This window comes from Eublepharis macularius, chromosome 2 (genome assembly GCF_028583425.1).
Source record: "Eublepharis macularius isolate TG4126 chromosome 2, MPM_Emac_v1.0, whole genome shotgun sequence".
Lineage (NCBI taxonomy): Eukaryota > Metazoa > Chordata > Lepidosauria > Squamata > Eublepharidae > Eublepharis > Eublepharis macularius.
Genome location: NC_072791.1, coordinates 199145510 through 199206457, shown reverse-complemented (window position 1 = coordinate 199206457; position 60948 = coordinate 199145510). Strand labels below are relative to the sequence as shown.

Below are 60948 nucleotides of genomic sequence, written 5' to 3'. Positions count from 1 at the left end.
GATCTGCATCTGTCAGCACTTTCTGTTGATAGATTACTGGCTCCAACACACAGCCTGCAGGAGTCTATGGGCAATTATATATTTGGGATACATTAGAATCAACCAAATTATGAAAGCACCAAATAGAAAATTCTAAATCACATGCTGTTAATGCAATATGCTAATCCAAGAAATAAATCCGTGTTTGGGAATATAAATGACAAGTGGGGGTTCTGCAAAAATTGTCAGGTTTCCAGGCTCCCCTCCCTTCACAGAGATCTCCCTAAGCCCATTCACTTTTGCACCTCTCTCCAAAGGGAAAGGGTCTTTGAAGGGAATAAAGGGGAAAGGTGTTTGGAAGAAGGGTGGAAAAGGGGAGTGAAAAAAGTGCCCCCTTCCACCCTCCCAACTTTCCCTGTAACTCTTCCCCCCCCTTGCCTGTAACTCCCCCACACATACACCAACCCACCCACTCTCCTCCATTCCCTTCCTCCTTGTAAGTTTGAGCTTCCCTTTTCTCTTCTGCTACTGCCCTGATGCCATTTTACAGGTGATTTTAGAAGTTTAAAAATTGCCATGAACCGCACACCCCCCATCCACATCAGCCATGTAGATCAGGCCTTGCAGAAATTTTTAAGGATCAAAAATTGCCTGTAATAGATTCCTGTGTTGAAGGGAGAAGGGGGGTGGAGTCCAGAGAACCGTCTTCCCCACCCTATTGCCTCCTCTGGGACTTTTGAGCTGCTGCAGAAAGAAGAGGTGTTATCCCAGTGCTGTCTCCTTTTCTGTCTACCAACCTGCTTCATGTGTCCCAGAGAAGTGTATGGGGGTGGGGGTCACAATGGGGCCTGCCATTCTGGAGGTATCTGGACATGCCGATGTCACCTGGACTTCATGGGGCTGCTCTGATACACATTGTAATAGCAGGTGGGTAAATAGCACCTGTGCACAGTGTTTGCTGTTGTTTTGGGGAGGGTTGGGGGGTTAAGCCCCCAATGCATATTTTTTTATTTTTTTATTTTTCTGCAACCTCCAGGTTGCCCCAAGTAGCAGAAACTTCTATTGTGTTTCTAAGAGGCCCTGATCTACAGGCTTAAGTATCTGCAGATTCAGGCCACTTGGCTAAACATATAAGATGATGGAAGTGTTACATCTATATAAAATGAATACAACAAAAAAGGAAGGAAGCCCAAAGAAACTACAGACTTGCATGATATAGGTAAATTAACTAAACAACTTTCAGTTATTGTCAAAAATATAAAGGGCCAAACTACATGTGACAATCAATTCTTCCATTGATTGGATTGATTTGCATTGTGTAATCTGCCTTGAGTCTCAGTGAGAAAGACTGACTATAAACATAAATAAGTAAATTACTGGATCCCCCAAAGTGTAATTTAGGTGCTGGCCTGGTGTATTTGTTAGAGTGAGATCTGGGAGACCCAGCTCAACCCTCACTCCACCACGGGTAGCCTTGGATCAAGATGGGTAGTGGTGTTAGTCTGTCAGTAGCAGAGCAAGATTCCAGTGTCACCTAGAAGACTAACAAAATTTGTGGTAGGATATGAGCTTTCGTGAGTCACTGCTCACTTCTTTAGACTGGCCTTGGGTCATTTACTCTCAGCCTACCCTACCTCCAGGGCTCATTTCGAGGGGGAACGTGCAGGAACGCAGTTCCAGCAGTTCCCCAAAGAGGTCACGTCAGGTGGCCCCGCCCACCTGACTCTCGGCCATTTTGGGCCCGTTTCAGCCTGGATTGGGGCCTAAACAGCCTGGATCAGGCCTCTGACGGGTGGTGGATCACTCTCCCGCTCAGCAGCGGCCTGAACTTGACCATTTTGGGCCCCTTTTCGGTCGTTTTCAGCCCCCTTTCACCATTTTGGGCCCAATTTCGGCCCTGAATGGTCAAGATTGGGTCCAAAACAGCCAGGATGTGTGGCACATGCAAATCAGTTATGCTAATGACACACTTCTGGTGGTGTCAAGGGGTGTGGCATATGCTAATGAGTTATGCGAATGAGTTATGCGAATAAGTTCCTCCCGCTCTTTTTCTACGAAATGACCCCTGCCTACCTCAGAGGACTAATGCTATGAGGATGAAACAAGAGGGGAGACCCATGTACAGCATTCTGACTTCCCTGGAGGAAAGACAGGATAAAAATGTATTAGATAGAGCAACAACAGTGTGGGGTAGGAAATACGGATTGGGCCTGCAACACTGAATGGAATCATTAAATTGTGGAATCTGCTGCCAGTGGATGTAGTGACAGCCATGAAAATAGACAGCTTTAAAAGAGGGTTAGACAGATTAGTGCAGGATAGGTCCAGTCAATGGTTACTAACCGTGGTGAGTGAAGGGAACCTCTATACTCAAAAGCAGGAACCCTCTGAAACCCAGTGCTAGGAGGCATCGGGCGAGAGGGGCTCGGCCTTTATGCCGTGTCTGTTGGCCCTCCGTACCCTCCAGATGCTTTAAGCCTTAGTAAGGACAAATGCAGGCAAACTACTGGCATTTGCCACATTTCCCTACCAGATCTTAAAAGTGAAGTGGGGGCATTTTCAGTGGGGCCAGAGCATGAGGCAATGATCTCCCCCTTCCCCAGCACTGTGGTCCTAATTCATATTATCTCCTGGTAACTGCTTCCTGCAGCTATATTATCATCCTGGGCAATTATTAGCTTGAGTAGATTGGCTTGTGCACACATTATTCTCACTAAAATTACTTGATTTTACAAGCTGCTGTAGTACAGTGGTTAAGTGGCTGGGCTGCGAATGAACAATCTGTTGGTTTGAATCCCACTACTGCCATGAGCTCAGCAACCCCAGGTCCATTGTTAGGATAATAATAACACTCATTTTGTTCACTGCTCTGAGCGGGGCACTAATCTGTCTAGAAGAGCAGTGTAGAACTGCAGTTATTACTACTAATATAAACTAAAGGCAGCAGATAGTTCAGGTCCTATATATCTCACAACACGGTTCCTCACCTGTATAAATAACTGGCAACAACAGCTCTTAGACAAAAACAAGATTTTAGACCAGAGCTCATGAGAAAAAGATCATGTAATGTTTATTTATAAAGAATTCTTGCCTATACTGCACAGGTTTAACAAAAAAATCCAAAGTACTTAATAGTTGTTGTAGAACGTTTCTATTGCTAAATTATTTTTTTAAAGTTGTACATATTTTTATTCACATACATGACCTACCACTGTAGCCTGGAGCCTATTGTGTAATAATTAGGATAAAGGTTACTGTGAACAGATGCATGCATTACTTAAGCAGTTAGATACGATTAACTGTAACATACTTTCAGAGATTGATGCTCATTGCACAGCCAGTCAGTTTAACTGAGGACGGCTCTTGTTTAGAAGCTTACATAAATTAATTTTTCAGAAAAAGTTGTATGTCACTGAAAATTAGGACACCCTAAATAACTTTAAATATACAATGTTGTTAGTGTTTCTGTAGAACAAGTTCCTTGCCAAGTTAAGATTAAGTAATAAGTTACACCAGGCAGATTAAGGCTGAGTGATTTAGCTAGTAAAAAGCAACTTGGCAAGATCTGTTTCAGTGATCTTTAAACACACTTGTCAATCTACGGTTTATTCAATGTTTTCACCACTTTCTGCTGCAGGCTAATGCATGCTACTACTCTGATGCCCTCTCTAACCCACTCCCTCAGTTCACTACTAGATCCTATCTGAAAGCTTTAGGAAGGAATTCGAGTAGCTGCCTCCTCTTCTGCATCAGCTCTGTTGGCGTTAATTTCTGCTAATGTTCTGCCAAAACGGGTCCATTCATCATTTCGAGGAACAGCAATTTGCTGCAGAGAAACAAAGTAACAGAAGATCATTAGCAAGCATAAACCTATTAAGCCAGAACCGCATTTAGCCAAAACACGTAGTAACAGAACCGACATGATGGGACTGGGTGTAGGAAACCCAGAATCAGACTCGCAACGTGTCTCATAGACCTCAGGCAAGTCATTCCTGCTAATCCCAACATACCCCCGGCTCTGAAATAACAGAGGGAGACAAGCAAATCTCCCTGGGGAGGGAGTTTTGAAGTTTGTTATAATTGGAAATAGTTCACATCTCCTTGTAAGGTGACATCTGTGTCATCTCATGGGGAGATGTAAAGAGAAGGTGGTATAGTGAGGAGATCCAACATGGACACATGCTCTTCCAAGGCCACTATACACTCAATGATTTATTGCATCATGTGTATACTAATGGGGCAGTCTCCTCAGCCTATTTTCAAGATCTCCTGCTACTTGGATCTCAGCATAAGCTGATAACACAAGGAAGGCCTCCAACCCTAAAAAATAAAGTTTTGCAATAGTAAGGAACAAAAACAGAAGACAAACTGGTGGTCCTCGGACAAATCTGGCCGCCTGATTACTGCCATTTGTCCCTCACCAATTGCCGACCACAGAAAGAACAGCAGTGTATGGATGATCAACATTTGAGTAAGAGCCATTGGGATTTATACATTTCTTTGCTGAACTGATCCTCTAGTAAAACTAGTTGCTGACTAGGGTGCTCGCCACGACACTGAAAGCTGCATCCATGTTAATAAATGGCTCTCTTAAAATGCCAAATGCACTGTAGCTGGATGGTAGTCAGGAATTCCTAAGCCACAAAAAGTGCATCCAAAATGTGCCTTTTATCTGAATGAAGTAAAATAATTGCACGCGGCTGGAATTTCAAAAGGAAGTTACCTACCTCTCCCACATCATAAATCACTATTTGTCCATCTGAATCTCCAACAGCAATTTCACGCCCTGAATTGGTCCATCTTACACGATTAAGAGCAGGATTCCCTTCCACGGTGATGCTTGCTGTCGGCACCTGTATCAGTTTGAAAGCAAACGTTACGGCTCCGTCAGGACTGCTATCCCCTCCAACTTACCTAGATTATAAAACATCCCATGGACAACACTGGCCAACTGTTTCTTATGCTAAAATAATATACTGGGGTGGGGGAGGAATATTCTACCTTTTACGATTTTGGAATTTCTGTGCCGCCCCCAACACAAGATGTAGGCTGATAGAAGATAGGAATTAGAGCTTCAAGCCTTCAAAGACGGAACGCCCCAGTTACAGTTTTTCTTCCTTTAGACAAAATCTTGCCTGTGTACATTTAACTTGAAATACACTGGCAAAGACAGCCCACATCCTCACACGTACACCATATATCATACACTGAGAGTGACTGATGTTCTGCATGGAAGGAGTACTAAATGTATTAAAAGTGTGGTGCTGTAAAGAACGTGGTGACAGCGCTCTTTCTAGGTTTTGGTCAATGCCCAGTGCACTGCGGGTCATCTACTGCTGTGTGGTAGGAGCACATTCCAGTGCAGATTCATGAAGTGGTAGTCTGCTATTGCAACGGTGTCTGTTTTTGATGGTGCGATGAGCTATCTGGTTGTCAAGAGACATAGAAGGGGCGGGTGGGTAACAAATACAGGAAGCTGAACGTGTTCAATTCTGGGGCCAGGGTAAAGGAACTCAAGCATGAAGGAGGAAGGAAGTGGCACACCAATTTAAGTGAGGAGGGTATATACTGCCATTCCTTATTCTTGCCCTTTAGAAGCACCTTTGACCTCCCCACAGGAACAGGGGCCAGCTGCTCTCTGGGCTTAATGTGAGAGGAAAACACTTTGCAAACACAGATTTTAGATTTGCTCTTTTCCATAAATTGAGTAGTGATGAAGAGAACATATACTAAATCTGCACTGCTTTAGCACATCAAGCACAAAATCTTTAATTATTTTGGTGTTAAGAGATGGCTATTTTATTCATTTATTTATTTAAAACATCTCTATGCCACCTTTCAACCCAATTCAGGGACTCCAAGGGTAAGCCTCTCTTGCTAGCTTTGGAACCTTGAACTTAACCTGGCCTTACCTCTGTATCGTTGTTGAGATTCCATAGGTCCAACCTGCCCATTCCATCTACACAAGCAAAGAGGGCAGGGTGAGTGGGTGACCACATCACATCATAAACATAGTCTGAGTTGTCTTCGAAGGAGTACAGGGGCTTGTTATTCTGAAAGCCAAAAGGAGGAGGGGAATGCTTTTTAGATTCATATCTTTCATGATCCTCAAATCAAAGGTTTAAGGTAAGCAGATAAATTTAGTATAAACATCATTGTTCTGTACGTTAGTATCAACCACTGACACACACTACATAATTTTGAACAGAGCAACACAAAAGGTGTTGCAATGTTTGCTCCTAATATTATGCAAGATTTCCCGTTCTAGTGAAAAAAAGACTTTCCCCAACTGAGATATCCTGATGGTAATTAAAGGAACTTCTTTTGAAGATGTTCTTGTTTTCACTGTTGTAGATAAAATCTTGGAGGCAATATGGCCCAAAAACTAAAACAGCTTTTAAAAAATCCTTGAAAGGCTTACCGTGAGGAAGGAGGGCAACATTCAAACACTCCAAGTGTTGGAAATGATGGAACAGTAAATTTTAGTTATGCACTTTGCGATAAACTAAGCTACATGTATTAAAACTTTCAAGCCTTATTTCTAACAAAACAACTAATTAATAACGTCTGGTTTTCCTCAATAGCTCTCCTTACAAAACTTGACAATGTTTCTTTAATTTTATTTGGCAAAAAGGAGAAACATGCAGCAGACAAAAGTTAGAAACACAGTATAAATTTTTTTTAAAAAATCACAGAGGATCCAAAAGTACTCTTCCATGAATATAAAGAGTATTTCAGTGGATCAACCCAATGTATTTGATGTGGATAAAAATGACAGTGTGTCAAAATGCTTCTGAGCTCTGTAGAACATGAACAGGTGGTTTTAAGAAATGGTGAGGAGGAGATTCACGGTCACACAAAAGTCTCACCCCACTTGGCAAAAGGCTGAACTGCTTAATGTCCCCTGGTTACACTCAGATCCGACTGCACTGCTACATTTCAAAGATGTGTTACAGAACTGATGCTGAAAAGTACGTTATTGACAAAACTTTGCATGGTGGAGATGGATTTAATATTTAAACAAGAGGGCTTTCATGAAGCATATTTTCAGACAAACTGACATAGTCGCTGCTCCAGTCCGTTCAGAAAACAAACAGACACCTGACATTTAAGTACCTTAGTCGTCCACAGCTTTACAGTCCAGTCAAAAGAAGAAGTGACAAAAAGATGAGAGAAATCTACAGGTCCAACCGCAGCATGGCAATGGATGCCTGTAATTGGTCCCTGATGACCTTCAAACATCTCACTGATACCCGCTTTACTGTTTTAAAGACAGACACAATGGGATTTAGTTCCTTCAAACAAACAAAAATATTCACAGAGATACCAGAGGTATGTTTTTATAATTAAGTAGGAAAAAGGAATTTACTAAGCCCATCCCCCCTTTCTCACTCACAAAACACACAGTTACGGGTCTCTGCAGAAGTCCAAGCAAGACTGCAGAACCCCTGAAAAGCCTCTGAGTTGGGACAGCCTCAGAAATCACATAGGATGCAGCATGGCGGGGGAGGGGGGAGCTTTCAGAAGGGGAAACTGATGGAAATTATCCCTTTTTTGCCCAAGCATGAGTGCCCTTTTACTTATATGCATGTGTAGGGTTTTGGGGGACTAGTTATAGTTCCATATATTAAACAGAGAGAGACTGCCACAATAAAAAGCGATACCATCTGATTAATTGGGTAATTTCTCAAACTAAATATCTGGATCATTAAAAGTAAGATGTTGTTGTCTTTTGATGGTCATGAAGCTTCCAGAGATATATTTCCTGGGGCAATTTTCAAGTCTGAAACCAGGGACAAGATATCCCCAATAGTATCACAACTGATTAAATGGAAGAACTACCAATTTGGGTTAGTTTTAAACCAAAGTGCTATAGAACAAGGGCTGGTGTCTGTTTGAGCTGAAACCTGGGCCTCAATTTCATTTAAGAAAGCAATTGATAAGATTCAGCCAGACAATTTCAAAACAGATTGAACAGCAGGAGAGATGCTGCCCAATTGAAGATTGGTGCGTGATGCTACTGTACAATTATCTATAGAACTGAGAAAGACTTTGGGATGGTTCTGCCACAATTCAAATGACCAAAACCATGGTTAATCTTCATCCTCCATTTTAATACTCAACATTCATTCTTACCCAAAAGAAAGGAAACTTGAAATACTCTTAATAGTTCATACAACACCTTTTAAAAGAAGTACAGTTCCCCATAATGTCATCTTCAAGCAGTTAAGAGAACCAAACTTCCTGAACTCATGCTATGCTACAGAACAAGTTGGAGACTGGGGGGAACTTTCTGCTTTAAAAATGGAATTCTATTCACCTGCCATGGCGACAAGCTGTGTACACAGAGCCTTCCTCACTTCCAACAACAAAGTTGTTGACGTCTCCAACAGGGAAAGACATACAAGTAACAGCTACAGCTTTGGACTGCTTATGGACTAGCTCCATGCTATCCTGGGGAGAAAGATACAGAAATGCATTTTTCCAGACGGTTTTTGCCAATAGTCAAGTACAATTTGTGGAACATTCTGCAGTTAAAAATATTAAAGCATGCATTAAAAGTCCATGGCCATCATAGGTTTGTTTCCCCAGAATATCCTGGAGAAAAACCACATGAAATGATAAATCTCACTTGAATTTTACAGACCATGCTCTTTCCTCAAGGTTACCTCACAAAAAGAGTATTTTAACACATTTGTATCCCGTTCTTTGTCTAAGGGGTTCAGAGGGACATATGTTGTATTTATTACTCATCCACTTTGTGAAGTTAGGCTGATAACTGGGTACTCGCCAAGAGCAACTCAGTCTGGCTGGAAGTGTCCCTAGTTCAAGTTCCGCACTTTCCATTATACCATGTTGCGTCTGATTCTGTCTAGTCACCCCTTTTAATTCCACCCGTCTTCCAAGGAGGCTCAGGGCAACAAACAGAGTCCTTTTCCTCTCATTCTGTCCGCATAGCAACCCTGTGACATGACTGAGGGGGAGTGAGCTTCAGGGCTGAGTGGGAATTTGATCAAACTCTCCCAGATTCTAATCCAACCCTTTAACCACTGTGAGATAGTGGTACTCGGTCAAATTCAGAGAACTGCTGGACACTAGAGAGGTGAACACTAGAATTCCTAAACCTCAGGAACAAACATTTAGCTAATAACGTATCACTTGGACAATTCTACTGTGAAATTATTATTACAATTAAGTATTCAAGCTTTCATATGATAGTTAAAACAGATTTATTTGTCATTTATAGTCCACCTTTCTCATTGAGAGTCAAGAGACACGCTCTGAAACACTGCAGTCAAGTTCAAAGACATTTCAATAAACAATGTAAGACACATTTGCACAGATATAAGGCCACCAGAAATGCAATAGGGAGTTGAAGAAGTGCTGAAATACAGCACAAGCCATTCTAAATACTGACATACTAAACAAAACAGAAACTACTCGGTAGGCTCATATGAACAGCAGCAGACAGTATGTAGTAGTGAAAGCTATAATCCTCTTTTTATTGATGCCCCTCTCTGAAACCAGTTCCTTACAGTACAGCCTTCCTATTTGAATAAAAAGCCCCCTTAAATAATTCAGTTCTACATAGCTTGCAGAAAGCCAGGACAGTAAGAGCTTTCCTGACTTTTCAGGCAGGTCATTCCATAAGGCGGGGGCCACCACAGAGAAGGCCTGTGTATGGGAAGCTGTTGAGTCTGCTCACGTGCATTACAGTGCCTGGTACTAACTTTCACTTATTTTACCTGAGGCTGTGAAAGCATGTCCAGGCTCCATGAACAGATCTTTCCATCAGTTGAGATGCTGATGAGGTTATGCGCATTCTGTGTCCCAACCACATTCACGCAGTACACAGGATGCTAAAACAAAAACGTGAACAACATGGCGTGAAAAGGTTTCTCAGAATAATTTATACATGATTTATTCACGCTTCATGCAAGTGAAAAAATTAAGTATGCTGATTTTTAAAACTGCCGTTCAAGTTAAGGTGAAAGAAAGGAGAGTATCTGGATACTTTAACCCACTGCTCTCTAATGTAGAATGCCTAATCTGTGATTGGGAGGCATAAGGAATCCTGACATGGGATATGAAATCTAAATGCAAGTTGCCTCTGCTAGGGAATCATCCATGAAATATGCCATAAATGGGGAGGAGAGGAACATTGTGACGGAGGAGGGATTGGGCATTAGTTAACATGGTGCAATAAGGGTGCATGATTAAATACATGACACTTTATCAATAGTCCCTAAAGCCTGGTTGAAAGAGCTGCTTGGCCAGGCAGGCTTCATGTTAAAAGCTGAATTTGTAACTTCTGTTCTGACATTAACCAAACAGAATGTTGATCTTTACAGGGATGCTGGTGCAGATGCATGATTAAAGGCACAAGGCCCTATCAAGTGTAGATCATGCACAGCACTAGATGCCTGGAGGAACACTCATGGGCGTGAGTGGGAATACTGAAAAATTAAGAAGTGGTGATCTATATACAAGGGAAGAAGGATGGCTAGATCAGGACAAATCTCTGAAGAAGAGCTTAATACAAATAAACTTGTTGGTCCTTTGCATAAACAAAGCATGCATGTTATACAGTGGTTGCAATAAAAGATTTTTAAAACAGAACATTTTAAAAAGCAGTCCCAAATGAGCTAACTCCAAAGATAGCAATAGATTATCACTCCTCGCTCCAAGCTAACAATGACCTACATTAATGGGTTAATTTGTGAATAAGCAAGTGCTTTTTGTGGAAGATATTCTACCCCCTACCGTGTGAGCAGCAGCTGAAAGGGGAGTTCTCTGAACAGGAGTTCGCTTATTGCTGCGGTTATCCCACAGCACGATTTGCCCTGAATATGTGCCACCGACCACCAAATTGGGATGAAATTTTGCAAATGTAGCAGACATCACAGCTGACTATAAGGGGGGAAAAGAGAACATGTTATTTTTAATGTGACTATCTACTATTTTCCAAGTGACATTTAGAACTGAATCAAGCAAAAGATAACTTAGATTGACAAGTAATTAAAATGGTAACTGATTTTTTTAAAATGCTATACAACAGTACAATACATGAAGTTCAGTGTAATGTCCCATTGTAGGTTAGATCCAGTCTAAATTTTTTGTCAGCAGAAGACAATCTTCCTCCTCCCACTGAAGCCCGCTGGTCTCCACAAAATGCTACTCTTATGGGATAGGGAGCCCTGAGAAACAATATGGGGAAGGGATCGACAGCAGGAAGAGGGAATCAGTGGCAATTACCGGTTTAGTCTGGATCCTGTCCTACAGGTAGTAGTGAGATTTCAGAATTATGACATTTTGCAAATCTGCACCTATTTCAGGCATCAGATTAAAAAAACCAGACATGTACATTTTTACTTCCCATCAGTACTTCCCATAATTTCATCTATTTCTGCTTGAAACATGTGTTTCAACTTTCCTTGTTTTATATCCTCAGGCCATACACATTTCAGTCACAGGTCTAAGGTCTAGTTATACATCTTTAATCATAATTTCTGGGGAAATCTCCACATACTTAATACATGCAAAGCTTCATTTTTATATTATCAGAATAAGAAATCCAGAATTGTACCCGTTTCAACAATCAAAAGCATATTTAAAAAGGCTGCTACAGATGAACCTTTAAAAAAAAAAAGATGAATGGGTTTTTCAGACATCAACCCATGTTTGCAAACACGTGCAGTTCAAAGTTCATGCCTGCCCAATGAAATCATTATGTCGACAAGAAGAAGGCGGCTCTTGTCCACATTTATCAACGTAAAACCCTGAGCCTGGAAAGACAGGAACTCGCATCATACCTGGCAGTGAAAAACATACTCCGGCGTTGTTTTCTTGTATTTCATATTCCATACAAGGGCCACCCCGTCAGGCTCATGAGGAGCATCTTCATTGTTGTTATAGGAGGCGACCAGCAATTCTGGGTACTACACACAAAAAGAAACTGAGTAGTAAGTGGTAAAAACGGTTTCTTATTTCAGGCGACTTACAGTTACTCATGCAGACTATGCTACCACCAGCCTTATAACCACTGCTTTAATATTAAAGCAACATTTGTATATGACAACACATGTCCAAAAGATTTCTGTTTTATACTTCAGTACGTTTGGGACTGCACCAAGTTTTTTGCAATTCATATTATTCTAAGACAGTATTACTTGACTTTGCCCGCTGCAGAGTCTTTTATTTTCACACACAGAATCAGGCTCTGTGCATTCAACACGCACAACACCACTGACACCAAAGCAGGTAAGGGGTGGGGGTGGGGTATCTGCTAAATGGCTTTTACTAGGAAAACATTCAACAAGGTGTTTCCGTTACCTGAGATGACCAGTCCAAGCAACTCACAACACGATGCTTTGACCAGCGTTCATCAAAAAATTGCCTGTTTAAGGACAGCTTAGCACCTGCCTGAATTTCCCTGCAAAGGACAAGCAATGGAAGAGGGCGGGTTTAGGATCACTTGCAGAGAGATCAAAACAAAACCCAGCGACACATTTCAAGACTTCCATATTACCCCTCTTTGTCTTCCAAGTCTCGCCCACTGTAGTCAAAGAAAATGTTAATTTGCTCAGAGAGAGCTCTTTCTACAATCCTTGTAGATTGGTCGAAGAAGCTCAAAAATTCTTCAGAATGCAAAATTTGTTGTTTTTCTTCTTCTGTCAGTTCATGAGGGGCAGCTGGGGAGGAAAAAATAAATTTAGGATTTATTTTCAACTGCCAGACTAAACCGAAGTCAATTATTTTAGCGATTACAATGGTTTTAACGAGTAGGTGTGGATTTGGGGCATTTTAGACAGGGACTGGAGTTCAGATTTAACAGACTATAGTCATTCATTCCTTTTAAATCTGTAAGATAAGGATTCTGTACATTTTCAGTGGGGACACACAAAGTAAGGTTGCATTTTAAAAAAGAGTTCTGTGTTCTGTTTTGTACCTTCCTCCTCCTCCTCTTTTTTCAAGATTTTTTCTTCTTCAGGCTCAACTGGTGGTTTTTGCACCACTGCATCCTCCTCATCTTCCTCATCTGAAGAAAACAAAGTTGTTAGCAACTTTCTGACCACTATGCTGTGATGTTCCAAGCAAAATAAATATAGTTTCAAATGTGCAGAAGACTTAACTGAATACATATATCACATATCATGTATCATTTACTCCATCTAACAATGTTCTTTTTCTAAAATAGCAAAGCACTGATCAAATGGAAAAGTAAGCCAGGAAATTTCAGCTGTATTTTCACAACAGACCCCCCCCCAATGAATTCCTGAAAAATCGAAAGCAAAGCCCCCAAGCAGCGAATGTTCAGAGCTTTCCATTTGAATTCCTAACCTCCTCCCAGCATTTGTCATTCCAGACAGACCATGAAACAGCCACACAGTTTTGTGTAACATGCTGACATACTAATGCTGTCGAATAAAGAGAATCAACTATCTTAAATAGCCTACAGAGCTGCTACTTCCTTGTGATATGAAACCATCAGTGTCTAATGGTTTTCTTTTTTTTTGCGCAAGAAAGATAGCTTGCATTAGTTTTCAGGATGTTAGCTGGAAAGGCAAAATTTGTGAAAGACAATAGCGGGCAGATTACATTTTCTTGTTCCGTCATTCTAAATGCAAGTCTCATTATCAGGATCATGTTTGCCAATGAACATTTTAAAAGTGGAATGGGCTTTCCTTAATTGCAACAAATATCGTGAAGCGCTAATGCAGCAGAATACTGAGAAGGCGCATGACTTTGTTTTTTGGCATTACTAGGCTTTTGCCTCTGAACACTGCAGCCCAGAACACAACTTCCAATTACTTGTGTTCTAGAATATGCATTTCCTCTGCCTTTCCATCCTAGGGTAAGTTTCTCAAAAGCCTTTAAAAAAAACTGTTCAGCAGCTCTGTCATCTGCCTGTGAGAGAATGGCAGCAGGAGCCTGCGGCACGCCTCGTCATCACAAGTAATGAGGCCGGATTCAACAGGGACTTGTTTGTTGCCGTCATCCCTGTGACCCACGTTCAAAGTCACCTATGGGAAAAAAAGAGACATCCGAGTGGTCAGGAGATGGGAACCAGCTGCCAAGCCATGGTCCCAGCAGCCAGGCCAGCTGACTAGACAGCAGCAACCAGATGGTACTGCTGGGATTCTCTCCCGCTCTGGGGTGGCAATGGGATGGCACAGCATTTTTCTGCCTGACTGCTTCCAATCATGTTTTTTTTCTCCAATGGCAAGCCTGTGCAATTACTAGCTCTCCAGGAGGTCTTCAGACAAGCCTTTACCCTGCAAACAAAAATACAGCTTGTAGGGCCTGCCAGCTGCCAAACCACACACACAGTGATAGGCTGAAGCGGTGAGCTGGGGGGGAAATCTAACTCCGTAGTGTGGGCAATAAAAATATAACTGTACCTGAAGGAACAAATGCTTTAAATGACACTATATAATGCACACAATAATACAAACTCCAACTTAATCAAAATGATAATGACGTATGCCAATCCTGCATTACATGGAATTGAGCGATTTTTACGTTCTGACAAGTTTACAGAACTAGGATAAATGGCATGAATGATTTCAATATATGCTCATACTTCTGAACCAAATGGTGAAGGTTAAAATCTTTCCTTTCAAGGGCCTCAATCAGCCACAAAGGAAAACAGTAATCACTGTCTTTTCAGCCAGCCCAACCGCATTTGTCAGCCCTTTCTCCGTCAATGCAGCCAGAGCAATCAACCTGCCAAACATTCAGAATGGAAAAACAATCTGAAAATACAGGGTATAATGCACCTGCCAGTGAAAATGGCCATTTCAAGAAAAGCTAGTGATCTCAGTGACCCTGCTGAGGAGGCGGTGGTGCAAAGGGGAAAGAACGCGTAAAAGAATTCTTAGTGATCTCCACTCTCTTGCACATTGACATTTCCTTACAAAGCATGCCAATTACAGCTTTTGTGCTACTTAAAAAAAAAAAGAAAGAAAGCTTTTGGGGGGGGGGGCCAAAATAATCACACAGAGAAACAGAAAGACACTGCTCCTTTTTAGATGAATTTGTACATACAATGGACTATTAATCAGAAAAACTGGATAACGGAGCGACTCTATGCCGTGTGCCTCAAACAAAACTGGATTTCCCCCTCAAGCCCTGGGGTGGGGAAAATTGATAAATGCTTAATTTTCATTTAATAGATGCAACATTGTAAATAGCAAATTACAAGGCAATGACTAGATTAAAGAATTTAGTTGAATTACGTATGGACTTCTTTCCCCTTTGTATGCAGGCTTGCTGCAGCAGACAATGACAAAGACTTACAAGCATGAATTCCCCTCAGCCTAAGTTGTTTCAGGCTTTAACACCATCAATTAAAAAAATTAAATTCCAGTCTCCCACCCCGCCGCAGCATCCTGATTCTAAGTACCATTTTCAGTGACAGGAGTCAAATTCTTGTCAAACGCAGATGGCCAGCCCTTTAATGCTGAAGTGACCTCTTCATCTACATATATTACAGAGAAGAGATCTTGTAGCCAGTTGCCCCTTCCTTCTCTCCATTTTGCAATGGTGATGGCACATATTATGCAAATGGATCCCAATTCCTTCTCATGTTAGACTCCATGTTTGCTGTCAGTCCCTAGGAATTACCATTGTTGCATTTGAGTACTAGATATATTATAACAGCAATTACTTAAATATACATTAGATGTTCTGGGGCAGTTTCTCATCTCCATTTAAGACACCTTGTTCTTAGATACATGGATGTTCCACTGTACAGATGACAGGGAACTTTAACCCTATTATGGTTACATTAGATCACTTAATAGCATACTGGCAATGGAATCAAACTCAAGAACAAAAAAGTGTACCTATAAAACAGAGTTACTCTGAAGTAGCATATGCCACACTTCGCCTTTATCTACTAATAATGGAAAGGGATTTCAATAGGATACATTCATGTCACGTTCTGGAACAATCTACCACTAAAGCCAAAGCCTTGGCTGCCTTCAATTTCTTCATTCAGGGTACATGTATTGATGCATCTTGGTAGCCAACTAAAATTTGTGGTTGCCAACTCAACTGCTCCTCACCTGACACAGGCAAGGGTCTTACTACTAGTATGTCATTGGCCTCTGAAGTCCACTGCTGCACCAGAGAGAAACCTCTGCCTGTATCTCGTCAGTCTGCACACAACTGGTGAGTGCATTCGTGAACTCCTATCATACCCTCTTTTGTTCCCCATGTTCAGTCCATCACCAAGTCACTGCTCTCCTCTGCATGCAAGATTACTTCCCTTCCTCAAATCCATACTGAAAACCCTGGTTCATGCTTTGCTCATTTCTCACCTAATCTACGATCACCTCTGACCTTCTGTTGGCACACTTCAACCCTCTCAACTCCATCAATGCTTAGACAATACAACATCTCTCCTTAAATATATATACTGGCTTCTGACCCCTCTTGGATCCAGCACAATCTCAAGATCCTTACCTTCAAAGCCCTCCATGGTCAGTAACTTTCTTCCTCCGAGACTGACTTCTTCCGTTCTTCTACACTCAATGGCCCAAGCTGCTCCATTAAATAGTCCTGCCTTGCTACCCTTCATGCCTCCGGACTCCTTCCTGAACATTCATACAACCCCTCCATTTCAAACTTGCTTCAAAACTCACTTCTTCCGTGAAGTCTTAAGCACAACCTCTGAGTCCTTATCTCCTTATAAACTAAGTGTATGTATGTGTAACTGAATTCATGGTGTGTGGGGGAGGGAGAAGAGAAGATTGCAAAAACATCATAGGTAAAACAGTCAACACCCCACTTGCACTGGCTTTTAACTTTAGAACAAAAGAGAAAGATGTGTATCGTGACACTCCTATGTCACATGCAGTTCGGCCTCGAGCTGACTTAAATTGAGAGCATGTTGGAGCAGGATTTGTCTTTTTAAAAAAACTTTTAATGCACCACACATAAACACATATAAAACTATATAAAACAAAACACAAGAAAGCCCAGTGATCAACTGTCATATGTGGTTATTTCTTCACTCCAAAATACAGGCTCCCCAAGGCAGCTCTCTAGTAATGACCAAAGCTACACCACATGATTTTCCTCTACTTAAATCTATATTTCCTAATATTAACTGCTGCAAATATAATAGTCCAATATGACGTATGAATGAGTAGTGTTCAATAGCTGCTATAAGAGGACTGGACAGCTATATTAGTTTTGGATTCTGCTACAGTCCATCTTTTAAGAAGTCCCCGTTTCCAGCTCTCTCTCTTTCACACACTTTAACCTGCTTGTTATTTCATATCTAGGATTTAAACCAATATTGTATCACTGTATTATTTATTTTGGTTTCTTTAAAATCTAATACTATAAATTTTTAATAACCACACAAGAATATCACAATGAGAAGTGGAGCTGTCTGTCAAGTAATTTTATTGATGAATATTCATTCCAATATGCTAAGTGGTTAACTCCATGTTTTTTCTTGACAGAGGATCTTAGGTTATAAGCTAAGCATTAAAGAATGCATAAAGGTAGCAGTTACTTCTAAAATGCCAAATCTCTTGTCAATGAATGGCAAATCTAGGTTTAATGAACCAGTGAATTTTTACTTGCGTTAACATCAAAATTGTGATGTATTTTGGTGAGATGGAAAGAAAAGCAGGGCTGTAAATTAGACAGCCCCCAGCAAAAACACTGGAGAGCGAAGTTCCAGTTGTCTGTGTAATCTGTTGCTGCAGAGTAGGTTAATCAAAGTTAAATCATCTGTGAAATGGGTGGCTTTTGTTAAGCTGAAGGTGTCTTCCGATCACATTTGCTATCTGTATTTCATTTGATATTTTAGGCAGGTACAGAATCAAAAACTATTTCTTAAAAATGACACTGCTATTGTGCTATTTAAGACAGTTTTTAAAAAAGTTACACAAGCACCTGGGGGACCCACAATCTGACTTCTTAAAAGAAAGACACACGAGTTAAACCTTATGAAAGCATGATTTCTGATTTTAAAAGTGGCGGTAACAGTTTAGAATCACCAACTGATTTCTGTTTACAAACACACATTCTTTGCCTCACTCAAGAGTTTTGTATTCTGGAATGCTTATAGTGACATCTGTCAATAAGGTGACAATTTCTAGTCAATAGTAATCTAGTTGTCTGTTACTAATATCAGTTACAACTGGCAGGCAATCTGAACTCACTTTGAATTCCCCAAATATACACAGAAACATCCAAACCTCCAGTGACTGTGTTAATCTAGACACTCTCTGTACTTTTCATCCTCTGTACTGAGAATGTAAAACAAAGAAAGTTGAATACTGCTGTATTACAGATGCAGTGGATATCACATGCTCAGTCCAAAGACAACTCTGCAGAACAGCCTGGCCACAAGTGATTAAGAAAGAAAAAGTACCACCATCTCATTGTAGTCACTCATTTCCTTAGGACTGCTGATTTGCATTCTGAGATAACTGCGTATTACTTCAGAATTCAGGACTGACAGGAATATATGCAAGGTTCTGTTAGCACACAACATTCTGTCCAAAAATGTTATATTGCTGTGGGAGCTCTCTACAAAGAATCTGATGGAGTGATTGTGGTTAAGAACATAAGTATGGTCATACTGGGCTAGACCAATAGCCTATCTACCCAATATCTGTCTCCAACCGTGTCCAGAAATGGATGCTTGAGACTGTCTATGGAACAGAGCAATTATGGAGTGATTTCCCTCCAGTTGTTCATTTCTGACATCCAACAGTCACAGACTTAGGAACCCTGAACATGAGATAGACACTACTGAAACTATCCTTTGGGACTTTTCTAAGAATGTTTTGATTCCAGAAAGAAACAGATGTGTGTTTTTGTAGCTAGTGCCACCATGCATTGCACTGGTAAGAAGCACTATATGCTCTTTTGCTTCAAGCCTGCATCCTTATGCTTCTACAGATATTCAAAACCAATTAAGGATATGTAAAGTTAGGGGATGGTCCCTGAGGAGCATGAAATACAGCAAGTTTTCAAGCATGAAATACAGTATGTCAAAAGTAGAATACTCTAAATAAAGCAGCATTCTCGGTCCTTTTTGCGATCAAGTTGGAAACAAGTTTAGCTGGTCAAATTTGCATTCCTATTGTCAAACAGAATCTACAGAATACAGATCAAAACTTGTAAGAACAACTGAAACAAAAGTTGCAACTTTTCCACCAACTACAATCTCCCATTTCTAATAATCACATAAAATGAGGGGCAGAAGTGATCTCAACTAAGCAACATTTTATGTAGACAAACTGGCTAAGACAAATAAATCACTTTAAAGGTCTGCTGATCATGGCTGCAGCCCCCCACCCCCAACCCAAACCAGGGCCGATTCCAGATGACTAACCTTAAGTCGCTTCATGCCGCCCTCTTCCGGATCGCGACGGGGAAAATGCGAAATATCGCGTTTCCTCGCGCGAGTTTTGCACGTCGTCGCGCAAAACTCGCGCGAGGAAACGCGATATTTCGCATTTTCCCCGTCGCGATCCGGAAGAGGGCGGCATGAAGCGACTTAAGGTTAGTCATCTGGAATCGGCCCAGTTGAACAATATATGCCTTACATGATCAAAGGAAATAAGAGATCTTTCTTCTTAACCTTTCATGGTCATAGAAACACAAGCCAGGAGCCAAAGAATTTATAGGTACATGTAGATAAAGTTATAGATGCATGTCTATACAGCTTCATGATATTTGCGCAGTCCCTATAACTGTCAAAAAGGCAAGCCCCTTAGGCTGCCAGAACTGCTGCAACCTCTCCCCTCCGCCAAGGGGGGGAAAAACCCTTCAGAGAAAGCAGTGATCACTGTGCCCGTTCTCAAAGACAAGTGCACGTGCCATCTTTGCACCACTTTTGTTTTTGGTTATGCCATTTAAATTATTGGAAAGAAACCCTACAAAATCTTATTAGAAAGCCCTTCCTTGACAAGAGAGAGAACAGTATGAAAACAGATAGACAGATCAAACCATTTAAGGAATAATTAAGAATCCAAATGAAATCTAAAGAGACCGTAGCAATAGTAATTTCTTATCCTGCATATATTTTTCTGTTTATGTTTTTTGCAGCAGAGGGGATGGATGCAGCCCAGCATTTCCATGAGCACAAGGTCTAGGGAACTGGACTTTCATAGCTCCCCCCTCTCACAGCAGCCCCAAATGCCCGCCCAAAGCCTGTTCCTGGACCTCCCCTGCACTGGATCCAATGCAAGGTCTCAAATTTATTTCTTGAGGGATAACATCTCATTTTGATTTTGTACTTTTTTTAAACAAATGGAAGAACAGCAGAAGTCAAACCAATATTCACCTTCCTTTGGTTGAGTCATAACTGGTGTTTGGGTCTCTTTTGTATATGTGACCATTTCTCGAGGGGGAAAGTCAACTTGCGTAATTTTGGACATTGCAAGTTTAATGGGTCCACGTCTAAAGAAAGGGAGCAAAAAAAAATTAGAAATGATATATTTGCAATCACAATTTTTTTACTTACACAAAAGTCCAGACTTTGCACAGACAATTACTGTATATATAAGTATTAAACTAAAACATCAGGAAAATATTCATAATTCTATATATTGTCGAAGGCTTTCACGGCTGGAGAATGATGGTTGTTGTGGATTTTCCGGGCTGTATAGCCGTGGTCTTCAGATCACGGCTATACAGCCCGGAAAATCCACAACAATCATTCATAATTCTGTTTTTAAAAACAGTAGGAGCTATATAGGAAAGATTTTTAAACAATCTGTGCTAAGTTTTGGTTTGCTGTGCTACTCCTTCAGGTGGCAGAAACACTGACCCTCATAAGAAAAGTTTGCTGAAAGCCAATAGTTTGCCATCATAAATAAAACTGCAAAATGGTGCAGCTTGCAATTCAACTTTCAATCTAAGTTCTGTGACCATGACTATTCTATGTTGGAATAAATCTACTGCGCTTATGAATGACTCAGGAAAAATCAATTCTTTGCACCACACAGTAGAAAGTGCAATCAATACATTTTGAGATTCCAGTGAAATTATTTGATCTAGATTCACTCAAAGTAATGTTTTCCCAAGAAATATCTATACACACATATTCTGGTTGCACAAAGTTCATCATTTGCTGAACCCTTCCCTGTTCCATGGAGTAAGAATGCTTATTTAGGACTTTTACTGCTCAAAGCATTTCAGTGACATTATCTGAGTAGGCCAGTATTATGCCACATTACAGATGTATAGGCAAACCATTCAGGGCTAAACTGAGAATTGAATTCATTTATATCTCATAGCTGATGCTGTTGACTACAATGCTACACTGCAGCTTCCAACAGTTTATCACAACTTCAAATCGCAGTGTAATTGAGTGAGGAGGTGTAAATCTAAGGGACAGAATTTGCTCTTTATAGAAATTGTGTGATTAAACAAAAACTTATAATCAAATCTAACTGGCTTTAGGCTGAGTAATCCTAGAGCAATGAATTTTTCATCTTTTTCATTAATGGGTACATACATAAAATATTATTAAAATGGAAAGTTAAAGAATGTAAAAAAATTACCAAAAAATAAAAGAATGAGCGTTTAAGAATGCATCTTTGAGACCCTGAATATAAATTTCCAATATGGCAACCCAAAAGTTTGCCTCTATAAAATTTCTGCATAATAACCTGCTGAACAGCTCTCCCTACCAAATTTACGCAGATATTTTTTTTCTTTGGGGATCTTTGGGGATTCATTGTTGAAGTAAATAAACTGAACACCATATTCTGACAATATGACTACAGCCTTAATGGATCATCGAAAAAGTCATTTTAAAATGTTAATATTATCTTTTAAGACGTGCATTATTAGAAAAACATTTATTGCTACACAAAGATGGAAGATAATAAATCTCTGCTATACCCCAAATCGGAATCAGAATGGAGCTGAAGAACTGATGGATCAGTATCCCAGTGCAGCGTCCTGATAACACAGGTTGAAGGAACAACCATGCAGCATTAGCAAAAAACGTCAGAGATTAGTAAAGCAAGTACATTCTATAAAATGTTAACGCTGTTGTAAATTTATGGTCATATCATGGCAGAAACAAAACAATGCCAATTAGTGGAAACTGAACATTCTGTGCTACAATAATACATGCATGCAATAAATAGAATGGTTAAAACATACAATTCAGAGCAGTTAGTAGGGCTGCAACATTCAGTTGATCAATCAGTTAGATTAACTGATTACAGACCTTTCAGTCAATTAAAAAGGTGGCACCTTTTTAATTGGGTAGAAAGCTTTTAAATTATTTCTCATTTCCAGTACAAGAACTGACAGAACTCACATACGGCAGATGCCATCTTGGAAAAGGATTCCCCATTCTTTCACACGTAAGGAGGAATACCTCTTCTAAGATAGGACTTGATAAAAAAGAACGAACACAGGCTTTTCTCTACTATAAGTAGTGTTATTCATGCTCAAATGTTTACAGTTCTAAATTAATTAAATGATTGAGTCAAATATATAATTAATGCATTCGATTCCTTTAATCAAGTGATAGCCCCAGAGATCAAAAAATGCATCTTGTTGTTTAGAAAGGGAAATCTGAGTTGTAGGACAGCACGCATAAGAAGCCTCACAAAACAATCACAAAAGAGATTAACAATGTATATACAAGTTAACAACTTTATTTAAAGCTATATGGATTTTGTATCAGCATCTGAAATTGTGTGTGTTAACACACTGCAGTCTTGCCCCAAGCATTAAATATGTTCAGGAAATTGTCATATTGGTAGAGGAAATGATTCAACACATAAACCTTTGGGTACAGGAAAAAATGATTGTCCACTGGGATATACTACTGCTAGTGTTTCCAAGATGTGACATTGCTATAATTATGGGTTAAGCACTGCCTTGGGCTTATAAATGTCATTTAATTTAAAGCCAACTCAAGTCAGTCAGTGTCACTGAAAACAGCCTGCTAAAAAAGATCAATTCTGCTTGCTCAGAAGTGAGTCCCAGGGAGCTGGAGATTTACTTCCTAATAAGTATGCTTAGAATGGAAACCTTGTATTAACAGAAAGTCTCAGGTAGTGAATATCAATACACCATAGATTAAATTTAAAGCATTATGCATTCAAAACATTTTTACCCTACCCTTCCATCCTGTACAGTATTCCCAGTTAGACCTTTTTAATAATATTTAGGGTTGCAGCCTAAAGGCAATGCTAGGAAGATAAATCAAAGTAATTTTAAACAAGTGTGCTAGAAATCCTAATGACCAAATTACTTTTACTACACTCTATCAACATAGTACCATATGAGAAGGAAAATACAATCCTACACACAGATATTGTGTTACATGCACAGAAACATGCAGGATCCGATTTGAGAGAATGCACACACCCTAAACAAAGAGACTGTGTGCTGACAACAAGCAATCAAATTGCTTCTATGTAATTAGAAAATCATTTGGGGCATACTTGTTGAGCAATAAAGTCAGCCCAGTTACATGTTGCTTTAAGCTGTCTCTGTTACCACAGACAAGGTTAAAAATATTAACCATTCCAAGCATAAATTCACCAGTGGTTAACAGATAAACACACACATGCACTGTCATCCTAAGAACACTCTTCCAGGAGGAAGCGTCACTGAATAGATCTGAGTAAAACTCAAGAGTAGAATTAATTTGGATTGCTTCCGTGTTCTCTTGAGCATACAGGCCTGCACAAGAAGTCGATCCTTCTAGCTTGGTTTGGTGCAGAGCAGAGCAGCTTTAGGGAAAAACAGGGTTTCTCACCTGTAACTGTTGATCGTCGAGTCTCTTCTGTGCAGACACACATTGGGACTGCGCAGGCGCAGGCCAGCCGCGGAGAAGATTCTTTTAGCTTCTAGAAATGTGACGGGGACGTTCGGGCCCACCGCGCATGCGCGCCGGTGTTCCCGCCAATTTCGAAGTACAAGTACCCGAACGTCCCCGGCATTCCCTCAGTTCACCTGAGCCGCCTGAGAAACAATGGAGAAACCAAGCACTCACAGCGGGGCAGGTGGGAGGGAATGTGTGTCTGCACAGAAGAGACTCGACGATCAACAGTTACAGGTGAGAAACCCTGTTTATCGTCGTCGTCCTTCTGTGCAGCCCCACATTGGGAGAATAGCTAGCATCTCACCAATGGGGGCGGGTGTGAGTGTCTATGAGAACAGAGAGTGCAGAACAGCCGTGCCAACAGCGGATTCACGGCGTGCATTCACGTCTATGGAATAATGTTTAATGAAAGTGTCAGCGGTAGACCACGTTGCAGCTTGGCAGACGTCTTGGAGTGGCACTCCTCGCAGGAAGGCAGCAGAGGCAGCTTGTGCTCGAGTAGAATGAGCAGTAACCGACAACGGGCACCCAACTCCAGCTTGCTGATAACAAAGTTTAATTGCAGACACAATCCAGCGAGAAATGGACTGGGCAGAAGCTGGCGAGCCCTCGCGAGGGCCAGAGTAACATAAAAACAAGGCAGGAGACTTCCTGAAACACTTGGTGCGATGTAAATAAAACAATAAAGCACGTTTCACATCCAATGTGTGTAGAGTACGTTCCTCTGGGGAAGAGGGTGTAGGAAAAAAGGAAGGAAGGACCACCTTTTGACGCAGGTGAAATTTTGAAACCACCTTGGGCAGGAACTGCATACTAGTGTGGAGCATGACCGTACCGGGGAAAAATTGCAGGAAGGGGGGGTCACACCTCAGAGCAGACAACTCCCCAACCCGCCTGGAGGAAGTGACTGCAACCAAAAAGGCCACCTTCTGTGTGAGCAGAGGCAAGGGACAGGTAGACAGGGGCTCAAAAGGGGAGAGCATCAGACGGGAGAGCACCAGGGTCAGGCTCCACTGAGGAATAGGATGGGCCCTAGGAGGAAAGGACTTTAGTAGGCCCTTCAGGAACTGTTTGGACAGCCAATGTGCAAACACAGTCCTCCCATCAATCTGCTCATGGAAGGCAGAGATAGCAGCCATGTGCACCTTAACACTGGAGAATGCCAGGCCCTGGGAGCACAGGTCCAGGAGGTACTCCAGAATGACAGGCAGCGGGCAAGTGAAAGGGGAAACCCCTTTGGGGGCTAACCACCTAGAGAAACGTGACCACTTCCTCTGGTAGGACAACCTGGTAGACGGTTTTCGGGCATTCAGAATCACATTAAGCACCCTAGTAGAGAGGCCTAGTCTGGGGCGCAGAGGAGCCAGGCAGTCAGATTTAGCACTGCCACATCGTGATGCCACACTCCGTCCCTGAGTAGCAGGTCTGGGGCGTGTGGCAGCGGGAGACACCGCCCCTGTGACAGGGAAAGTAAAAGGGGGAACCAATCCTGGCGAGGCCACCGAGGGGCAATCAGGATACAATGGGTTCGGAAGGCCCTGACCCTGGAGAGGACCTTGTGAAGGAGCGGGAAGGGCGGGAAGGCGTAAAAGAGCCCTGGAGACCAGGGTATCTGGAAGGCATCCCCCAGTGAACGATGGCCAATCCCGGCCCGGGAGCAAAACAGCGGGGCTTGTCTGTTGTGGGCTGTGGCAAAGAGGTCGACCAAAGGCGTGCCCCATGTGCGGAAAACCTTGTGGAGATAAACCGTGTTGAGGGACCACTCGTGCTGGGGCAAAAACACCCTGCTCAGCGTGTCTGCTGCCGTGTTGTTCTCCCCCGCAATATGAATGGCCCTGGGCAGGACGTTGTTGGCAATGGCCCAAGTCCAGAGTGTAGTCGCCTCCTTGCAGAGCTTGAGCGAGACCGTTCCTCCCTGCTTGTTGAGGTAATAGCAGGCTGTGGTATTGTCCGACAGGACCTGAACCCTCCTGTTCCGAATGACATCTGCAAAAGAAGCAAGGGAGTAACGGATCGCTCTAAGCTCTAACAGGTTAATGTGCATGCCCATTTCAAGGGAGGACCAAACACCTTGAGCAGACAGGTGTCCACAACGCCCTCCCCAGCCTAGATTGGAAGCGTCCGTGAAGACGGTGACCTCCGGCAGGAAGGGACCAAAAAGACAACCCTTGGACAAATTCTCTGGGTCAGTCCACCACACCAATGTCCGCTGTATCACCCTCGGGACGGAAAACCCACGGTGTTGACTCATAGTGAGGGGGTTGAAAACCCGAACAAACCAATTTTGTAGAGGCCTCATGCGCAGGCGTGCAAAACACACCACCCCTGTGGAGGAGGCCATAAGGCCTAACAACGTTTGAATCAGGAGGGCAGTTTGGAACCGGTTATGCACGAAGTGGCGGGCCAGGGAGGACAGCCTGCTCAAGCGGTCCGGGGGTAGATAAGCCCGGCCCAGCAGAGAGTCAAAGTGGACCCAAATGAATCTAATGCTCGTACCAGGGGACAGGACCGATTTCCCCAAATTGACCACTAGCCCCAGACCGTCTAGGACGGACAAGGTGAGGGCGATAGAGGCCCGGAGGGAGTCAGAGGAGGGACCCACCAGGAGCCAATCATCCAAATAGGGATAAACAAAACAGCCACTAGACCGTAGATGTGCCACCACGGTGGCCATACATTTAGTGAACACCCTGGGCGCCGAGGCCAAGCCAAAGGGCAAGGCCGTGTACTCATAGACAGCGCCTCCACAGGTAAAACGGAGATATTTCCTGTGGTCCTCAAAGATGGAAATGTGGAAGTAGGCGTCTTTGAGATCCAAAATGGCCATCCAGACGCCTGACTCTAAGAGTTCCAACACCCGGGACAGGGTAAGCATCCTAAACTTCTCCACCTTCAAGTAGGTATTAAGGGCCCGAAGGTCCAAAATGGGACGAGACCCCCCATCTTTCTTATCCACAAGAAAGTATCTTGAGTAAAACCCCCAAGGGGAAGTAGAGACATTGACCACCCGGACAGCACCTTTGGCAACCAACTCCAAAACATTATTTTGTAACACAACATTACAACAAGAAGCACAACGGGGTGGGTGCGAAAGAGGGGGTGCAGTGGTAAACGACAACTTATAACCACGGGCCACAACAGAGAGGACCCAGGTATCCGTAGTAATGAGTTGCCAACGGGGCAAGAAAGGCCGTAGCCTGTCCAAGAACAGGACATTAACAGCGTCCTTGGAGACCAACTGGGAAGCGTCCTGGTCTAGTCAGAAGACCGTGGGCTTCTGCGCTGAAGTCGAGGGCTTGGGCGAAGGAGGCTGCTGTCGTCCCTTGGACCGGCCGGAGCGTCTCGAAGAGTGGCGCTGCTGGCCAGAGTAGGAACGGTGGCCATAGGATTGACCGGAGGGGAACCGTCCTTGGCGCTGGTGGAACTGCTGGTAGGGGGACTGATAGGACCGGAACCTGCCGTACCGATATCTCGGACCCGTCTGCGGAACCGAAGGCGCAACCCCGAGCGACTTGGCCGTCTGCTGGTTCTTCTTCATAAGAGAAAGGGACTCATCCGTTTTCTCTGAGAAGAGTTGAGGACCTTCAAACGGAAAATCCTCGACCTTGGCCTTCTTCTCGGGGGGCAGGGCAGTAGATCGAAGCCAGGCGTGCCGACGCAAGAGCACTGAGGATGCCATCGCACGCGCCGCGGAGTCGGCAGCGTCCTTGCCAGCCGTCATCTGTTGCTTCGACAAACGGAAAGCCTCAGCCTGGAGAGCCTTGACCAAGTGACGGCGATCGTCGGGGAGGTCAGAGAGGTAGGACGACAGACGCTTCCACAAGAAAAGATTGTAAGAGCCCATTATTACTTGGAAATGGGCGATCCGGAACCCCAGGGAAGCTGAAGAATACACTTTCCGACCAATTCCATCCAGCTTTCTCCCCTCCCGATCCGATGGAGCCGAAGAGGAGCCCCGTCGGAACCGAGCCTGACCCTCCTCGGCCACGATGGAAGAGGGCTTCGGATGGGCAAAGAGGTAAGGGCAATCTTCCTGTTTGAGGCGATAATATTTCTCAACCTTCTTGGCCGTAGGCGGTACAGAAGCAGGGGTCTGCCAGAGTGCCAGGGCATTGTCGACGAGATCTTCGACAGGAGGAAACGCCACCGAGGCAGGAGAGCCCGAATACAACGGCTCCAACAGCTTACTCTTGGGTTTGGAGGTCGTGGAGGCGACGTCGAGCTCCAGTGCTGCGGCCATTCGGACCATCTGCTCTGCAAACACCCTGTAATCGTCATTAGGGGACGATGAGCGGAGCTCCCCCACAGCATCATCAGGGGAAGGGTCAGAGGCCGCGTCCGACGAGTACTCAGAAGGAGACGCCAAGCCCTCATCATCCTCGGAGTCGGAGAAAGCTGCAGGGGTCTGCGTCGGAACCGACGGGCGGTCAGCCGGAACCGAGGTAGAAGGCTGGGGTGCCGAAAGATGGCGACGCGGCTGAGTGGCAGGCGGAGCTGGAGGCAGAGTGGAGGGCGCCGGAACCGTGGCCAGGGGCACCGAAGGACCAGGCAGAAAGGAAGCGGACTGCTGAATCCAAGCCACAAAATCCTGCCAGGAGGCCACGTTCCCTAGGCCCGGGACAGGCTGCCAAGGAGGCAGAGCAGCAGGCAACGGAACGGACCGGTGAAACGGCGCTGGAACCGAGAAGACTGGCTGCGAGGGAATGGAGACCTCCGCCGGAACCGGAGCACACGGCAGAGAGCGCTCAAACTCCTGGAACGCGTCCGAAAATCCACGGATCGACTCGCAGTCGTCGGGAATCACCGGAGGAGGTGTGTGAGGAGGCGACGGGGTATGGAGGAGACTCCGGACGTCCTCAGGAGGAGGGGCCGGTCCAGGAGAGGAACCAGCCAACGAGGCCGGGGCCGGCGACAGAGCACGGCGCTTGGCCTTTGACTTGGCCTTTGCCTTTTTCGGCGGGGGCTCCGAAGAAGCCTCGGTGGCCACAGGTTTCGAAGAAGGCTTCGAAGAAGCACGTTTCTTCGCCTTTCGACTGGACGGAGCACTCACGGAACCGGAGGCGATCGACCCGTCCGGAGCGGACGCCTCCGTCGGAGCCGAGACGAGCGGTTCCGACGAGTGATGAGGAGCCGGCGAGGGGGCGACAGAGCTGGGCTTGCTCCCGGACGACACAGAGGCTTTGGGCGGTAGAAGGTTGGCGTCCCAAAGAAAGGCCCGGAGCCTGGCCTTGCGGTCGTTCCGCGCTTTCGGAGTGAAGGCCATGCAAAACTTACAGCGCTCCACGACGTGCCCCTCGCCCAAACAGATGAGGCAGAGGTCATGACCATCAGAGTGGGTCATTTTAGTGCCACACTGTTGGCATTTTTTAAATAAAGCGGAATGGGACATAGTGGAGGCGTTTCCCAGTCAGAAGGAAACGGCAACTCACAGCTAGAAGAAAGTTGGAAGACACAAGCGACAGCTGAAGAACCTTTTCGAACGGCGGCGAAAAAGGAACTGAGGGAATGCCGGGGACGTTCGGGTACTTGTACTTCGAAATTGGCGGGAACACCGGCGCGCATGCGCGGTGGGCCCGAACGTCCCCGTCACATTTCTAGAAGCTAAAAGAATCTTCTCCGCGGCTGGCCTGCGCCTGCGCAGTCCCAATGTGGGGCTGCACAGAAGGACGACGACGATCAAATGTTACTGATGGAGGACCTCTCTTTTGACCTTCTGCACTCTTCTAACCTGAAAAGTCACTGGAATAAGAACCACAGGGGTTGTACAAGGACCAAAGGAAAAAGGGAAAGAGTGTGAGATAGCCTCTGAGCTCAAAATTCTTCAGTCTTGCTCTACTTTATGCAGACTTAGCAAGATCATAAGAAGAACCCTTCTGGCTTAGAGCTATCTACTTTACTATTCTGCTTCTAAAAGTGGTCAAGTGCTTTGAAGAAGTCCCCAAAGAGGACATGAAAGCAACAGCACCTCACTTAACACACGTTCCCAAAGTATGTGATATTCAAAGTATACTTAAATTTCTACACTGAATCAGACCATTGATCTATCAAGGTCAGTAGTGTTCACTCTGATGGACTGTGACTCTCCAGTGTCTCTGGCAGAAGTCTGATCTTTTAAATGAAGATGCTTTGGACTTTCTGTAAGCAAAATAGATGCTATGGCCCCCTTGCTTTACTGGCTGAACAAATGGAAGCTCCATGCAATTATCATAGCTAATACATACTGCTAGACTGATCCTCCATAAATTTGTCTAAAGCACTCTTAAAGCCATCTAATCTAATGGCCATGTGAATCCCATATGTTAATCGTGCATTGTGTGAAACCATCCTCCCTTTTGTCCACTCTGAACCTGCGGCCAGTTAATTTAATTGGTTAACCCTAGAGTTCTAGTATTATGAGACGAGAAAAAAACCCTCTAATGTATCCTGTTTCAACCACGCATAGTTCTATAAACCACTAGCATGACTAAATTTCTTAATCATCTTTTCTAGAAACTAAAAAAAATCCATAAAAAACAAATACTTGAGAATTTCCTCACTGGGAAGGTGCTTCAACTTCATTTGTTGCTCTGTACATTTTCTCCTTCATGGGTGCTATGACATCCTTCTTGATATGCAGGGACCGAAACTGTACAGTGCATTCAAAATGTAGCCATAATACAGGATTTCCACAAAAGCATTATATGACACTTGTTGTTTTTCAGTCACTTGCCTAATGATTCCTAACACTGGGCTCACTTACAGGTAACATGGAAGTTGTGCGATCAGGATCTCTAGTATTTTGGTTTAAGGTAATCCACAACTGCAGCAGAGCCAGAGATGGATCATAATTGTAGTGTGGGGAGAGGGGATTTTGCATCAAACCATTGTCCTGATCTCACTCACTCTCCAAAGAGCTGCTATTTGTTCTGCAGGGGAAACCTACTGGTACCCCTATGGTTCCTGTTTATTTTTCCCCTCATGGGGCAAATATCATTTCAGTGAAGGGAGAGTTTTCACGAAAACAGTGCAGAGGAAAAGATTAAATACCTCTTATTCCTCATACTGTGGCCTCCAACTGAATCAGCAGTTGTCAATTTTAAGGCAAAACTTGCAAGATCCTAATAATGCATTTTCTATAAAATTGGTGAGATTCATCGCAGTCCCAAGACCTCTCCAGGTTATCACAATCAATTCAGACCGTTGCCAGCGAACAAGTGAAGTTGTTTTTTGCCCCAATGTACATCATTTGACCTTTACTGAATTTAATTCACCCTTTTTTGGCCTGTTCATGAGTTTGGAGAGTTCCTCCTGGAGTTCTATGGAGTCAGTTCTGGATTCCTCCACTGGAGCATAAATTTGGTGTCATGTGCTTAGCTACCTTTCTAGTCACCCTTAATTCCAGATTTTTATGTATGAAAAATAGCACTGATAGAGAACCTTGAGACACCCCATTGTTTCTCTCCTTTAAAAAAAAAAGACTCATTTATCCTTACCCTGAATGTTACTCACCACAGGGTAAAGAACAACTTGGGGAGGGATAATTTAGATCAGAAAAAAACAGCAGTGAGTAGGATCAAAACCCTTCTCCCTCAGTGCTGTTCACAAAATTCTAATTTATTTTATGTATATTGTATCTTTCTTCCCACTGGGGACCAGAAGCGGCTTGCATCATTCTCCATTCCTCCATTTTATCCTAAGCCTAAGATCACCCAATGAACTTCCCTCTCTGGCAGAGAGGGGATTCAAACCTGGGTATCCTGGATCCTAATTTGACACTCAAACCACTAAACAAACTCTTATTTTACGTTAAGTACTAATGTTTTTCACAGAACCATTTCCCCATTTCCAACAGACAATAATTTGTCTCTCTCTCTCTCTCTCTCACACACACACACACACACACACACACACACACACACACACACACACACCACCCCTGCTGTCATACAGTATAGACCCCAAGGCTCTACAGCAGACTAGGACATCCATCAACATGTATGTACATATTTCTACACACCAAGGAGCTACATACAATTTTTAAATCATGGACATACTATGGAAACACAACTTCTGGAAGGTAGACAGAGCTGTCACAATTGGAACTGAAATTATGGAGTACATTTTTCCCATGTGTTTACTCATATGACAGCATGTCTGGGTTTATTGTTAGTAAAAAGAACAAGAGCCTTCTTACATAGTATAACTGGAAGCCAACAACCTATTTCTTTACTAGGCCTGCAGGTGCCAACCCACCCCTGACAAGTCCTTACGTGGGTTCTGCACAAGGTTTTACAGAGATCTCATTCCCACCTTGCCCCCCCCCAAACTCATCCTACTCCAAAGCAAATGCAGGGGTTGTGGCAGTGAAAGCCAAGAACCACCATCAACTATATAGAATACAAAGGCCAGATTGAGAACATGATAGGCATTGCTTGTGCTTTGACAGACTGGAAAACAACTGAAAGGTTTGATGGTATGTCCATTAAACAAGCAAGGCTCAGTAATGCACAGCAGCCAAAAAGAAAAGTCAAAGAACCAACAAGGACCCTTTTTGGATAGGCTAGGGCTATACAATGAAGTAGCCTCAAGCATCAGCTAACTGGCTGACACAGGGGGCAATGTAGGATACAACACAGTGATAAAGCCATTGTGTCAGCCACCAGTGGCTATACTAATCCCCTACCTAAGCTTCTGATCCCCTGCCCACCAGAGAAGTAGGATCATCATAGTTTTATATGTTGTAAAACTTAATCACAGAGATTTTGAGACATAACACAAATATATAAAAGATAATACAAATATATAAAAGATTCAAGCTATATTCCACTGTACGTTTTACTGACTTCCTTTTTCTCTCAAAGTCTCAATATTTAAGTACGGAACACAGGAATCCAAATTAAAACAGTGCTCAAATGAGCTGCACTCCAGGATTTATTATCAGACAAACATCAGTAGGTGAACTATGTGAATAATCAAGCTACTTTACAGTAAAAATATAGGGCATGGTACCTCCTTCCTCCTTTGTATGTGCACACCTACTGTTAGTGAAATGGAAAACTGGCACATTTCCAGTTACCTCATCTCTCTCTCTCTGTCTCACACACACCTCTACCTGCCAAGGCTTCAGCAAAGAAACCTGTTTTCAACTTTTGTAAATTCCTGGCTGGACCTTTGAGCTAGAAAGTGTGAGTCGGGCAGGTTAATAGAGAGGTTAATGAATCCTGTACTGGATAATGACCAGTGAGTGTGAAGGAAAGGCAGGAAGGAGTATTTCCACGGATCCTATGACACACTGGGAAGCATCATGCCCATACATTTTTATAGAAGATACTTATTCAATCATGTAATACTGTCCATCTTAATATTATACTGCACTTACTGACGTATACAATATTTAGCATTGAAATCTTTAAGACAGCATACCTAGAACCAACAGCACCGTCCCCAGAATCTTGGCTTCCAGCCTCACTTGGCGTGCTCACAGATTTGGAAGATGGAGACATAGGAGGAGGGACTAAATAGTGAAACAGACAGGTATCCGCTGTTACTAGTCGTAGAGGTTGCACAGCTTAGGATGTTTCCAAATTAATTTAACATGGAAGCATTAAAAATGATGGCAAACAAAAAAATAAATGAATGAAAATGAATAATAGAAAAAAAGGGGAAAAGACAATGTTAACATTTCATGCTGGAGACTCATGCAATTCTTGGCATTTAATGCATTTGGGGTTATATAAAAATATAATTTACACAAAATGCTGGAAATAAAGAAGATCCTGTTAAAACTTCTTCATACTAAGCTAGCAAGGTGGCTTATCTGAAATTAAAACAAGTCAAAATATACTGAGTTTGGCTTTGTTGTATTTTATAATTCCAGTGATGGGGGAGGGGGTAATACATGAAATAATCCCCCTCCCGTAGTGTGATAAATTTGTAACTATTCATGGAAGATTATTCTGTTCAACCAAGCCAGGATTTGACTGATTTTATTCTAGATTTCTAAAAGCCTCTTCTTAAGGTAAAGCTGTTTTCAACATTTTGTGTCGTGCATATCACATGGACGAAAAATAAAAGTGGTGGCATGCAGCCTAAAATAATACTGTCTGTCCACAGTCACAAAATTAAGATCTGCAAAACATCCAATTTAAAACGCGTACTGTTTATGCCATTTTAAAGTTTTGCTAGTATGACAAATGTGGTACAACTACAATAAATAATTCTTCGTTGTGGATTTTTTAAGACAAAAGGGAAAATTCATTGTTAAATACTGTGCAAAGGAAGCAAAGGAAAATGTAATTGAACTCAGCTACAGATGTGTTGTTTGAACTATATAAAAGAATTAAAACTATTTTTTAATCTCAGCTATCATTTCTAATTATGATATACATTTTCAAACAAAGAAATTCCTCCCAAGGTCTTACTGCAATCAGAACAAATATGAATGGCAGACAATTACCTGCCTAAGCATGCGCCAATATTTTCAGGATTCTAAGACAGTAATAAACTACATGAAAGTATATTTAAGCAAACATCTAATCCTATTGCTCAAAGCACTGGCAATAGTTGAAAATTGGTTTTGATGTGCTGTTGTGCCATGTTATAAAATGGAAAAATAAGTACTGACAAGCAATGTTGGATATCGACTCAACTCATTATTTGGAATTTTAAGACAATGTATTTGATTTATCTGAATGAAGTTCTTTGTTATAATTTCAACTGGTTACTACTGCCATCTATTGGTTATGTAATTCTGCAATGGCTTAATCTTCAAGAGTTTGCAGAGGGATTGGAAAAATCTATTTCTCCCAAAAGATGGATTGCATAAATTGCAGAAAACCTCTTCTGCTGAAGCTTCTTCTGCTAAAGCAGTGGAGGTGGAGGAATTATCATTGTTGCCAAAAACCTCCCTGCAAATGAAAATCTAGCACATCAGGGAATAAACAGGATTGTAACTCTTCCAACTGCTGTTTTTTTTAAAAACTACAGGATTCTATCATTTCATATGTGCACAAGACCTTCATAAAAACATTCAAGATTGGAATGTTAGTGAAACAAAGCAGAATTCAGCAATTTTAGCTAAATTATCATTTCATTAATAAAGTTAATCTTTATTGTTTTGAAGAACTAATTAGTATTTGTTAATTTAAACATTATGAATGACTTGTCAATGTACATTTTTGTTCAAATTATAATATGTGCAGGTGATCAAATTCTAACATCAACTGCATAAACATAGCATTAGCTATTTTGTCATAGGCACAGCTATCACAAAATGCTAATATCCACAGGACTTTTGAACTCTGAGGTGCATAGTGTCTCCTACTGATTTCAATGCCAGGACAGGACAAGCCTCATAAAAAATGAAGTGTATGGAAGGAACTGCCCCAACAGTGAACTGAACAAGAATGCACACTGTAGGTAAGTGGAGCACCGGATCAGATTCTGATATTTAAAAAATCACAATTTTTTACAAATTTTTTTACAAAAAAATTTAAATTCTTTGGTCCAAAATATAATCATGATCCAGAGGACCATATACAGTGATCTCCATATGAGACCAGAGACTGAAGTTCCTCCTTTTGAATTTAGCCATGGTGCCACCTGCACACCTATTATGGGTCTTTGGCTTGGGACCAATTTTTTAACCTTTTCAGATTCTCTCCAAACCAGTAGAAAAAGGGAAAGCCAATTCTTTAAACACACTCAGGGCTCATTTCTGCCCGATGCTGGATTTGTAATCAACTATCCATTTGCTCTAAATAAAATTATTCAAAATGAAGGACTCATACAGTCAACGGTTGAGCCCTTGAAGACAACACTAAAGCACAAAAAACTCTCTTATGAACAAGAACAATTAATGTAACTAATGAATTCCGTTCATGCTGTTTACTCTTCACCAGTCTTATAGATATGCTACCCTCACATCTGGTATTTGGAAATACCCCTATCCTTATTTTTTAAAGCAGAAAAGTAAGTTGTTTTTTTATGTTGTCTACTTCAAGGCATCCTTTCAGTTTTGGTAGTTAAAAAGTTGGCCAAGCCTAAAAAGTCATAAAAAGAATAATGCATAACCAAATCTTGCTCTTCTACTACAGACCAACACAGCTACGCACCTGAAACAAGAGTTTAGGTAGTCACTCACAATGCTGTGATGCCCCCTAGTGGCAGAGTCGCCTTTTAAAAAATAAGACCAACTACAGGTCTTTGCAAGAAACCATCTAAATTTTCAGGAGCTTAACTGTACGTTAATGCAAAAGTTACTTTAGGTGTTTTGGAAATATTATCCTTTATGCATTACAGTATACAGAACATTAATGTCTAAATTTCAACTGAAAGTGCGAAGTCTGCTCGAATACCCTTTTAAGGTATTCAATAACTAGACTAGAAGACGTTTAGTAAAGAAAAAGAATGGCAACAGTTATCTGCGAACCATGAGACTGTCTTGTGATTTTACATTAAAGACTCCTACTCTTATCTGCTTTAACATCTGAGATACTGAAGTGCCTGAAATTTTCTGTAGAAAAATCTTAAAATTATGACCAGAGAAGTCAAATAATAAAAAAATTATAGCTCAACAGTATAATCTGGATATAAAATCTATTGCATATTTAAGGTCTGACATAGCAGTAAATTCTGAAAAGTTGTAGCAATGATGAACAAACAACAAATGCATGCATGAATTAATAACCCAACTTTCATGCTACACTTGTGCATGTGGGGGGGTGGGGGGAGACATTTACACAGTATGTTTTCATCATAATTCTTACCCATCGGAGCATCAGGGGTTAAACCCATGCTTTGAAGCAAGGCTTCTGCTTCCCTTCTTTTCTTTTCAAGGTCAGACTCTTCTTGTACAGGAAGAGCTTCTTTCTTCTGATCCGTCTAGAAGTTTTTAAATGACAACATTTACGTGGCAGTTTCACACCTTACTTCCAAGCAAAAAAGTAGAAACACAAATAAGAACATCATCTATATTGCACTGAGAAAGGGGCTGTTTTTGTGGCACTGCATGACTCAAGCATCCTTGCAACAATCCAGCAAGAGAAATTGGGGAGGAGGTGGAGACAGTAGAAAAATGGCATGTCCTGGCCAGTTCTTGACCTCGTTACAGGGTGAGAGGATTGAAAGTAAAGACAGGAACTTAGTAGCACCAGGCTGTAGAAATGTCCTTAAAGCTACAAAGGGAAGGAGCAGACTTTTTTTCCTACACCTCCCAGCCTTCTTGCTTTCCCTGTGAGCCCTTATAGCAGCTGTCAAACTCTTGAGCCAGAATCAAGGATAGCATTCCAGTATGTCTAGTGGTTTTATGCAACAATGACTAATTAGTTATTTCCATAGTCATTTTGGATGGTACACTGTAAATTATGTATGTATGTACTGTCAAGTCGCAACCAGCTTATGGCAACCCCAGCAAGAGGCTTTCAAAGTAGGTGCGAAGCAGAGGTGGGTTGCCTTCCCACCCCATACTATAAATTAGTGAGTCGAATAACTTAAAAACCACTATCTTAATAAACCTATAACAAGAGAGAAATCAGAAGTTCACTAATGCAGTGTTGGGGCGAAAAAATCTAATTGGTAAACAGAAGACCAGACAAGTGGCTATGTCAAGTAAGAATCACTTCCAGGTAACTGGGCAGGGCCACTTATACAAAATGCTTCTGTATTAGAGGATGCAATTCTTCCCTACTTCCTGCATTTTCAGGTCATCAGCACACTACAATTGGTAAACAAAGATGAACACAGGCAGACAAAATATTAAAGTCTTATAGCAAATAACTTTAATAGACTTGAATGTGAGACGAGAAGTACTACACACAGCTCACTCAAGGAAGTCTACATATAATGGATTCCATAAAATCACTGCCCTCACCACAAGGAAGTTTGGGTATGTGGTACTCATATAAGTTGTTTCAAACAAGCAGTTTGTAAGCAGTTCCTCTGAAACACACTTACTAAAGATTTTCCTATATCTATTTTGGCATAGCATTCTGTCAGCGAAAGCCTTTGTTGTCAGGTGCATAAAATGACATGGTAAGATGTACAGCCCGCTGAAGCTAGACAGCACAGATGAAAGCTGAGTCCCACCAAAACAAATCAGATGAGACACACCTATTTCAAGTCAAACCAGAGTTCAATCTGCATGAGTTATAGGCAGTCAGAATGTAAAATTATGTAGGGAAATTAGTTACACATAATGAAAGAACTGCTCATTGTTTTTATTCAAACATAGTGAAATAGTTGTCAAGTTGAAGGCCCACAGAGAATCACAGGAGAGGAATTGGTGGGGGGGGGGATCTAACCACATACAAGATTTCCTCCCCCATGATTCTTAAGCTTTCAGTCAAGTAATATTTTCACTAAAAGTTACAGCTTTTCACCATCACAAAAAGCTTATTTACATATACAAACATTCTTTTAAAAAAATGTTGGATAGTTTCTCTTGTTCAAATTTTACCTAATTTATACAACACATCTACTAGAAAGGTGAATCAAAGGCAATTTCAGCATTTCAATTTTTCAGTAATCCTGAATCTTTGGTGCGTAAGTCCCATAAGACATATGCCCTAGCAAATATACACAACCATATGCAGTATGCCTAAGGAAGCTGTCTTCTCCCCAGAGAGGCCTTTCACGTGAACACACATGAAGCTACCCTAAACAGAATCAGACCATCGATCCACCAAGGTCAGTATTGTCTACTCAAGACTGAAAGCTGCTCTCCAGGGTCTCAGGATACTATCTGCTGCCTGATTCTTTTCAACTGAACATGTTGGGGATTGAACCAGGGACCTCCTACATGCAAAGCAGAAGCTCTTCCACCAAACTACCGTCTCCTATTAGAGAAAGTCCAGTCTAACTCATCCTTCACCCAACGAGGTCAGTAACTTCTACAGCTAGTGGAGGAGTTCCTACCAGCCAGCAAAGACAGTGTTACTACTGTTGAATGATGAAAGAACAGCAAAGACTTTGGGAGATAAGATTCATTTAGTGGTTCGACAGGCTGGTTCTCCAGACCCTGTTCCATTCTTTCATCTGTCCAGCCACTAAGTTGATCTTATCCCCAGAGCATCCATACATCTAGAAGCAAACTAGGTAGTGAAAATGAGAGGAATAAGGGAAGGTAGGAAGAGAAAGGAATGAGTTCAGGTTTTCCATCCTGCTCTTCATCAAATCTAAAGAGCACTTAAATGATGGTGTTTGTGCCAAAAAGATTGGACATCATTACAAATAAATTATTAATCCATAAACACACTTCCGAAGCTTGCCTATCTCATAAACTGATGGCATGAAAGAAAAGAACCCAATAATCCAATTTATAAAAGCCACTCAGAGAATGGCCTGAAGATACACAATGTTATTCTACGGTGAAACATAAGCAAGCCTCATCCCATAAACAGCCTAGATGGAAGATAACCAAGGATCCTTACATAAGAATGGGACTCAAGGGTACTAAAATAAATTATCTGCTTGCTTTTATGGACTGGATTCTCACTCCGCAGTAAGGAACATGTTTATCAACAGGATAGGTCTTTTCATTAGACTGAATCCTGACTATGCAATAGTCTTACTTTGCTTATGATTATCATGAATACAATCATGATAATATCAGCATTATCTTTTAACCTCTGTGAATTCCTTTTTCCTTCACCTTTGGGACAGGAACATTGTCAAATTATCTAATCCATTTAGCTTATTGACTTTTTAAGAGCATCCGACCAAGCTGATATAAAGTGACCACAAATATTTCTTGTGTTGTAATACATGCAGCAAACTAGCTTGGGTAATTTTTTTAGATAAATTAACTTTCATGTTTTCTTTTTTCCACCTTTAGCCAAGATAAACAGATGGCTTTGACTCCACCTTCTGCACAAAACAGCCTGTAAGCAGTACTGTTTTACAAGCTTAGCCACTTTCCTAACAACAAAATGTGGAATATTTTTAAACATGTTCACAAACAATGCATTTTCATCTCCCATAATACAGCATGTTATATAAGCATGGCCTTTGGCTTGAATACTTAATTCTTCCAATTTATGACAGAGACAGAGTATGCTATGACATGCATACAAAATGAATATGCAGGTCTATTTGGTTTTAAATTCAAGATCTTTCACTATGCTTATAAACTGTGCTATCAATATATTTCTTAAGAGTTAAAGTATAAGATGAAATCGTTTGATGGGGTCATCCAGAGGCCTGAGTCTCCCTGGCCCCCTGGCCCCAACCTCCCCCATGCCCCACTGCCTGAGGGACTTGTGGGCTGCCACTGCACATTATCAGGAAGCCAGGTGCCTGACCCAGTGATTTTACCCTGGCCACTGGCTGCAGAGACAGCAGGAACATGGCCCCAGCCAGTAGGATCAGCTGTGCTGATCGGCTGGCTGGTGGAGCCACACTCTTATCAACTGTCAGGTCACATGCCCCAGCATTACAGAGGGAGGGGGCCTTCAGGTCACATGAGGATGTGCAATGGCTCCAATTCCAAGCCCCGAGAGGGGAGGCGAGGCGAGGCGAGGCAGCTGGGGGTGTGTGAATCCTAGGAGAGCTGGCTGGTCTCAATAAGGACCTACAACACCAGGCTAAAAAGGATCCAGTTGGAGACTGATCTTCTCTCAGCCAGAGAGCCTCAAAGATAACAGAGAGGTCAGGACGCAGCCCAAAAGGAGGCAGAGGAACCAGGTGACTTGAACCCCCTCTCCTCCATACTGGAGGCCTAGCAAGGAGTTACAGGGCTTGTGCCTTTGGCCACCTGCAGGGCAGGAGACCCCACGGCAGACTCTGCAGCAATGCCAGGACCTTCTTCGGAAGCACAATACCAGGCCCCTCCCCACAAGGATATAATATTTCAAATTTCTTACTTCCTTTTTCTTTCTTTCTTCCTCTTTTCTCTTTTTCTCCTCTCTGATTTGAGCCAAGCGTTGCTTCTTGCGCTCTAGTTCTGCCTTCAATTCACTTTTATCAGACATGACTAGAATCCTGCAAAAAACAAATTATATGCAGAATAATAAATAAAGAAATAAAATGCCTTTGAGAATCTATTCCAATATGATTCCTTAGCACAAGTACTGTGCCAAAATATGAAAAAGTCTAAGAAAAGGTACCTTGAATCATGTAGACAGCCTTCTCACCAGCATAACAGTTTTACACAAAATATCAGTCCTCCTTTCTGCATTACTACTATGTGCATTAGTAATGCATTCCAAGATTAGAACCGTCTTGCTTAAAATAAGAACGTTTAAACAGAGGAGAAATGTGTGTCTAATAGAAAATACTTCTAGATCAACAAAAACATTAACAATAAAATATGAAAGAAAAAGTTCACTTGTAAATTACTGTTTAGTTTTGAAGCAGGAAAGCAGCTAATATTGTTGGAACTCAAAATAATTTCTGAGAGAGAGGAATTATTTCTAATCAGATCAAAAATGCCTTCTGAGTTACATCAAGACATACTGTAAATGCATTGGTATTCATGTGCGTTAAAACTAAATTAAAATATTATTTTGAAATAAAAGGGGAAAAGTTGAAGTTCTCATCTACATACCAGTGAATTTATCAACATGATATCCAAAGCTAAATCATAATAGTTTCTTCATTCATTCTATAATTAGGAGTGAAAATACTGAATACAAGCCAGTAGCTTGTACTTCTGCAGAGTCATATACTTTGAACACCTGCATGCAGTATTGTATCAGACATGCGACCTTGCAAGGAACTTGCAGTAGGTAAGAAGTTTAATATCCCAGATACCAGAGCAAGATTCAAGTCCAGTAGCCTCTTAAAGACCAACAAGATTTCCAGGGTATAAACTTTTGAGAGCCAAAGCTCCTGTGACAAAGGAAGGTTTGACCCTGGAAATGTCTTGGTATTTAAGGTGCTACTTGACTCAGATCTTGTTCTCCTGCAGACTAACACAGCCATACACCTCAAACTATATCAGATACAATTAATACCTAAAATGAGAGGTGTGAGTTCAAGCATGCCTGAAATTAATGTATTGTTCTGCAAATTCTGAGCTTCAACTCTAGAATTACAGTTGGGGGTCTGCGATTACTAGATGGAGCCAGTAACTTACAGCACAATCCTAAAAAGAGTTACTCCAGTCTAGGTAACTCTTCTTAGGATTGCGCTGTTAGCATGCTGAACCTTGCTACTTGCAAAACCCTTTTCAGGTCAAATCCTAATCAACCCTGATTCAGAGTAAGGCTTTAATCCTGACCACTCTACAATAGTGATTCCCAATGTGGTGATGGTTGAAAGGTTTCCTGGCTCCCACTAGTTTCTTCCCCAGAACAAAGAGCCAATTCTGTTTCTCCTCCAGCTCACTGCAGCAAGAAGGTTCAGAAGAGCCAGAAAACATCATTTTTGTGTCTGTATGGAGGACCCATTCAATAACAGCTACCTCCACTATAGGACAGCACTTGTCCTGGAACCTCCCAACCATTGGTGATTGGCCTCAGCTCCCATGGCAAACATTTTGGTGGTGCCTCCTATTTGTTTTCAGAGTTCCAAAAGTGCCCGCAGGTTCAACAAGGCTGGTGACTCTTGTTCTATGTCTCTAGAGCGTTGTCAGTAGGGAGTAACTCATATGACGTTAAAAAAATCTTATCTCTGAATAATTATACTAAGGACTACACTCTTGAAAAAGTGTGGTGTAGTGGTTAGAACATCAAACTAAGATCTGGGAAACCCGGGTTTAAATCCTTGGTCTCCTGTGGAAGCTAATTAGGTGACCTTCAGCCAGCCACACACAGCCTACCTTACAAGATTTTGTGAGGATAAAATAAAGGAGAGAACAACAAAAGTAAGCTAGAGTTCCCATAGGGGAGAAAGCCACAATAAGCTAATCCCTGTATCCTGCTCCTATGTGTTCAAACTTGGGTTGCTCACTCTGAGCTAAATGCACACAAAGGTCTATCCTCTACAGAACAGCCACAAATCAGTTCCTTAAATCATGCCAAATACCAAATCATTCTAAACTAAAATAAACCTTCTGGCTGGATAAAACCCTATTTCCATTTCTCAATGTATCTGACGGGAGCTTTGACTCTTGGAAGCTCATACCCTGGGAATCTCGTTGGTTTTTAAAGCGCTACCGGACCCAAATCTTGCTCTTATTTATTATTTACTAGATTTTTTTTATCCGCTCTCCCCTTAAACAGGCTCAGAGCAGATTATAACATGAATAAATAAATTACAATTAAAACAGTATTAAAATCATAAAATACAGTAGCAATATATGTGGGTGGCAACCCAAGTTGCTCAACCCCCATCCAAAAACATTCCATGAGGTGGGAATAGGCAGAATATACTACAGCCCAACACTGGCTGAATCCTGAAAACCTGAAACCAAAATCATGCAATGCCTTTTATTAGGACCAATCAAAAACGACACCAGATTGGTCCTAACATAAAGCACTGTGTGGGTTTTCCTTGGGGGGGGGTGAGTGGGATCTGCTTCTTTGAAGAGTTTTGCTTTGGACGAATGTGGCTACATGCAACTTCTTAATTCAGAAGTGGACATGCCTAAGCTCCATTGATTTGGCTGGGTTTAGGAGCGCCTAACTATGCATAGGTTTAGGATGCTGGGCGGCGGGGGCGGGGAAGGGTGAGAGATTACTCATGGGAGCCGCCCAAAGGCCAACCCCACACTGACTGCAGGAAGACGCCACGCGGGAGGCAGGCTCAGTTTTCGGGCGTGGCCCTCCCAACCCCCCCCCCCCCCACAACGGTCATAGATTGCGCTGACCGTTACCCCAAACGCGTCCCCCAACTGACACCACCAGCGGATCTTCTGCAGCCGGGGAAACCGCGAGGCTCACCCTGCCGGGGCTCTCAACGGCCGTAACAATAACGAAGTTGACCCTGGGCGTCCCTCCGCTCAGGCCGCCGTTGCCGCCCAGATACTTTGTTCCGGCTCCGGCTCCTTCACAAAGCAGGCGCTTCCGAAGACCGAGCAAAGCCCACAGGCGACAGCTCGGCGTCACCTGACAGGACACGCATGCGCTAAAACGACCGGCGGCAAAGGAGACCTGTCATTCTCTGTCGATTGAGGGGAGGGTAGACCAAGGCGCATGCGCGCGATAAGAATCCTTTTCCATCTCCCCACCCAGTGTGTCAATTTTCTTATGTTATCAACAGATATCCACTTTATGAAAAAAACAGGGATCAAAAGAAACAAAAAAGGGACCACGTTCTTAGATCCACTACTACATCTTCCAGATAGTGTTGTCTGGGAAACAGACTACAATCCCCAGCATGCTGTGCATCAAGACTTCTTCCCTATGACCCGCTGTCAATAGAACCTTTCACTTCATAGAGGAAAGTACACCAGTGAGTACTGGGAGCTGTTGTATAAGGGCCTGACTCGAGCAGTGCAGATTGGGAAATGTAGTCATGCGTCTACAGAGAGAGAATGGATGAAAGGAATGCACCTTGTACGAATTAAGGCGGGGGCTTAAGGTTGCCAACTCCAGGTTGAGAAATTCCTGAAGATGTGGGGGCAGAACCTGGATAGCGTGGAGTTTCTTTTTGCGGGGGGGGGAGGGGGCTCATAATCAGGAATATGATCATGCCATAAATCCTCTTTCTGAAGCTGCCATTTTTTCCAGGGAAACCGATGTCTAGAGAAGTTGTAATCCTGGGAGAACTACAGGACTCACTCGGAGGTTGGCAACCCTAGCGTTTGTTTTTCCGAAGAGCAAAATCTGCTAGATTTCCTGTCACATTTTAGGGGTGGTAGGACTCATTCTTGTTAATATATGCTCCTCAGGGTTTTCTGTGATTAATTTCAAGTGTGGTCAAGAAGAGGACACGGGTCTTTAGCTGCTGCGACCGAAAACGCTCATTGTTCTTGGAGTACTGCTTGTAGTTGCAGTTTCTTCAAGTTCGGTGCCGCTCCGCCTCTCCTGCCCAACTGCCTTTTCTCTCTGAGGAAGCGAAGGAGAGTTAGCTGCCTTCTAATTTTCGGTCTTTGTTCTTGTTATTTCCTTTCTCTGAAGGCAGTTTACTCTTAAGTAAGTTACTCTTGAGTAAGTGTATCTTGAGTACACTCAAGTGTACTCTTGAGTAAGATTTCAGCTTTCATTGTATTTAATTTCAGGAGGGTCTCAAAACTTGAAGAATTTATTAAAAGAAAGCTGGGAAAAACACATTATAGATAATCAAACATCTTGATGAAATATGGAAATTTTTAGAAATTGATTATAAAAGAATTAAAGTATGGGAGAAAGGGCTGAATTTGTATGTTGCTGCTTCAGCTACTTCTAAAAGAAAAAACAGGGTTTCTCACCTGTAACTGTTGATCGTCGAGTCTCTTCTGTGCAGACACACATTGGGGACTGCGCAGGCGCAGGCCAGCCGCGGAAAAGATTTTTCTAGCTTTAGAGATGTGAAGGGGACGTTCGGATCCACCGCGCATGCGCGTCGGTGTTCCCGCCAATTTTGAATGCATATATATCCGAACGTCCCCGGCATTCCTTCAGTTCACCTGAGCCGCCGGAGAAACTAAGTTAACGAAACACTCACAGCGGGGCAGGCGGGAGGGAATGTGTGTCTGCACAGAAGAGACTCGACGATCAACAGTTACAGGTGAGAAACCCTGTTTATCGTCTTCGTCCTTCTGTGCAGCCCCACATTGGGAGAGTAACTAGCATCTCACCAATGGGGGCGGGTGTGAGTGTCTACTTGAACAAGGACTGCAGGACAGCTGTGCCAACAGCCGAGTCACGTCGTGCATGCACGTCCACAGAGTAATGCCGGATGAAAGTGTCTGCAGAGGACCATGTCGCAGCTTGGCAGACGTCCTGGAGCGGCACCCCTTGCAGGAAGGCAGCAGAAGCAGCTTGCGCTCGAGTGGAATGAGCGGTAACCAACAAGGGACACTGGACTCCAGCATGCTGATAGCAAAGTTTAATCGTAGACACAATCCAGCGAGAGATGGACTGGGCAGAAGCAGGTGAGCCCTTGCGAGGGCCAGAGTAACACACAAACAGGGCAGGAGATTTCCTGAAACATTTGGTGCGGTGCAAATAAAACAATAAAGCACGCTTTACATCCAATGTGTGTAGAGCTCGTTCCCCTGGGGATGAGGGTGTTGGAAAAAAGGAAGGGAGGAACACCTTTTGCTGTAGGTGAAATCTTGAGACTACCTTGGGCAGAAACTCCATGCTAGTGTGGAGCATGACAGTACCAGGGAAAAACTGCAGGAAGGGAGGGTCACACCGCAGGGCAGACAGCTCCCCAACACGCCTAGAGGACGTGATTGCCACCAGGAAAGCCACCTTCTGAGTGAGCAAAGGTAGGGGACAAGAAGATAGAGGCTCAAAGGGCTGGAGCATCAGTTGGGAGAGAACCAGGGAGAGACTCCATTGTGGAATGGGATGGGCCCTAGGAGGGAAGGTCTTGAACAGGCCCTTCAGGAACTGCTTGGAAAGCCAGTGAGTAAAAACTGTCTTCCCATCAATCTGCTCATGGAAGGCAGAGATTGCAGCCATGTGGACCTTAACACTGGAAAACGCAAGGCCCTGGGAGCAGAGTTCCAGGAGGTAGTCCAGGATGACAGGAAGCGGGCAATTAAAGGGAGAAACCCCCTTCAGGGCCAACCACCGGGAAAAACGTGACCACTTCCTCTGATAGGACAACCTGGTGGACGGTTTCCGGGCATTCAAGATCACCCCAAGCACTCCAGAAGAGAGGCTCACTCCCGGTTGCCCAGAAGCCAGGCAGTCAGATTCAGTACAGCCACATCGTGATGCCACACCCCGTCCCTGGTTAAGAGGTCCGGGGCGTGAGGCAGGGGGAGGCATCGCCCCTGGGACAGGGAAAGTAAAAGGGGGAACCAATCCTGGCGAGGCCACCGAGGGGCAACGAGGATACAGTGGGTTCGGAAGGCCCTGATCCTGGAAAGAACCTTGTACAGGAGCGGGAAGGGCGGGAAGGCATAAAAGAGCCCTGGGGACCAAGGTATTTGGAAGGCATCCCCTAGGGAGTGGCGGCCAATGCCGGCCCGGGAGCAGAACAGCGGGGCCTGTTTGTTGCGGGCAGTGGCGAAGAGGTCGACCAAAGGCGTGCCCCATGTGCGGAAAACCTGGTCGAGGTAAACCCTGTTTAGGGACCACTCGTGCTGAGGCAGAAACACCCTGCTCAGTGCATCCGCCGAGGTGTTGAGATCCCCGGCAATGTGCACGGCTCTGGGAAGGACGTTGTTGACCATGGCCCAATTCCATAGAGTCGTTGCCTCCTTGCAGAGCTTGAGCGAGACCGTTCCTCCCTGCTTGTTGAGGTAGTAGCAGGCCGTGGTATTGTCCGACAGGACCTGAACCCTCCTGTTCCGAATGGCATCTGCAAAAGAAGCGAGGGAGTAACGGATCGCCCTAAGCTCAAGAAGGTTGATATGCATGGATGCCTCAGATGGGGACCAGATGCCCTGAGCCGAAAGCTGTCCACAGTGCCCTCCCCATCCCAAGTTGGAGGCATCGGTATAAACTGTGACCTCAGCTAGGAAGGGGCCGAAAGGACAACCTTCAGACAGGTTTCCAGGGACAGTCCACCAGGCCAGAGAGCGCAGCACCACCCTGGGGATGGAAAACCTCTGGTGCTGACCCATGGTGAGGGGGTTGTACCTCCGGACAAACCAGTTTTGCAGAGGCCTCATACGCAGGCGCGCAAAGAAAACCACCCCTGTGGAGGAGGCCATAAGGCCCAACAGTGTCTGAATCAAAAGGGCCGTCTGGTACCGGCAATGCATAAAATGCCGGGCTAAAGCGGAAAGCCTGGCCAACCGGTCTGGGGGCAGGTAGGCTCTGCCCAGCAGGGAATCGAAATGGACCCCAATAAACCTAATGGCCATGCCCGGGGCCAGGATAGACTTATCCCCATTAACCACCAAGCCCAACCTAGCCAGCATGGACAAAGTGAGGGCAATATGGGCCTGGAGAGAGTCAGGCGAGGGTCCCACCAGGAGCCAGTCATCCAGGTACGGGTAGATAAAGCAACCCTGGGACCGCAGGTATGCCACTACGGTGGCCATGCACTTCGTGAATACCCTGGGCGCAGAGGCCAGCCCAAAGGGCAATACGGTATATTCATACACAGAATTCCCATACACAAACCGCAGGTATTTCCTGTGGCCCTCAAATATAGAAATGTGGAAGTAGGCATCCTTCAAGTCTAGAATGGCTAGCCAGACGCCCACCTCCAGGAGCTCCATGACCCGTGCCAGGGTTAGCATGCGAAACTTTTCAACCTTCAAATAACCGTTGAGGCCTCTAAGGTCTAAGATGGGCCAGGAACCTCCACCCTTTTTATCCACAAGGAAGTATCTGGAGTAAAATCCCCATGGGGAAGTAGAGACATTGACCACCCGGACAGCACCTTTGTTAACCAACTCCATAACATTATTGTGTAACACAACATCACAACATGTAGAACAACGGGGAGGGAGAGAGAGAGGAGGTGCATCTGTAAACATTAACTTGTAACCATGGGCCACAATGGACAGGACCCAAGTGTCAGAAGTAACACGTTGCCAACAGGGCAAAAAAGGCCGAAGCCTGTCCAGAAACTGGGCAGCAGAGGAAGTGTCCTCGGAGGCCAACAGGGGAGCGTTCAGGCTTAGTCAGAAGACCGAGGGCTTCTGCACCGAGGTCGAAGGCTTGGGTGAAGAGGGCTGTTGCCTGCCCTTGGACCGGCCGGAGCGCCTGGAAGAGTGACGCTGCTGGGCTGAATAGGATCGGTGACCGTAGGACTGGCCCGAGAAGAAGCGCCCTTGACGCTGCTGGTAAGGCTGGTAAGGGGTCTGGTAGGATCGGAACCGACCATAACGATACCTCGGACCCGACGACTGAGCTGAGGGGGCGACTCCGAGGGACTTGGCCGTCTGCTGATTCTTTTTCATCAGGGAGAGGGACTCATCCGTCTTCTCCGAGAAGAGCTGGGGCCCCTCGAATGGGAAATCCTCTACTTTCGCCTTCTTCTCTGGCGGCAGGGCAGTGGACCGGAGCCAGGCGTGTCGACGCAGGACCACCGAAGTCGCCATCGAGCGCGCCGCGGAATCGGCAGCATCCTTGCCCGCTGTCATCTGCTGTTTTGACAGCCGTATGGCCTCTGCCTGAAGGGCCTTCACCAAGTGGCGGCGATCCTCGGGGAGATCGGAAAGGTAAGAGGACAGCCGTTTCCAGAGGAACAGATTGTAGGACCCCATTATGGCCTGGAAGTTGGCAATACGGAATCCCAAAGACGCGGACGAGTAGAGTTTCCTGCCCATGCCATCCAGCTTTCTGCCTTCTCGGTCCGCCGGGGCCGACGAGGAACCGGAACGGAACCGAGCCTGACCCTCCTCAGCCACGATGGACGAGGGTTTCGGATGACTGAAGAGGTACGGGCAATCATCCTGTTTTAAACGGTAGTACCTCTCTACCTTCTTTGCCGTCGCGGACACGGACGCCGGTGTTTGCCAGAGCACGAGAGCGCTGTCAACAAAATCCTCCACAGGGGGAAACGCCACCGACGCGGGGGACCCGGAATACAGTGCCTCCAGCAGCTTACTCTTGGGCTTGGAGGTCGTGGAGGAGACGTCTATCTCCAGCGCGGCGGCCATCCGCATCATTTGCTCGGAGAACAGCCTGTAGTCGTCATTCGGGGACGACGAACGGGGCCCACCCACGGTGTCATCCGGGGAAGGATCAGAGGCCGCGTCCGAAGAGCACTCTGACGGGGATGCCAGACCTTCCTCATCCTCGGAATCTGAAAACTCCGGCGAGGTTTGCGTCGGAACCGAAGACCGGTGAGCGGTCGGGACCGACGGACAAGCCGCAGGAACCGACGGTCGCAGAGGCAAGCCAGGAGGTGGAGGAGCGGATGCCGGGAGCCCGACTGGCTGAGCCGGAACGGAAACCATCGGAACCGAAGGATGCTGCAGGAAGGGCAGCAACTGCTGGAACCACGCCACAAAATCCTGCCAGGAGGTCATGTTCCCAATCCCCGCGACAGGCTGACAAGGGGGCAGAGGAGCAGGCACCGGGGCAGGCCAGCGAAGAGGCATCGGAACCGACGAGGTAGACGGCAATGGAACGGAGGCCTCCGAAGGCGCCAGGGCGGAAGGCAGGGAACGTTCGAATGACTGGAACGGTTCCGTGAAAGACGGGAACGGCACGAATTCCTCGGGAACCGACGGAGGAGGCGTGCAAGGAGGAGACGGGGTGTGGAGACTCACCACATCGTCAGGGATCAGGACCGGTCCAGATGGAGTACCAGGTTGCACAGTCGGAGCCGGGGATAAAGTACGGCCCTTGGCCCTCGATTTCGTCTTGGCCTTCTTGGGCTGGGGTTCCGAAGCAGCCTCTGCGGCCGAAGGCTTGGAGGAGGACTTCGGCTTGGATGCGGAACGCTTCTTGGCCTTCCGGTCGGAAGGACGATCCCCGGAACCGGAGTCAGGTCGGGCCTCCGGAACGGGTTGCCTCGTCGGTTCCGTGGGGAGCTGCTCTGGCGACTTACGAGACGGCGCCGGCGACGGAGCGGTGGAGCGGGGTCTATCTCCCGAAGAGCCCGATGGCTTGGGGGGGAGAAGGTTAGCATCCCACAAGAAGGCACGGAGCCTGGCCTTCCGATCACTCCTTGCCTTCGGAGTGAAGGACATACAGATGGAGCAGCGCTCGACAACATGCCCCTCGCCCAGGCAGATGAGGCAGAGCTCATGGCCGTCCGAGTGCGTCATTTTAGTGCCGCACTTAAGACACTTCTTAAACAAAGAAGTTTGGGACATAACGAACGGTATCTCCCACCGACAAGGGGAAGAAATACCGACTAGAAGATCACGATCCAAAAACTCCAAAGAGACGCTGAGAGAATAAACGCTAGACAATAGAACCTTTTCGTACGGCGGCGAAAAAGGAACTGAGGGAATGCCGGGGACGTTCGGATATATATGCATTCAAAATTGGCGGGAACACCGACGCGCATGCGCGGTGGATCCGAACGTCCCCTTCACATCTCTAAAGCTAGAAAAATCTTTTCCGCGGCTGGCCTGCGCCTGCGCAGTCCCCAATGTGGGGCTGCACAGAAGGACGAAGACGATCTGAATGTTAAAAGTGGCAGTCCTCTACACATGTGCACCTTGCACCGAATTCGGTGGTCCTTAATTCTGAGCAGACAAGCTCAGGGCTGGGCTTCACATTAGTAAATCATTTAGTAATACAGCATCGTTTCATATCTTCGTGTGTATCCTGACTTTCTCCCCAATGGGGATCCAAAGCAGCTGACAGCAAAAAAAAATTAAACACAATATAATCAGCCATGGCGGTGGAGAGCAACATTGTCATAAGTGACTTATAGTGACCCCTGCTGGGGTTTTCATGGCAAGAGATTATCAGAGGTGCCTGCCTCAGCAACCCTGGGCTTCATTGGGGGTCTCATCCAATTACTAACCAAGGTCAACCCTGTTTAACTTCCAAGATCTGATGAGACTGGGCTTGCCTAAGCTAACCAGGTTAGGGTAATTAATGATGGCGGGGCTTCTGACTGCAGACCAGACCCTGCCTCCCAGAAGACCTTACTGCCAGCTTTAGGTTACATCTGTCATGCCAAGAACCCTTTGACTCGAGCCCAAAGGTTTATACTCTTGGCCACACCTAAATCTTAAGTAGCTGTGCAAGAGAGAAAGAATTGCTCTGCTTGGATGTTATAAGCTGGCAGCCATCTTCTCACAACCCCCTTCCTGATAGCCAAGCACACCCAAAGAAAGAGTATTATGTGTGCAGAAATTTTGAGCGGTATTCCAAACTTTTCACTCTCTCTGATTTTGGCTTGTTGAAGTGCATCTTTAGCAACTGAATACAGTGAATACAGATAGTGAAATTAAGGACCTTCACTTTCAGCAAGAGCAAAGATGGAAGTCTGTCTGAACCTGTTCATATGCATTTTGGAGATTTGACGTGAAGCCATTTCTTATGTGAAATTTTGTATTCAGTTCTAATATGCAAGCATTTTGCATAAGCATATCTTATTAGAAACAAAACATGTGGTGTACATAAATCACTGCTTGTTTGTCGCAGTATGCATGAATGAGGGCATAATTTTTTTCCAGTGATTCCTGGTGCATTTTTTTAAAGTGGTGATCATATTATACCTGATTCTACCTTTGTATAAAATACACGACATCACATTTTAATTCCTCTCTTCCTTCAAGGAGCACAGGATAGTTTACATGCTCCTTCTTTCCTCTGTTATATACTCAGACAGACGATGTGAAAGTGACTGTCCTTAGGTTATCCAATGAAGTTTAGAGATGATTATGGATTTGAACTTGGGTCTCAGACTTTCTAAAACAGAGACCAATCCACCAGCCTAGATAGGGACCTGTCTCTTACAAAGCAGCTCTTTAAAGCATAAAGCAAATGGGACGGCATACTGAGTGAGGAAGTCCTTTTGATTTTTGTTAAGCGTACGCAAGTAATACAATTAAACGCCACCTCCAGAGAACCCGCTTAAGGAAGCTTACATGGTAAAACCTAATACATTCATAAATTGTAAAAATTAACAAATTAAACTCAGTCAGGGGCAGTGGGGGGAAACAAGCACAAATCATTTAGCAGCCTAAAATCATTCTCATAAAATTGTCCTCAGGCTAGAATTGTGTTAAACATTTTTAAAAGATCAAGGCCTTAATTAAAAGCCAGGTTAAAAGGACATGTTTATGCCTGGCGCCTAAAAGAGAGTAGGGTAGGTGCCAGGTCAGTCTCAAGGGGAAGGGCATTCTGTAGGCAAAATGTTAACACTAAAAAGCTGTTTTCATCTTGCCACTTGCTTCACCTCTGTGGGAAGGGGCACAGAGAGCAGGACTTGTATGGAAGATCCAGTGGTGGAAATCTCAGCACAAATAGTAATTTGCAACCTCATTATACCATATGATATTTGAAATACATGTTTGTTTTGTATACAGCCACTCAGATATGTAGTGTTCAGCAAATGACATATAATAATATTTCTGCCTTAATTTGCTTTATTCCCCCCCAAGATTTCACAATGGTTTCGTTTGTTCAAAGAAAGCAAGTTTACTCTTGAAGGTTTCAAGAGGTTTCAGTACCTTCAAGAACTAAGTTAAGCTGATTCTAATCCCTTGTAATGTGGCATGTATAGATAATTTCAAAATTAGAAACATATTAATGCCTTAAAAGTGGGAGTCAGGATCAAATTGCATCTCCCTTGAGATCAGTATATATCACACTGGCAGGGCTGAGGGGGGCAGTGCTCATACTTTGAGAACAATTGCTTTAATTAATATCCATAAATTTTTACTAGCTAACATAAGAAGAGTTCTGGGTCAGACTAGTGGTCCATTTACTCCATTGTGTTCTACATAGCAGCCAAGCAGCGCCCTCCAGTGTCCTTTATAGTTTGGGTGCCTCAATCATTGGAAAGAAGGGGGGCGGTCACATCTCATATTGATCACAAAATATTGGCAGGTAATCAGAGAACTTTGACTTCCCAGCAGTCTGCATGTACTACAGTTTTGTCTCAACGAAAACTAAATGATCAGACTTTTTAAAAAAATGTCCCTTCATTCTCACCAAGGAAAGGTTTACGAAGTGGCTCTGTGTCAGCAATTTGGGGGGGGGGGGTACACTTTAGATAATGAGGAATATACTGTCAAGAAGGTTGAGTGAATAGCTGACCACCATTTGCTGGGTGAGGAGGCAGCCCAGCCCACACATGATGCTTAAAAGCAGGTTGACAGCAGGCCCTATCAAGGCATTCTCAAGGCAAATTTCTACTTCTGCTGGATGAGGTGGTACAACATGACACCATAATATCAGTGTCAGTTGTACACATAGCCTTAACTGGTGTCTGTCACTCACTCTCTGACAGGCTTTAGAAGCTTTAATAGCAATGCTTACATAAGGATTGCAATTGCCATCGTTGGTTGAAGCATGATGTTCAATTTATTAATAAAAATTGGGACGGGGAAATTCAAATTCTATTGACTAACTTGAGAAATAAATAATTGGAACAGGGGAAATCTATATATTTGCAATCTGAAGAGAAACCAGAGTATCTGGTATATTGCAAGATCTGGGATCTGTATATTGCAAGAACCTTGGAAATGAGTTACAGAGTGCGTGTGTGAACAAAAGGGTGGGTGGGAATTGGGGCGGGAATTAAAGCTGCTAGTGAGCCTGCTGATACGGGGAGGGCGGAATACAAATCAAATCAAATAAATATGAAAAGTAGAAGTTTGGGCTTCTTCCAGCACAGTTCCAGGCTGTAGCCCATTTACTTATGGTTACACTAGACAAGATGCTAGGAGATCTGTGACTGGATCTTCCAAATTTTTAAATGAAATTCCAATACATAGCCTGGAGATCTCCCAGAATTACCACTGATCTCCAGACTATAGAGATCAGTTTTCCTGGAGAAAATGGCTGTTTTGGATGGTGTATTCTATGGCATTACACCCTGCCAAAGTCCCTCCCCAAATTTCATCTTTCCCAGGCTCCACTCCTAAATCTCCAGGAATTTCCCAACACAGAGTTGGCGACCCTACTTGTGAGTGATCACAAAGGCGTTCAGAAACAACATAAGACCCCTAATCTTTAAAACAGGCTTGTAATTCGCCAGATGCCTGTTCACCTAGGATCAAAGATGGTTGGTTTTCGTAGCTACAAAAGTACTGGCTGTCTTATAAGCATTGCTATTGTTAATAATTGTTATTGTTAAAAAAAAGGAAAGGATAAGATGGAGCAATAACGAAATAATGACTTTTTTATTCTATTTTTTAATTACTAAAACAGTGAGTAGAAATAGGTTTGAATTCTGTGTGTGTTGTTTATTTGGAAATATATATATTAAATAGGCTTAATTATTATTCCAGTTACTATTTTAATATCTACAAAGGTTATGATTTTTGTACTCTGTATTTTAACAATCCTTGTGGCACACAGCTTTGTATTTTTTTTTTAAGTACTGGCTGTCTTTTCTTTCAAGCCTGTAATGCACTACATACAACTAACCTTAGTGGACTTGGGATGGCAAGCTAGTAATTTGGGGGGACTCATTTCCAAAGTGGCCTTAAAATCAGTTTCTTTGGGGAACAGTACACTTTGAGTTGCGTGCATGCGTTTATAAAATAGCAATTGGGAAACAATACAGTTCTCACCTGTTCCTATCTCCATTCTAGTAGTGTCTAATCAAAAGGATTTCAAGTATCTAGTTAATCAGCCCATTCCTCCGCATATTTATTTAGCCATTAAGTCTCACTATGTTCAATGGGACTAAACAATAAGTGCTCCTAAGGATGCATCCTAACAGTGTAATCCTAAACAGTTTTGCGCCCTTCTACAACCATTCGTTTCAGTGGATTTACATGGATGTTACTCTGTTTAGGATTGCACTGTAAATCTATAAACATTAAAGCTGTGTGCTAGGGTGTCCCATGAAAGGAAGTGTGCTTGACTTTTGAATAAATCTGCTTAGTATTGAGCTCAATGAGCACAATTTCAGGGGCACTTCCCTGGGAATAATCTCTGTTGAATAACATAGGAATAGACCAGCTCCCAAAGTCATATAACACAATGGGCCCAATCCTAGGCAGGTCTACTCAGAAGTAAGTCCTATGTTATTTCAGTGGAGTTTAATCCTGTGAAAGCATCCTTAGGTCCGCATCTGTAGTTTGTCTCCGAACAGTTCTAACTACCGGCTGCCACCTCCCTGAATAGAGCAAAATGCAGGTACTGCTGCCAGTCTGCGAACAGTAGACAGTTCCCTTGTGACTTCTGTGTGCTTTCAAGCCATGATAAATTCCGCACGCCATTCTGGTGAACTGCTGTATCTCTCTCCAAATTCTAGCACTGTGAGTAGCCATCATTGTATTTCAGAAATCCTCGGAAGTGCATTAACTGGTAGGCAAGCCGCCTCTTATCAGGTGGACACCGTTCTCTCCCATTATTGTTCTAGCCCCTGCTTTTCCCTTTATATTTGTTACACCGTTAATACATTTTCCTCCATTATTCCCTTTGCTCAATACGCATTTCCTTCTTTAGTGTCAAAATAAGGTGATTGTGAATTATGAGTCCCTCCTGAGAAGAGTACTCCTGCAATCTAGTCACCTTTGCCATGAAAAACATACACTCATGAATGGGTGAGCACTTAAGAGCAGTGCGCTGCTGCACATTATAGAAAATAAGCCTCCGGGTTCAAAAATACAAGACAAGTTCCCCTTTCCTTAGTTTGGTCTTGGTACAGTACTCTCATTTTCTTCCTATTATGTGGTTAAGAGGAGAGAAAATGAAAGCTGCTTTAAAAGCCCCCAAACTTCTGCTGTCGCAATGGTTTCTAAAAGCAAATTGAAAACACCCGAAAAGGAACTATTTTAAGCCATATGGTCGACAAAGTGTATATTTTTTTCTGCATGCCTCCCATTAGTTCATATTTGTGGTGTGTGCTCCAGTTGGAGGGGGGACATGTCAAATTTTACAGTAGATTTAAAAGAAAGCTTTATATATTTGTCCAAGCCACAATGTAAGAATCCCTCTTTCTTAACATGAAGAGTTACAATCACAAGAAGCTTTGCCATGGTTGAACGGCTAGTTAGTTAAAATTAGAATTTACAGTGTCCGCTCATCTGAGGAGGAAATCCTTTTGGGATTTTGCATGACGATATGTGGTAATAAATACAGAATATATTAGAAATTTGAGTTAAAATACAAAAAATTATGTTAAAGAAAAAGGCCCCCAAGGCTAATAGTTTTCATTATAAATAAATTATATTTGTCCTAAATCATCTAAATGCCACTTCTCCCCCTCCTAGCCTCTATGGACAATTATCTGTTGAGAAGAAATAAGATAAATAACCAAAATGGCCACACGGTTATCCAGTTCTCTCCAGCATTCTCTGCTTATGTCCTGAAGAGCCTTCCTAATTCTCAACAGTCAATTTATTACAGGCTATGGGTAAAGTCCTTGCCCAAGCAGGTATGTACGTACGTATGTATGTATGTATTTATAGTCCACCTTTCTTACTGAGACTCAAGGCAGATTACACAGTATGAGATTAGTACAATCCATATCAAGGACATTTCCATACAGTATCAAGGACATTTCCATAAACAATGCCATAGGGTAAATAGATACAAGTTTAAAAGACGTGTTAGCAGCAAGAATCCACTACAAAGTAGAAGAAAATACTGAAACAGAAGATAATCACTTCTAGGATTGACATTAGACAACATAAAGCCAACATAAAGCACAGGTAGTTCATAGGAGCACATATTTAAAGCAACAGATAATATGTAAGGCAACATAGTGGCAAAGTCTACGGTCCCTAACTCATTAACAAAGCATCTGAGACCCCATCCCTACAATACTGCCCTCCCATTTGAGTAAAAAGCCTTTTTGAATAACTCTGTTTTGATACACCCGGTCATATTTAAATGCTAGCAACGCACCTGCCCCAGTGATCGCCAGTGTGCTGTATTATTGCACTCTAATGGGACAGCATTTTATTCATTTGAAACTGTATATGCCATCTCTCCAGAGCGGCTCACAAAGCAGAGCAATGCAATGAAATCACAAACATGACACCATAAAAATTATCAACAACAAACAAGCCACAGGCATAAAACCAACATAAATCATTCAGCAGCTCAAGATGATATTCCAGCTAGAAGCGGACAAAAAACTATGTGGTAAGTACATTTAATCATGACCGAGTATGTACAGAACACTTGCACCAAGGGTCCTCCTATCCTTAAAGCCTGGCTTACATGTGGCTACTTTTCTTGTGATGAGTGTGTAATATGTAGCCAGGATCTGATTCATTACACTATAATGCAAAAGCACACATGAGATTATCTTAGAGATTCAAGCCTTTTCAGCATACTGGTTCAAGGTTTAAAGAAGTGAGCTTGTAAATATGAGCAGAACAGTTAGCATTCCTTTGCTAGCAATTTTTTTATCCAGTAAATGCTTTTTAACCATAGGTGCCATCTCCACAGGTCACCGTGGCTCTTAGTGTTCAATTTCCTGTGGAGTCAATCGGTCCCATCTGTCAGTCTGCTGGAAGATGTGCAGCCTTTATTTGCAACAGAGAAAATGTGTATTGTAGAGGTTTTTTGAGGGAAAAATCATTCAGTCTCAAATGCTGATATCAAAGCTCCAGTGGCAACAGACACAAACTCCTTTTAGGCGCAAGGCCTTCTGGTTACAGCGGATGACACCTCTGCTCATGAATTCCATCATGCGTCTAGGTTTATTGTTGCCCAAGAGGAGATCCTTTGAAAAGACCCCTGGAAATATTGTTATGGTTCTTATTTTAGAAATCTAAATTGTGCATCTGCAAATTTGTATGTGCATGTTTACATGATTTGTTGGGCCAGTCCTAGGTACATTTACTCAGAAGTAAGCTTCACTGAATCATGTGAAACTCTCAACATTTGTTAAGTGGTAGGGTGAGATCTGCTACTACTAAGAAGTGCCTTCTCCCATATGAACCTGCCTGTTCACTCAGGTTACCTTTGGAGACCATGCTTTGGGTATCTCTGCCATATGAGGCTAGACAGGTGGCAACCCGAGAAAGGGCCTCCTTAGTTGTGGCACCAAAACTTTGGAACTCTCTCCCTAAGGAGATTCATTTCAAAAAAGTGAAGATTTTTTGTTTTGTCGGGCATACCCCAATAATTATTACTTGCCCTCCTCCCTGTTGTGTTGTGTGTTTGTGTACACATTGATTGAAATGTTTTTATACTATTTTAAATGCTATTTTAAATGTAAATTGATTTTTTTTAAAGTTGTTCTAAATTGGTTCGTTTTTTAATGTATACCACCATGGGGCCCTTATTTTGTGTAGAAAAGTAGCATAAAATGTTTTAAATCTATCAACACTGTTTATTGTTTTGGGAAGCATGGCCTATCCTCCACACCTGCCTGTGGGTGGCTCATTATTACTGACAGAGATCCTGCAGGAGACTCAGTGCATTTGTGTGAACATAGTACAAGGTCCCTTCAATAGGCAGGCCTTCCCCTAAACAAACTCCTGCCAACATAATGGTAGCTATTTTATGAGAAAAAAATGAAATCCTGCCCTCAAGTCATAGCTGACTTATGGCAACCCCCTGGTGGGGTTTTCATGGCAAGAGACTAACAGAGGTGGTTTGCCATTGCCTGCCTATGCAACTCTGGTCTTCGTTGGAGGTCTCCCATCCAATTAATAACCAAGGCTAACCCTGCTTAGCAGCTAAGATCTGATGAGATCAGGCTTACCCAGGCTATCCAGGTCAGGGTAGTTATTTTATAGTCAATATCATATTAACCTTAGATGCATATTTTTTTAAAAAAATAGCAGATACATCTTTGTGTATAAATATTGCAGTTGTGTGTGTGTGTGTGTGTGTATGCACACGTGCGTGTGACATTCTAGCAAGGTGTGAGATTGTAAACCCATTGCCCTACTTCAGCCAGAGCCATTTGCATCTGTAAACATCAAAGCATCCTGTGCTTGGTTGGGGTTTGATGGCTCATCCCACCCCCCTCCTTTCTGCCAGCTTCAGGTTTGGAGATGGGCTCCAACTCATGAACAGAGTGTAGTTCCAGTGGGATGAATTCTAGGATGGAGGGCATTTCTCCACATGATGTGTAACAGTTGTGGAAGTTTGATCTTATATTAATTTATTCAGAAATAAGCCCAATGTGTTCAGTGGGGTTTAATCCCAAGTAAGCTGTCACAGCCGGCTGGAGCCAGGGACGCACTCTATAGGCTGCCACCATTCTGCTACAGGTTTCCTCAGAAGGGCCCAGAACACCCAACCGACCCCTTCTGTTTACTCTTTTCCAGTAGGTTTGATTTATTTTGTGACTGAATAAGGTTTGAGGACCCAGGCAGAATAATAAAGAACTTTATTTAAAAGGTTTATTAATAACTGGTGTTCAAAACTTTGTAAAATAAAGAGAATAGTAAAGGTTGGTGAATAAACAAACTAACTCTGATGCATCTAACTAGACTGTTGTCTCCTGGCAACTGGCTTCCAGCTATCTCACCCCCTTCTGAAAGAGTGATCCCTCTGTCTACAGCAAGCTCTCCTCAACTCTGTGCCCTAGGAGTGAACACCTGCCCACTGTGGGGAAGCCTTTTATCCCTTCTCTCAGGCACCATCCCCCTACTTTCCTATTGGTGCAATTTTCCCTCAGAATCCCCTCTTACCCAATCATAGGGGCTAAATGTAGGAACCTGGGAAATGTAGGCCCTGCAATCATTTTAGTGCAGGCTTCTCCAGATCCACTAGGCCTCACTAGGATCAGGCTCATAATGTAAGCGTACATATTTAAGCTTGCGTAAGGTGTATGGAGATCCCATTGATGGGGGAAATGGCTTCTGTTTGTTGACTCTGCCATGCCATGCAGCAGACTGTCATCGACTCTGACAAAAAAAGAGACGCCATCCCTAACTGGTGTCATGTTTCGGGATCTGAGAGATTTCCAGTGTGATCCTAAGCAGAGTTATAAGTCCATTGATTTCAGTGGGCTTAGACTGGAGTAACTCTGCTTAGGATTGCACCGTTCATAACTTTAGCTGGTCCAGGAAGTGAAATTGAATAACTGCACTCACTGGCAGTTTTCAGTAACCATGGGGATAAACAAGAAGAAAGGGGTCAGTCTTTAAGATCTTGTGTCTACAAGTGAGCACTGACTGAAAAGATTCCCAAAAGAGTTCATAATTTCTGTAAGTATGAGTTTGTTTCAAATATTTCTGTTTCTTTGCATGTGCTGTGCTGAAGACAGGGCAATACCCTTTTCTCCTTCCTTTCATGATGAAATCTGGCACTTGAAGCAAATGCTTCGCATTACATTGTAGGATGAGTACTGCTGACTTAGGGATGCCAGATCCCCACCCCCGCTTACCTGGATAGTGGGGGGAGTGCACCTTCCGTGCGTGCTCCACTGTGGCGCTGCATGCTCGCGTGCTCTGCAGCCACCTGGATTGGGCCCGTTTTGGCCTGGATCAGGCCCGGACCAGGGCCGCTGGAGTGCGCAGGAGTGCTTCTGCCCTCCACAGCGGCCCAAAACGTGCCCGTTTTGACCCAGATTGGGCTCATTTCAGGCCCGTTTTGGCACAGATCGGGCCCGTTTTCAGCTGCTGCAGAGCGCAGGAACACCCCTGTGCTCTTCAGTGG

The 60948-nt window shown here is 43.5% G+C and overlaps 1 protein-coding gene across 2 annotated transcripts; it reads right to left on the bottom strand.

Moving 5' to 3' along the window:
* Positions 1-3024: 3024 nt before the first annotated feature.
* Positions 3025-43780, bottom strand: DYNC1I2 (dynein cytoplasmic 1 intermediate chain 2). Of its 2 annotated transcripts, XM_054970974.1 has the most exons (17): positions 43612-43780; positions 40651-40768; positions 36559-36673; positions 33215-33305; positions 21865-21924; positions 20300-20415; positions 12929-13018; positions 12509-12671; positions 12313-12412; positions 11793-11918; positions 10744-10890; positions 9726-9839; positions 8300-8433; positions 7096-7240; positions 5892-6032; positions 4707-4832; positions 3025-3805 (listed from the first exon to the last, which is right to left on the bottom strand). In XM_054970974.1, exons 2-17 carry the CDS (start codon positions 40756-40758, stop codon positions 3692-3694), a joined length of 1890 nt encoding a protein of 629 aa, XP_054826949.1. In that variant the 5' UTR covers positions 40759-40768; positions 43612-43780; the 3' UTR covers positions 3025-3691. The 2 variants fall into 2 exon arrangements, with proteins under 2 accessions (XP_054826949.1, XP_054826950.1); XM_054970975.1 differs by lacking the exon at positions 21865-21924.
* Between the last annotated feature and the right edge of the window lie 17168 nt (positions 43781-60948).

Coding starts and splice junctions, on each gene's coding strand:
- DYNC1I2 (XM_054970974.1), bottom strand. CDS start 40,758: ATGTCTGATAAAAGTGAATTGAAGGCAGAACTAGAGCGCAAGAAGCAA. Junction 21,925..33,214: donor GACGGTGCTGTTGGTTCTAG/GTATGCTGTCTT, acceptor CTGTGTTATCAG/GACGCTGCACTGGGATACTG. Junction 12,413..12,508: donor GACTTGGAAGACAAAGAGGG/GTAATATGGAAG, acceptor TGTCCTTTGCAG/GGAAATTCAGGCAGGTGCTA.